General features: G+C 33.3%; 1 protein-coding gene and 1 long non-coding RNA gene across 2 annotated transcripts; one reads left to right on the top strand and one right to left on the bottom strand.

The window, feature by feature from the left end:
• The first annotated feature begins 24,510 nt into the window (after positions 1–24,510).
• Positions 24,511–33,440, top strand: LOC120091505 (protein DETOXIFICATION 27-like). The gene is made up of 8 exons (XM_039049572.1): positions 24,511–24,847; positions 24,927–25,468; positions 25,553–25,639; positions 28,158–28,214; positions 31,329–31,567; positions 32,313–32,431; positions 32,524–32,613; positions 33,174–33,440. Exons 1-8 carry the CDS (start codon positions 24,584–24,586, stop codon positions 33,228–33,230), a joined length of 1,455 nt encoding a protein of 484 aa, XP_038905500.1. The 5' UTR covers positions 24,511–24,583; the 3' UTR covers positions 33,231–33,440.
• A 748-nt stretch (positions 33,441–34,188) lies between these two features.
• LOC120091715 lies at positions 34,189–36,537 on the bottom strand. Its single transcript, XR_005485818.1, has 4 exons — positions 35,941–36,537; positions 35,685–35,855; positions 34,906–34,986; positions 34,189–34,486 (listed from the first exon to the last, which is right to left on the bottom strand). It is a non-coding gene; the product is annotated as an uncharacterized LOC120091715 (long non-coding RNA).
• Positions 36,538–72,089: the final 35,552 nt, after the last annotated feature.

Genomic DNA, 72,089 nt, shown 5'->3' on the forward strand with positions numbered 1-72,089 from the left:
CCGCTCTTTGCTCTTACACCCCAAGGTTCTCTGTCGAGTTTCCCTGAGCGATCTCCGGTACCACCACTCTTCTCTTGCTCCATCTTAAAATGGAAAGGAAAACTATGGACAGAGGCATGAACTTATAGAACAAAAGATTGTAAAAACAGAGAACTGATCAACCCCTTCTCTGAAAAATGCCTTTGGTATTTATAGAGCATCCATGGTTTGTATAGATGGGATAACTTTAATTCTTGACTGATGCGCCGAATAATTGTCACCGAAAAGCTGAATGTACTTTGTGACCGTTATCGGCTGTCAACTTAATTTGGATTCGACAGTCATCAGCTTTTTGTCCCATCACGTTTAATTGGCCTCTCACCCAGATACGCCCACCATGTTGCGCTGACCAAGTTGCGACAATCCTTCTTGGGCGAATGTTTGGGAGCACGATCAACGCAAAGACTTGCGATGAAGTTGCGCTCAACCAGTGACTTCCTATTATCACAATTCTTGCATTGCGTTAACACATATTCTGCACAAAAATAAAAAAATCAACTGTTCTAATGCGTTGAACGTATGTGATCGCAATATTATGAAATTGATGCTTAATGGATGCAAGTTAACATATTTCATCAACGCAATCCAACATTGTTTAAGAACTTAGCACTATGATAACGTGCATTTATGCCCATTATCACAATGGGACGAAGAACCAAGTTGCGATAAAATATTTAATGACAAAGAAGGATGTGAAGCCGAGGTTGATTAGATGGGTTTTCCTCCTCCAGGAATTCGATATGGAAATAATTGATCGCAAGGGGATGGAGAACCAAGTTGCAGATCATTTATCCAGATTAAAAAATCCTGAAGTTGACCGCAATCAGTCAGAGGTGAGCGCAGTGTTCCTAGACAAGCAGCTATTTCAGATTGAAGAATTACCATGGTATGCAGACGTGGTAAATTATCTGGTTTGTGAGCAATTTCCCAAAGATTACACCGACCAACAAAAGAGGCGGCTCAGCATGAATGCAGATATTATTATTGGGATAAGCCAAATCTGTATAAGAGGGGGTTAGATCAGATTCTGTGACTGTGTGTACCAGCTGTCTCTTATACACATCTAGATGTGTATAAGAGACAGGTACTAGAGGCTGCTCAACAACGCATATTATCGCAATGTCATGATTCACCATATGGCGGGCACTGTGGAGGCCAGCATACCACAGCAAAAGTATTACAAAGTGGGTACTATTGGCCAACACTATTTAAGGATGCCAGAGACTACGTGATGAAGTATGACCGGTGCCAATGCACGGGTAATATTTCATAGAAACATGCAATGCCCATGAACATCATTTTAGAACTGGAGTTGTTCGACGTCTAGAGCATTGATTTCATGGGACCATTCCCACCTTTGAATGGTCACATTCTGTTAGCCATCGACTATATGTCCAAGTGGGTAGAAGCAGTAGCATGCGCCACAAGCGATGCGGCAGTAGTATCCAAATTCCTGAAGAAAATATTTTCACTCATTTTGGCATTCCACGTGAAATAATAAGTGACGAAGGATCCCACTCGTCAAAAATTTGCTGCTCAAATATAATATCCTCCACAAAGTGGCTACCGCATACCATCCACAGACGGATGGTCAAGATGAAGTGTCCAACCGGGAAATTAAGCTGATACTAGAGAAGGTAGTAAAGCCTTCGCGAAAAGATTTGGCAACAAAGTTGGACGATGCGCTGTGGGCATACAGGACTGCCTACAAAACACTGATAGGAATGTCTCCGTATGCGTTGGTGTTTGGTAAAGCATGTCATTTACCACTAGAGCTGGAGCACAAAGTGCTGTGGGTGGTGAAGAAGCTTAACTTCGACTTAAAAGCAGCAGGGGAAGCAAGAAAACTACAACTGGTCGAGCTTGATGAATGGAGAATGCAAGCTTATGAAAATGCCAAATTTACAAAGAACGAGCAAAAAGTTGGCATGACAACTGGCTATGCGGCAAAAATCTCCACGTCGAACAAAAGGTCTTACTTTTTAATTCATGATTACGGCTCTTTCCTGGCAAATTAAAGTCGCGCTGGTCCGAACCCTTTATAATTAAAGAAATATTCCCGCATGGTGCGGTTGAGCTGATTAATGAGGAAGGGACCCGTACATTCAAGGTTAACGAGCAAGGAGTTAAGGCATATTGCGGGGGTGATTTTCATCGAGAAAATACCTCGTAGACCTAAGAAATCCGGAATGAAGGAAAATGGAATGGCCTCTACGCTGGCATGCGACAAAAAATCATCTAGGGCGCAAGTCTTATGAAGTATCCTTTTTCTTACTTATGATTCATGAACTCTCACTACTATGATGTTGTTTTAAATATCGTTTATCTGTCTTCCTTTTAGATTTTTTTTTTTTAAAAAAAAAGAGAAAAGAGAAAAATTTTGTTAACTTGGTTTTTTTATTATTTGACCCTCTCGATGTTTTTCTTTGCAAACAATCGAGGTAAATGATTGCGGAGGTGCTACACGAAGACGCAACTACTTAATTTCGTCACCACAATCCAAAGAAAGTAGATCGCCGCAAAGCAAGATGCGTCAACAAATAATGTGGGCGACAGCGCAAGGGGTTGTATCATTTCTTGACTTTATTCCAAATTTTGTACTACCGCATCGTATTTTATGAAAATTTTATCACCACATCCTCTTTGGTTATCGCAATCATTTAACATTGATCAATTTAGTAAGTCACCGCAGGATTTCTCTTTGCCAATTATGATTTCAATGATGAAACACATGCTTCTATTTTTTCGTATACACTAGAGTCAACTTAGTTTTAGGACAGTCTCCTCATGAAATATTTCTAGAAGTTAGTGGTCTACTAGCTTTCTTTCAAACTGACCCTTTACGAAACTTCCTAAGAACATCGCATGACTTCTTTCAATGTTTTGGCAATGAGAACATTGCCGCATTTTAAATTTGGGGGTACGTATTCATTTTTGACCTTGCTACTTTTAGCTTTGTTTATACAAAATAAAATTAAAAAAAAAAAACCTTGCTTTTTTTAGCCTTGTTTATTAAAAAAAAATTATAACGTTGCGATCGGATCCTACTCGTAGTTGGATTTCTACATGATATACGTGGAGGCAAGCCAATGAAGGTAGGAATCGTGATCAACGCATAAATAAATGACCGCAACTTCGCTACCAAATGGCCATGAGTTTAGTCTGAGAAAGAGCGCCTTGCTCGTAGTTAGATGTCCGCATGACAGACGTGGGGGAAAGCCAAAATAAAGGCGAGACACTTTGATTAGCGCAAGGTCAAAGAGAAAAAAAAAAATAATGTCTAAAATATGCAAGGATAAAAAAAATCATTTAACACCCAGTGAAAAAAGTTTTTTGAAATAAATCATGCGATGTCCTGAAATCTAGTAAAGTCTTTTTGAAGGTTAAACTTGCGGTCCCTAAATTTTAGAAATATTTTGAGAAGAGACCTGAATAAGAATTAGAAATAGAAGAGTTCCTTTTTGTGTTCTTTAATTTTCGATTTTGTAACATGGAAAAACCAACAACTTTTTTCTACCTTTTATACACAACCCAAACAACCCTCTTTTGCCAGCACTTACTTCCACCCCTTTTGACATGGTTGCATCATCATAACTACTTTCCAGCTTCTTCTGAGGTGTCCTCAGTCCAAAACTTAGCCATCCACCCCCTAATTCTTATATGTGAGGTGTCTTTTATTGCTTTCACCTCTTACTTCCATCATATGTGAGGTGTTCTTAATCAAGTTACTTCATCTTGTACTTCCCTTCTTACCCCTTCCTTCTCTTTGAAGTATTTTTAAGAAAAATTTCTAGTAAATCCAATTGTTCATTTTCAAAATCCTCCACTTCTGGTACATCTCCTATTCACTTATTTTGGACTATGTGAACAACTTTCCAATTGCTATCTTATTTTATGTCGTTGAGATAAAAGACTTATTGTGCTTGGATAGCAAAAATGAAAGGCTCATCAACATCCCAAAAGCGAGATGTGTTGATTGATTTGTATCCTAAATCCACGTGTATCCTATTACTTTTGTTGTTATCTATATCAAACCATTTACACTTGAACATAACACATGTCTTTTATTCGCATATTGGAAATCTAATAATTCATCTACGACAACGTAGAAATTGTTATCAACACTTCCATTCCCATTGATCTCTCTGACCATCAAGACTCCACTATTTTGTGTAGCTCGACAATTATCATGCTCTACAATGTAAAATCGTACCCCATTAATAATGCATCCATTGTAAAAATGCACCTCAAACGAAGGTCCCATTGCAAGTAAAAAGAAATCATCAGAGAGATCTTTTCTCTCACATAGTTGTAGAACCTGATAATTCATTATATGTTACAAATGACTATAAAAGATGAATCACCTCTTAACTTCCAATACTATGTATACCTGAGATCTGAACCAATCAAAAAATTTGTGTTGATGTCTTATATATAAGTCAAAGGCGCTTTGAGCTTCACAATGAATTAACCTCAAGTGTTTCCTAGAATTGAACATTAGAAAGTTATATCAAAGAATTTATCTTAGAAGTTAGAAAACTATTAAGTTTGAAACATACTTGTGCTAATCTGTTATTTCTTTACAATTGTTGAGAATGTACCAATGTGGATATGTTTTTCCTCTGCCGATAGTGACCGTAAAGTTAACACCCTTAATGGTCGTACCTTCTGCCTAAATAACTCAAATTCACCAAATATCATTTTATCGTCATTCATCTCTATTGAATCTCATTTCAATCCCACTTAGATATCGCAAACAAAAGTTCCATGATTCATTCATTACATATGTTTCCACTATATACCCTTCAAGACGTGCTTTGTTCCGTACAAATTGTTTTAATGTTCGTAAAATTCTTTCAATAGGATACATCCAACTATAACTAACCAGACCCACCACTTTGGTTTCATATGGTAGATGAATAGCAAGGCATACCATTACATCGAAGAAGGCATGTGAGAATATTTTCTCCAACTTACAAAGTATGACTATGATGTCTGCTTATAGTCGGTTCAAATCACTTATATGTTTTGTTTTTTCACATAAATCATGAAAGAATGTACAAAAGAATGTACACAATTCAACAATAGCAGCGGACACGTTCTTCAGTAGGTATGTTCAAATACTAATAAGGAGCATGAAGCAAAACATGGCAGTTGTGTGTTTTTATCCCCAATGTTTTTCCATCTTTATCATTCACACATCGTGATATATTAGACACGAATCCATCAGAAAATTTCATTAATTTTAAAAGCTTACAAAACGCAATCCATCCACTATTAGTTAATGTGTACACTGCATGTGGCTTTATGAATCCATCAGAAAATTTCACTGATTTAAAAACCTTACAAAACACAATTCGTTCACTATTAGTTAATGTGTACATTGCACGTGACTTTACAAATTTGTTATCGACCTGTATCGAGTGTGTATTTTCTTAATCTTCAAATCTTGTAGGTTCCAAGCGTTTGTTTATCCTTCGTTTTCTTTTAATATTTAACAATGTGCTTACCAATTTATTGCATATATTTTTTTCAATGTGCATTACATCCAATCTATTTCGTAATGATAATCTGGACCAATATGGAAGTTGGAAAAAAAAATACTTTTCTTAGTTCAGCTTAGAATTCATTTTCTTTTCTTATCTTGCTTTGATGGATGTTTTCTTAGAACAGGAAAGTTCAACATATTTATTTATTGTAAGATCTCTTCCCATTCATTACAATTGGAGCGGTCTATGTTCAACTTTTCCATCATGTTACCTATCTCTATGCCAACTATGATTCTCTGAAAGATAACGTTGATATCCCATGAATACTATTTTTCCTCTTATCTCGAAAGACTATTTATCTTCTTTGCATATGAGACATGCTTGGTAACCTTTTGTACTCCACCCAGATAAGTCATCGTATGCAGGAAAGTCATTAATAGTCTACAAATAAGGTTGCATATAATTGAAAAATACCCACTGGTAACACAATCATAATTTCGTACACCAATAATCCATAATTCTTACAAATCTTCAATTAACGGCTGCAAGTAAACATCAATTTCCTTTCTAGGAGATTTTGGACCAGGTATGAGCAAAGACATGAAGAAGTTTGTCTCCTTCACGCATTTTTGAGGTGGCAAATTATAAGGGATTAGCATGATAGGCCACATACTATATGAAGTACTCATATCCCCAAATGGGTTAAACTCATCTAAAGCTAATCCTAACCGAACATTTCAGGGATCTAAAACCAAATAAGAAAATTTATGATCTAAAGGTTTCCACCCCTCTGCATCGACTACATGTCATAACACATCCTTTGTTTCAATTCACTTATCTTAATGTCATCTCATGCCAGAAGCACCTTCTTTTGATGCAAACAATTACTTTAATCTCGGTATCAATGGAAAATGACATAATACTTTATGTGGGATTTTTTTTACACTTGTCATCATTAAATTTGTACTGAGACTCACCACAAATTGGGCATTGTTTTAAATATGCAAATTCTTTCCAATACAAGACATAATCGTATTTGCACGCATGAATAGACTTATAACCTAGGCCTAAGTCACAATTTTTTTTAGCTTCATAAAAGGAAGTAGATATAGCGGTGTCGACTGGAAGCATTGCTTTTAACAATTCTAACAACATGTCAAACGATTTGTTACTCCAGCCATTTAGAACTTTGATATGCATCAACTTCACTAAAAAGTTCAATGATGGAAATTGCGAAGAACCAGGGTATAGTTCATTACGTGTTTCAGCCATTAAATCCTCAAATAAGTTTGTGGTATCTCTTTCTAGACCATTAGAGGAAATTTCGTTCTTGATCCATTCTTCCTTTTCATCTTTGTTTTCAATTAGAACTTGTAGATCATTTATAAGGTTCAACATTTCATTTTCTTCAACAACATTACACTCTATGTTAGTTTCTTCATCATTATGTATTGAATAAATTGTATGTCTTTCAAAACTTCTAGATACATTGACTGGCTCTCCGTGATGTGCCCATTCATAGTATGAGAGGGATATTTCATATATTAATAGATGTCGCTCCGTACTCTCTAATGACTTCCACATTGAAATCATACAATTCTTGCATGGACATCTTGTTCGTCCAGAATAATTAACATGAAAATTTGCCGCATCTAAAAATTAGGATATGCCTTCTCTATACTCAACTGATAACTTATTTCTAAGTTTGATCCATTCTTTATTCATCCTTAAAAATAAGTCTTTTTGGACCCAACTTGTAATCCAAAACAAATTATAACCTATGTTGTGTACATGATGAATGGTGGTTATCTTTTAGAGGCTTCTATATGTTCATAAAACGAAATTGAGGTTTCATTAAACAGAACAAAAGAATATACAATGACATAAAAAAAGCAACACTGAACTATAAATCCAATCTAACAAAATCAAACTATGATCATAATCACAAAAAGACCTAGTTACTAAAGTGATACTATGTGTTGTTCATCCACATATTAATGCTTCCACTAATATTTTCAGAAATGGAAGAATTTGATATCAATATCTGTTCATGTTCTTGTACGAATATCAATTTATTCATATGAATGTTTTAACATATATTTTCATAAAATCAAGACATTTTAATCCTATATTAGGTCTCAATAAAATGAAAAATAGAGCAATCAGAAGTCACTACCTTAATTAACATTCTTCTAAACAATAAAAGGAGTAAATAAATCAAGCATTTTAGGTCCAATTAAAAAAAAACATTGGATGGCTTACTGGACGACGAATGAACAACGACTTATCGATGGATGACGGATGAAAGGATGAATGGACAAACGAATGGAAGCACACTGTTGTTTCATCTCTGATTTGCTTGGGTTGCTAGGGTTAGAAGAAGAAGAAGGCAAATCCCAAATCTGCCTTGGATTTGGTGTTTTAAAACCCATCTCTCGATGACTATTGTGAGTTGTCGGGAGAGTCGTCAAGAGTTCCTACCAAACTCCTAACGAATTACTTAAATCATCGGAAGTTTGGTCAGTGTTGACTTACATCTCCTGAACTTTTGAACTCCCGATGCCTATTGTCTACCCGTCGGGAGTTTGTTAGGAACTCCCGACGACTTATATATGGCAACAGGAGTTATCGATAACTCACGATGCTACCGTTATATAGTCGTGAGAGATTCTCTCTCCCGACGATATATCTCTCGATGGTTGTTTTAGGTGTCGAGAGAGTCTCTTTTTCTTGTAGTGGCACATGGCACACATGCGCATTAGTTGAAATCCAATTGACAAATCTATTTCCATGTAAGGTAACTCATGTCCCAGGTACACAATTTACTCTTAAATCGTGGACATTGTACACAATTTACCCCTAAATCATGGACATGGTACACAATTTACCGAGCTCGTGTACCCCGTCCACGATTTAGCAAACCTATTTTTGGGAATAGTTTCCTTTTAACTATATTTTTATAATTAATTATTTAAATCACATTTAAAAAAATCTTTTGTTTTCATTAATCATTTAACAAAAATATAATTTCATTCCAATTATTTTTAAAGTATTTGTCCACATGAGTATCTAGTCAACAAATAAATAATCTTCATATCTATGTAAGGCATTGGTCAAACAATTTTTTTTCTAAGAAAACGACTAAATTGAATATTTATGCAAAATTAAAAAAATTAGAAGTCAATACAAAATTTAAACTCAAAAAGAAAAAAAAAACATTTTCAATATGAAAATAAATAAATTTCCATGCCAAAGATTGAATGAAACCCAAGGATCTTGTTTGTCCACGAGAAAAAGGGATTTTAAAAAAAAAAAAAATTTGAAAAGAACAAATAAATTAGCAAACACAAAAAACATGTCGGTAGAGATGTTAACAGGCGGGGCCAAAGATGACTTTTCTATTTTATCCTCACTCTCCATTTTTATTCTAATGAAATTTTTTGTTACATTTCATACGAATGAAGGTAATATAGAAAATTCGTACAAATGAACTTCTTCATGAAGTATTATCTCATTTCGTTTTTTTTCTAAATAAATTATATTGAAAAATGTTAATTACATATTCAAATTTTCACTAAAATTTTTTATTTAAATAGTTGGTTTCATGGAATATTTAAATTTAAAGAGACATTGCTTAAATTTTCTAGTACGAGGATATATTTATCTATCAGATTATACTCACATAATTACAATAATGATAATAATAATAAAGATAATACCTTAAAAAAGACAAACAGGGCAGAGATGGTATAATTACAATTTTCTTTTCCACTTCCTCTCCTATTTTCTATTTAAACAAGAATTCTGCATGGGCTATGAAGATGTATAAGTGGACAAGCTTACTCACCCAATTCAATTTAAAACCAAACACTTCCCTATCACATCCCCGCAACATTTTAGAAACCCTCACCTTCTAAATTGTCCAAATCCTTTTAGAATAAAAATTTTAATTACGAAAAATTATACGATGATACTGATAGTAGAAAGAAAAATACCTCAAATTTATATAACGTGGTAATAGAGCATACAGATTATTGAATCTTCATTCAACTATTATTAATGTTAGACAATCACATTATGGCGGCTTCATTATATATAATTTTTTAATTACACTGTTTGTTTTGAATTATATAGAATACATAAGTATTGAAAGATTCATAGACATCTTAGAATGTTCATGTAAGAGACATCCAATCAATTTTGGATTTCCGATTAAATCATGGGGTTTTTAAGATCTTGTGTCGAGAACATTCTATAATGACATTTTTGTCCAATATATATATTTTTTTTAATAATTTTTCTCTTTCGTCACTTTTCTTTATTTTAAATTTTATTTAAATAATGAATATATTTAGGCACTAATAAACGGCCATTTTTCATTAACTATATTTATATTTTATATTTAGATGGAAAATAAAAATGGAATAATATTTAAATTCATTTTCAAAGTTCACTTTAAAGTGCAACAATATCCGTCATATTTTTCTTTTCCAGCAGGTGTTGAAAAATATTTAGGAAAAGCACTATTGATATAAGGCTTAATCTTGATGGTTGAGGCATTTTCGTATTTTTTTCGAAACAAACATAATTATCTAAATATTCCTACATTTTTATAAATGATTTCTTCCAAACAAATATAGATATAATTTATAATTTAGAGCATTAAACTCTAAAAAGATAAATGGTCCCCAAAAGTTTTTGAAAAATGAGTTTCAAATCTATATATTTTCGCTTCTTCAAACTTGGTTGGATAGATTTTAGAACTAATAGTAAGCGAATATGTTGTGTTATTGTTAGCCTAATACATCTAGGTGAAGGAACTGGTGAAGGTCCAATGCGAAATTAGAGATCGGTTCCAAATCTCAATTTTTACAAAACATACAATTTTACATAATAATCAGAAAAAAAAAATTATATGCATTATTAACAATTTAAAATTACATCGTGCATTTATGAAATTTGAGAAAAGAGAAGATGGAAAGACTAACCCTTCAAAATATGATCTTCTTCTTGTGATTCCATTTACCCAAAATCGATCTCAAATAGTAATGTACTCAAAATTCTAATTGGTCATCACTAATGAGAACCTCCTGTATTCTCTGGGAAGAGAATCCAAGGAGTTGTGTGAGTTCTTGATATTCTGAGAGAGGGAAATTGAGAGGAGATTTCGAAGAGAAAAGGGTTCTGAGAGTTTTTTCTATAGAAATTGATATGTGTTCCTTCTTCAAATCTAATTTTTGTGTAGAAGAAAAAAAAACCATAACCATCCCCCACTAACGTATTGAGTTGAGAGAAATTGGGGGAGGGATGTTATTTCTCTCTTATTAATTCAAATTAAATTTAAAAAAAACTATTATGTATATATATATATATAACTATAGGTTATATAACATATGGTTTAATATTGTATCACATACAATATAACCTATAATTTTATTTCTCTCATCAATGCACGGTATTTAATATAAATCCATTTATACCAAAATTTAATTATATGAATTTAATTCACATAATTAATATTTGAATCATATTCAAATATTTATTTTCTCTCAAATAAACTTTATATTATAATATATCAAATACACAATAGTAATTATATCACATATAATTAATTTCCTCAATTAATTTGAATAATTCAAATTAATTCAAAATTGATTCTCATTTAATCCTTGTTGAGCTACATAGTGAAAGAGTATAACAACATGCAGCGGAAGTATCAAAGATCCATAAGCTTTCTAATTCACTAATTTTAGCAAAAACTAAAGCATGCTCTTCTCAAAAATGGATTTTCTGTACATACCTTTGATGAACTCTTCAAGATAACGCTTGTTCAGCTGCTGTCTACTCTTGTTATCAACGTGAACCACCTCAAAGTCTTTCCTACTATGCTCTTGGAGCTTTAGGCAGAGTTGTGGGACTCAAGAACAGCTTAAAGATGTAAAGAAACCAGAGAAACTCATAGCAGCACAACTGAAGAAGACAATTCATCTTCTAAAAAATTTCTCTCAAAATTCTGTTCATTATCTCCTTCTCCAATAACTCCATTCTACTTAATATATAATAGATGAACATGCAAAGTGATGGAGTGCATGGCTTGTAGCTCATGCTTGGAGAATCAAGATCAAGAAGATAATGCATTTTGTGTTAGCATAAAGATGATGGTAATGGAAAATACCCATTTTTCATTTTTGTGCAATCATGCAAACGATTTTTCAATTTCTTTTTAAAACAAAAAATGATATTAAATCATTTTAATTCAAAATTTTATTTTCTTAAATTAATTTCACAAATTAATTTAATATCAAATATTAAAATAATTTTTGCACAATAATCATCTATATATATTTAAATCATATTTAAATATTTATTCTCTAGTTCTGTTTAATTTGAACGTTTCAAATTAATCTCTCAAGCTACCCTAAAGCTTATCCATTTACGAGCTAGTAGGGGGACCTCACGGACCTATAGATCATGGGCTCCAACGATTTGAGATTAATCAGCTAAACTCATTAGTCCGATCTAACCCCCATTCGTTAACTAATGGGACACTCCATTATAGTCCATAGTTGAACTCCCTTCACTGTAGATATATTATGTCCATTAATAACCATAATCAGTAAGTCGATCCTTCACAGATTGTTCGTAATCACAGCTAGGTCAAAAATATTGTTTTACTTCTGTGACCACATCTTGTTCCTTAAGTTCCTATTGATCCTCTATTGAACAATTCTGATTCATAATCTCTATGAATCAAATCCTTTCTCTTATCATGAGAAGGTGAGGCCCCGATTGTTCAAGACCTGGATTCAGTAATTAAGAGAACAACCTATCTGCTAACCCTAAATAGGGTAGGAGTGAATTCCATTTTGCAAGGCTATGTCCCCAGCTATTCATCCGGCCTTATCCCCAAAATGGTAAGCTTATTGAGCAGTGTTGTTGGACTACTCTCACCGTTTATAGATCAAAGGATAATGTCGAACAAACAGAAGTTCATAGCTAGCTCAGGATTAAGATCGAGTTAACATAGGTTATATAATAAATGAAATAGTCAGTTTTAATATTAAACAGTCGTTAGAAAGAAAAGTGACTATTTTCGTGGTTCAATCTATATGCAAACTCATTTCATAGGATGCCCCCACTCTCATGTCTCAACATGAACGATTTATGGATCACATCGTTTATAGCACCTTACAACTTCTTGTAACAACTACAGAGTGAGTCGTATCTAATAGTGTTATCAAGGTAAGATATCCAATTTCATCCATATATTCATAGACAATTTAGGCTATATACTGTCAACTTGATCCTGTTTATGTCATTACATAAAGTTACAGCATTCAGACTATAGCCAAGGATGCGTTTATTGGATTTTAATAATAAGATGAAAAATCAACAAATTATTGTTATTGATAAAATAGAATGTTTAACACGAACTGCGAGTTCTAGGACATTCCCAACACATAGGGGACCCCATGGACCTGTAGCTAGAAGCTGTAATGGTACTTGAATAATTAATTAAACTTCTTTAATTAAATTATTCAACATTCATTAACTGTCAGACACTCTACTAAAGATCGACAGCTACACTTTTCGCACTACAGATATATTTATGTGTCCATTGGATATAATTAGTCAATGGTGCGATGACCCTTTACAAAGTACAGCTAGGTCAAAATTACCATTTTGCCCCTATAGTTACATCTAACTCCTTAAGTACCACTGATCCCTCTAATGAGTAATAAGTCATAATTCAACTATGACCAAACCCCTCTCAGGCTAGGAGAGAGTGTGGTGTCATTGCTTAAGTCTTGAAATCAGCCCTTAAGGAAGCAATTTATCTACTTATTCCAACGTCGGGGAATGAGTGAATTTCGTCATATGTAGCTGTGTTCCCAACCGTTTGGAGTTTAGAATTAATAAAAATATTGTCGCACACATTCATTGACTCAAGAAAAGAAATAAAATCACTGATCTTATACTTTACCCACAAACGCAGTAAAGAAATAAGAACGGGGTCGAATCCATAGGGAAACTAATGACTAGCCAAGTTAATTAGAGAATTCCATGTGACAAGGGTTTAATTGAATTTGAAGAAACAATTACTAAAAATTAACATGCAACATAAAGAAACAAAATTAAGCACACAAAAAAGGTTGGATTAAATCAATGAAAAATCCTTGGGATTAGTATGTATGTTTTATATTTCTATCATTAGACACTAATTAATTTTACTAAATTTGTGAACTACTCAACCTATTAGAGAATCTAATAGCCCAATAAGCCAAATTCGATATTAAACCAAATTAGTCCTAATTCAATTTATAACTCTTTTTTCTTAGCGAAATATAAGTAAAACCGAATTGCATTATGAAAGGGTTCAATGAGACATACTACAAGCCGAAAAAATCATATCTTATAGCATGATTAATTGAGAAAGATTAAATCATGGAATACATGAGTTTAGTCAGAAAAAGTCTAGACCTTATACATGTGATCCTAATTTGTGCAACTAAATCAATCAATATTACATAGGCTATGACGATTTTGCAAACAAGAATTTCAATGAACCAATTTGTCATATCAATTCCGAAAAAACCAATAAAAACCAATCAAATCATCTTAAAGAGTTCACAATGATTAAGTTAATTAACTAAAAGTCCTTCAAGAATTTAGACATATAACTAATCCCAAGAAAAAGTTACCTAGCCTTGTATAGGCATATCGAAAAATCAATCAAAGATGTTGAAAGAAGGCTGAATATGATAAAATTTGCACAACAATTCGACTCAATCAGCTCCTAAAAAACTGGAAAACTCCCTTGGCATTGGACATGAGCATGACCAAGGTAAAGTTATCCTTTAAGAGCCAAAAATATGATTTTCCTGTGAAGAAAAAGAAGTGTAATCAGCTATCCTTTCTATTGATTCAAAAAGAAATAGATAAAACAAAGAAAAAGAAACGAAAGCATATAAAATTTTAATGCTGGCTACCTCTAGGAAGCACAACATTTAACGTCTTTTACTCGACATTGGGTGGGGACAGGCTTAAGTGATTGAGGGTGGAGTCAACAAAAAATTCGAGCGAGCTTAGTTGACTTCCCCTTCATTGAAGATCTTGAGTCGGTGCCCATTCAACTTGAACTCCTTTCTAGTCTCTAGGCTCCTAATCTCAACTACACCATAGGGAAAAAATTAACAATCTAAAAAATACCAAGCCATTTGGACTTAAGCTTACTGGGCATGAGTGAAAGTTATGAATTGTAAAGCAATACTTTCTGAAACTCCTTCCTTACGAGACCCTTATCGTGAATTAGCTTTGTCTTTTCCTTGTAGAGTCTCGAGTTCTCATAGGCTGCAAGTCATGATTCCTCCAATTCTTATAATTTCATAAGCCTTTCTTCACCGGTCTAGACTAAATTCATATTGCATTGCTTAACCATCCAATAGGCTTTGTGCTTGACCTCTACCGACAAGTGGCACGCCATGCCATAGACAAGCTTGAAGGGCATTATCACAACGGGAGTTTTGAAATTCGTTCTGTAATCCTAAAGAGTGTCGTCGAGTCGCGTGCTTCAATCCTTCCTCGTGCAATTAACAATTTTCTCAAGGATACTCTTAACCTTTCGATTGGATATTTCTACTTGGCCATTCGTCTAAGGGTGGTACGAAGTAGAAACTCAATGATGAACTCCATACTTCCTCATAAGAGTCTCAATGGTCCGGTAACAAAAATGTGAACCCTGATCACTGATTATGGCTCGAGGGATACCAAACCGGAAAAGATGTTAGCCCTTAAAAATCCTAAAACAACAGCAGCATTTATAGTTCTAGTGGGGATAACCTCAATCCACTTCGATACATAATCAACGACTAACAATATATATAAGTACCCATAGGAAGAAGGAAACGGGCCCATGAAATCCATACCTAAACATCGAAAACCTCACACACAATAATAGAGTTAAGTGGCATAAACAAAGATCTCGACTTCTGACATTTCTCACAAGATTTACAAAACGCGAAGCAGTCAACAAATAGAAAGTTTCAAATCAAACCACTATCTAAAACCTTTTTAGCAGTATTTTTAGGGCTATAATTCCATCTCATGAAAAAATGAAAGTACAGACTCAAATTCCTCATTGGGGTTACACCTTCTAATGATCTGGTCAGAGAAAATCTTCCAAAGGTATGGCAGGTCCCAAACAAAAAATTTTGAGTCACTCTTTAGTTTAGTCTTCCTAGAACTAGGCATATCATAAGGAAACTTATCAGTCACGAGGAAATTTACCATGTTAACATACTATGGTGTCGATGCAGTGATCTGGAATAGGAACTCATTAGGAAAATCATCACGTACCGGCCTAGGATCCTCTTCTTGCACAATCCTGCTCAAGTGGCCTGCCACTGAATTTTCTACTCCTCTCCTATCCTTGATGGTCAAGTTGAACTCCTGAAGAAGAAGCATCCATCGAACAAGTCGAGCCTTAGACTTCTTCTTGGTCATGAGGTACCTAAGAGCAGAATGGTCAGTATAAAGGAAAGCCAAGAATGTAAGAACGAAATTTGTCTAAAGCGAAAACAATTGCTAACAAACTTTTTTTCAATCATGGCGTAGTTAATCTGGGTAGGATTCAGGGTCCTCGATGCGAAGCATATAACATGACTCTTCTTATCAACCCGCTGTCCCAAAACTGCTCCCACTGCTAGGTTACTAGCATCACAAATTATTTAATTTCATAGATGTCTTTTCTAATTGAATTGGCTCTAGAAGCCGAAATTTATCTTTTTGAGAAATTTATTTTTTAGTTCATTCAAAGTAGTTATCGACCCTGGAGCTAAGTAGTACAACCAATCCTTAGCATCATCCTGTAACGAGAAAGGAAAAGCCCTAAGGTTCAGTTGTTCTTTTGTAACTCCATGAGGTCGCATACTGACGCACATCATATGGAAGTCCTTGATATGTTTGTGAGGATTCTCTCCTGCTATCCCTCTGAAGGTTGGCAATAGGTTTATCAGCCCTAGTTTAAGCTTGAACGATATGGTGGTAGGAGGAAAGACTATACATAGAGGTTGCTGGTCCATGTCTGTTTCTGCCAGCTCCTTCAGAGTTTTCTCTCGAACTTCTTCTCCCATTGCTCCTATTGTGTTGTCAGTAACTTGTTGGTTCATTATTCCAGTGTCTCTCTTTTGCGCCTCCTTCGTATTTTCCTCTCCTTTCTATCAATATCTGCAACAAAAATAAGATTTGCACTCCCATAGGAGCGGGTCATAAACCAAAGGGAAGCAACAACAAACTCTTTTTTTATTATTAAGAATCCCAAAATTACCCTGAGCTAGTTGCTAAGTTTCCCCAGTAACGACACTAATTTGTTCAAAGTTCAGAATTAACAGAAATTTTGTCGCACAAGTTCACTGACTCAAACAAAGAAATAAAATCACCGATCATATACTTATACCTACAAACGCAGTAGAGCAATAGGAACAGGGTCGAATCCACAAGGAAAGTAATGACTAGCCAGGTTAATTAGAGAATTCCATGTGACGGGGTTTTGATTGAATTTGAGGACAATTGACACGCAACATAAAGAAACAAAATTGAGCACACAAAAAGGGTTGGATTAAATCAATGAAAAAGCCTTGGGATTAGTATGTATGTTTTATATTTCTATCATTAGGCACTAATTAATTTTACTAAATCTGTGAACTCCTCAACCTATTAGAAAATCTAATACCCAATTAGCCAAATTCGATATTAAACGAAATTAGCCCTAATTCAATTTAAACTCTTCTTTCTTAGTGAAATACAAGTTAAAACCGAATTGCATTACGAAAATGTTCAATTGTTAAGACAGAAAAAGTCTAGACTCTACACATGCGATCTTAATTTGCGCAACTAAATCATCAATATTGCATAGGCTATGACGATTTTGCAAACAAGAATTTCGACGAACCAATTTGTCAGATGAATTCAGAAAAATTCTATTAAAAGTCAATCAAATCATCCCAAAGAGTTCACAATGATTAAGTTAGTTAACTAGAAGACCTTCAAGAATTTAGATATACAATTAATCCTAAGAAAAATTTACCTAGCCTTGCATAGGCATATCGAAAAATCAATCAAAGATGTAGAAAGAAGGCTGAGATGATGAAATTTGCACAGCAATTTGACTTAATCGACTCCCAAAAAAGGTCCTCGAACTCTAAATTTATTCACACCACTCGACTGAACCCCAAAGCAACAATTTATAGGTTTAGCGCAGTGTCGCAATGCTAGAGAGAGCATTGCATTAGGGCTCTGACGCTCGATTGCGTGCACGTAAAGGGGGCTCGTCCGTTGAAGTTTGTAGCATTGCAACGCTAGGGGTTAGCGTTGCAACACGGACCATTCTACCTTTCAACATTGGGCAGGCGCGTTGAGGTGGCGTCACAACGGTGGCATTGTCTATCTTCGGAGCATTGCAATGCTCAAGGTAGTATTGCAACGTTGCCCTGCACACTAGCATACTGCCTTCAAGCATCAAGCAAGCATTGGACTTAGGCAATTTAGGAGTGTTGCAATGCCGAAACAGGGTACTTTGATCTTTTTGACATCTCCGCTCAGTTTGGTGCATCCAACTCCAAATTTTTCATTCCTTTGGCTCGAATTTTCATTTCTACAGCGTACTTGCTCCACTAAATCAATTCTTCTGCAAAATAAAACAAATAGAACACAAGAATCATCCAAACTAGAATAATTAAGAGACATAAAATTAGCTCTTTTTGAGAGCTAACACCAACTCTCCAATCAGACGAATCTCTAAAATGGTAGGCTTGTTGAGTCGGCGATCTGGCCACTCTCACCCATACAAATCAAATAACCGCCTTCATAGAAGAAGTTCACGATTCACTCAGTATTTAGGTCATGTCACTTATGGTCATCCTAATTAAATGTAAATCTCTATTATGCATGGTGTTATATAATGAGACTAGTAATTTCATGGTCCGGTCTTATACGAACTTCTTTGTATAGAATACCCCCATTCACATGTCTCCACATGAATAAACAGAATCAAATCATTTGTAGCACTTTACATCAATTGTAACATCTACAAAGCGAGTCGTGTTTGTAGTGTCATCGAGATAAGGTATCTAGCCTTATCCATCTACTACAAACTATTTAGGTTATCACTTAAACATGATCCACCCGTATATCCCTACATACATGTTTAAGCTATAGATGATAAACCCTGGATGTTAGTTTATTGCTTTGTGGGTTTAATGCTACTAAATGCCAAATAAAACATCTCATATTTTATTAAATAAATAAAAATTTTGTACAATATAATTATAAAATATAGGACCATAATTGAGTCTTGTTGATCTTAGCAATATTGATGAAACCATGTCTGATGAAAATAGGGCCATAATATTGTTGAATTTTGTGCCTGATTCTTATAATGAAATCAAAATGGCTATAAAATATGGTAGAGATAATATCACGATGGACATTATCTTAAATGCACTAAGATCAAGAGACTTAGAATTGAGGAAGGGTAAAGGGAAAAAACCTGAAACCTTAATGGTAAGAGGAAGGTTAAAGAAGAAATCCAACAAGAATACAAACCGTGGTAGATCAAGGTCTCAAGGAAAAGTAAAGAAGTGCTTCTATTGTCATAAAGAAGGTCACATTAGGAAGAATTGTTTTGAGCTGAAAAATAAAAGGAAGAATAAAAATAGAAAAGATGATGACACTCAAAATGCTAATGTGACAGAAAACTACCAAGATGCAAAAGTTCTTACTGTTTCAGATGGGAAGTTCAAATCAGAATGGGTTTTGGACTCCAGATATTCTTTTCATATGAGTCCAAAGCGGGATTGGTTTCATAACTACAAGGAGAATAATAGAGGTAATCTCCTAGGGAATCATCATGAATGTAGTGTTGAAAGAATATGAACAGTACTGGTAAAGATGTTTGATGGACAAGTTAGGGAACTTACCTCAGTAAGGTATGTTCTAAACTTAAAGAGAAATCTTCTTTCTCTTGGAATCTTTGACATTGCAGGGAACTCCTATAAACATGAGAATGGTACCATAAAAGTTATAAGAGGAGTAATGGTGAAGTTGAGAGGAAAGCTCCAATATGGACTATATGTCTTAGAGGGAAACATTGTTGCTGGCTTCTCATCTATTGCTTCACAGAAGCAAGAATATGGCATCAAAGGTTAGAGCATATCAATGAGAATGAATTAAAACATCTCTTTAAGCAAGGATTGTTGGGGACTATATCAGAAATCAACTTGTGTATTTGTGAACATTGCATCTACTGTAAGTCAACCAGGGTTTCTTTTAATAAAGGGATGTACACCTCCAAATCTGTCTTAGAATATGCGTATGCTGATCTATGGGGTCCTGAACAAACTCCTACAATGGATGGATCTTGGTTTTTCCTCTCCATTATTGATGATTACTCAAGGAGGATAGGACATATCTATTGAAAAACAAAGTTGAAAGCTAGAGAAAATTTGTTGAATGGAAGAATTTGATTGAGAATCAAACAAAAAAGAAGTTGAAGTCATTAAGAACAAATAATGGCTTGGAATTCTTGAGTAATGAATTCAACTCCTATGCGAGAGAGATGGAATTTAAAGGCACCTTATAGTGAAAGAAACACCTCAACAAAATGGTCTAGCTGAAAGGATGAACTGTGCATTGCTAAAAAAAAATTAAGATGTCTCATGTCAAATGCTAAATTACCAAGAAAAATTTGGGGAGAAGCATTGGAGACAACAACTTACCTTGTTAATAGAAGTCCATCTTCAGCTATAGAGTTTAAACCTCCCATGGAAAAATGGACAGGACATCCTCCTGATTTATCTAACTTGAGGATTTTTGGATGTGTAGCATATGCACATTCTAAAGAGGGAAAGTTAGACAACCGTGCAAAGAAGTGTTTATTCCTTGGTTATCCTCAAGGAGTAAAAGGCTACAAACTGTGGTGTATTGAAGAAGGACAAGAAAAATGCATCATAAGTAGAGATGTAACCTGTAATGAAACGAAAATGGCATTGACAAGTAGCAAATAAAACAATACCATAGTAGATCAAGACGTGACATCTAAAACATACATTGAATTTGAAGTGTCGAATCATACTTCAAATGAATCTAAAAATCAATCAAGTTTAGAGGATACTTCTCAGGTGGAGACTTTTGAAAGAGAAACTCCACAAGAAAAAGATCTTTAGTCATATACCTTGGCCAAAGATAGACAGAAAAGGCAAATCAAACCACCTACCAAGTATGTAGATGCTGATGTAGTTCATATGCATTCTGCACTGAGTTAGAAGATGCAGAAAATGAACCACTGACCTTTGAAAATGTTATAGATCCAAAAGAAAGTGTCAAATGGCAGCAAGCAATGCAAGAAGAAATGGATTCCTTGATGAAAAATAAAATTTGGGTTTTTGTTAATAAACCACAAAAGCAGAAGTTACTTGGATGTAAATGGATATACAAACTTAAACATGATATCCAAAATAAAGATGCACCAAGGTTCAAAGCAAGACTTGTTGTTAAAAGGTTCAATTAGAGAGAAGGGATGGATTACAATGAAATTTTCTCACTAGTGGTGCACCTCCATCAGAATGCTATTATAAGTGGTTATTGAGTTCAACATGGAGCTGGACCAACTAGATGTCAAAACAGCATTCTTGCATGGATACTTATATGAAACTATCTATATTCATCAACCATTTGGATTCACAAAAGAAGGAACTGAAAATAAGGTATGCCTTCTTAAGAAATCTTTATTCGGTCTAAAGAAAGCTCCTAGGCAATGGTACCTTAAGTTTGATTCCATTATGTTGTCATGTGGCTTTAAAAGAAGCATGTTGGATCATTATGTATACTTTAGACATGAAGTAGGAAGACATTCAGTTTTATTATTGTTATATGTTGATGATATGCTAGTTGCAAGTGTAGATAGACAATAAGTGAATAAGCTAAAAAGTGAGTTAAAAGGTGCATTGATATGAAAGATCTAGGACCTGCAAAGAAAATACTAGGAATAAATATTGATAGAAATAGAGATATTGGTACTATGAAACTCTCATAAAAAACATACAGGCATAAGATGTTGACAAGATTTAGGATGAATGAATCTAAATTAGTCACAACACCTCTTGCATCTCACTTTGGGTTGTTTTGGGCACTGAGATGATATAGGATGTCTGGAGTTTTGATGTCTGAAGAGTTTTGATGTCTAGGGAGTTCTGATGTCTGTATTTAGGGTATAGAATTGTGTTATCTGAGTTCATATGTCTATATTTAGGTGTGCAGAGTTGAAATGTTTAAGTTCATATGTCTGTGTTTGGGTGTACAGAGTTCATATGTTAGTGCTATCTGGTTCAGTTTTTTGTACTCTAAAATAATTTGCGTGTATGAACACTATTTTTTTTAATCTTATAATTCAATTATTGTATCAATTCAGTTTTTTGTATTCGATTATTGTCCTTTAAATAATTCTTTATTATTGTTGTTTAAAAAAACTCAATCAAAATATAAGATTAATAATAAATAGTCAATGAAATACCAACATTTAAAAATACGAAATTTAATTCTAAGCCAGAGATGGACGTACCAACTTGTTTTCTAAAACCTTTTTCCACTTTTTAATACTATATATATATATATATAACTTTCAATCATGACTTGAATATTAAAAAGTGTCTTCAAAAGTAAGACAAATAAAAATAAAAATAAAATAAAAAATAAAAATAAACGAGTTAAAGTAGTATTTATAAATTTAATTTTTAAAAACTATCGAAAACTAAAGGGTTATGAATGGTTAGTTAAATATTTTAGTGAGACATTTAAAAAAAAAAAGGTTTTGCTTTTGGTTGATTTTAGGGATTTCGTTGAGACTTTACTCATATATATTCATGGATGAATTTTCTATTGAGGTTTTATAATGGATTTTTTTTTTTTTTTTTTTTGAGAAATTGTGTGTAAAGATTTAATCCAAAATATTGTTGAGAAATTGTGTGTAAAGATTTAATCCAAAATATTGTGATTTTTTTAATGGGCATTATAGAGGTAAATAATTGATATACTAAGCAAATAAAACGAAAACTTGGAGGACATAATTTATAGATAATAAATAATTAATATACTCTATCGCAAAACATTGGAGGAAAAAAACGATGTATGTAAATTGAAGGTAAAAAATGGATGTATATAACTAGATTGAATTACCATGATTTCTTAATAAAATGGATATAGTGGAAAAAAATCACACCCGAAGTATAATGAAATAAACTCAAAAAAAGAATAAAGAAATAAAAACGTAAGTGGGTCATAGGAAGGGAGGAGGGAGTGACGAGAGTGACGATCGGATATGAGAAGTGAGGAGACATAGGAAGTAGGGGTGGAGAAGTTGAGAGAGTTAATAATGAGGGTTACTGTGCACATGTTGAAGGAAGTGAAAAGGGGAGATGGTATATCAGTGAACCAAATGGTGATATAGAAGCTATATTATCTCCCCACATAGGATATCAACTCTCAAACAGGTCCTTATAGTTTTGATATGTTTTAAGAGTAGATTATGATTTTTGAATTGTACGATTTTGTGGAATTTTATGTTTAAATTTAAAATTTTTGTTGCTGAGAAAATTGGTGTATGCCTAAGAAATGAATAATTAAGAGAAAAATGAGAGTATCAGTATGAAAAAAAATGAGAATATATGTATAATTAGTTTTAAAATTTATTCTTTTCAAACTAAAGAAAACTTCAAACAAGTTAATCACTATATTAATGATACATTTATTATTATTATTATTTTAATTTTAAAGTAATTTTTGCAACGAGATATTAATGATTTTTTCATTTACTATCGGTGAAGATATTTTAGATATTTTTGAAACTTTTGAAGGTTAAGTGATATTTTCGACACAAAACTTTGATCCAAAACTAACCGCAGTGACATTTTTTTAACTTTTTTTTATATTTTTGACGTAAAGTAGTAAAGTTAGGAGCGTTTTTAATTTATATAATTTAGCTTAAAAGTTGAAGAGAGACATGTAGAGGGAGAGAAAGTCAATGAAATTGAAAATATAAACATTAATTTGGGGAAGAGACAGCATACAAAACCAAAAGATAGAAAGGCAACAAACTTTTCAAATAAATAAAGAAGCATCCCACTTTTAGAGAGTTACGTTTTCAATTTGTTTACTTTCTCCATAGTCTATTTCATTCATCTGCCTCCTTCACCGGTGTCAGCTCATTTGTACCTTCTCCATTTTTACCCTTTTCCCTTTGTTTCCCTCGCTCATTTTTAATCACTTTCAATTTATTTTTTTTTTATAAATCTTGAAAATATATTCCTATGTTGTATTTTTAACATACAAATTATTATTATTATTTAATTCATATCGATAAAATTAAATTTGGAAGACTAATTTAAGATTTATTAAAAGTAAGAGAATTAAAAATTGAACATCGACTAGATTGAACAAATTTCAAAGTATAGAGATTAAAATGATACTTTAGACCCTGTTTAGTAATTGTTTTTTCTAGTTTTTGAAAATTTAAGTTCGTAGACATTTCTTCAACCTCTTAATTTATTGTATTGTTATCTATTTTTTATCAATTATCAATTCAAGTTTTAAAAGCTAAATAAATTAGATTTCGTTTCGTAACTATTTGATTTTTTTGTTTTTGTTTTTGAAAATTATGCCTAGAGATACTCTTCCCACATTGAAATTTTATCTTTTGTTACATACATTTTATCAATAATTTAAAAAATCAAGTCAAGTTTTAAAGAGTTAAAAGAATAGTTTTTAAAAATTTATTTTTATTTTTAAAATTTAACTAAAAATTTAATTATTGTACTTAATCGTAAAAAGGATTCCATAATTGGGTGATTATGGTAACGCCGAAAATACACGCAGCCCTCAGCCAGCGGCCGTCATCCTTGCTTGCACTTGTACGAATGTAACGTAACAAACACCGCCTTTTTCCTCTATTTATTCAACTTCCCATTTCTCTCTCTCTCTCTCTCTCTCTCTCTCTCTCTCCCAAAATGTCTGAATCCAACGTACCCCTTCTGGAATCAAAGCCTCAAACAATCGAGGAACATGATGCTAATGGAGCTTCTCTCTCCACAAGAATTTTGGTCGAGTCCAAGCAGCTTTGGCACATCGTCGGTCCAGCAGTCTTCAGCCGTGTCGCCACCTACTCCATGTTGGTCATTACCCAAGCCTTCGCTGGCCATTTAGGCGACCTAGAACTTGCCGCAATGTCCATCGCCAATAATGTAATCGTAGGCTTCGACTTCGGTCTCTTGGTAAATTCATCGAACACCTTCTCTTCATACGAAATAGTACTGGTTTTCTTTTCTCACTTACATATATATTTTTTCCCAGTTGGGTATGGCCAGCGCTTTAGAAACACTATGTGGACAAGCTTACGGAGCTAAGAAATTCCACATGTTGGGGATATACATGCAGCGATCTTGGATTGTTCTGCTCCTTTGTTGTATTTTGATTCTACCCATTTACATATTTTCAACCCCTGTTTTAAAGCTTTTAGGACAGCCGTCGGATTTGGCAGAGATGGCTGGGAAAGTATCGGTGCTGTTTGTTCCATTGCATTTCAGCTTTGCGATTCAGTTTCCTTTACAGAGATTCTTGCAGAGTCAGTTAAAGACGGCAGTGATTGCTTATGTTTCGTTAGTGGCGTTGGTGGTTCATATTTTGGTGAGCTGGTTGCTTGTTTATGGGCTTAAGCTTGGGCTGTTCGGAACCGCCATTACCATTAACATTTCATGGTGGGTTTTGGTGTTCGGGCTTTTGTTTTACACCGTGTGCGGTGGCTGCCCTCGGACTTGGACTGGGTTCTCCGTTGAGGCTTTTTCTGGGCTTTGGGAGTTCGTCAAATTGTCTACTGCTTCTGGAATCATGCTCTGGTTCATTTAATTTTTCATCTTCCTTTTTGGTTTGGTTGATTAGATTTTGATTTGATTTGAGTTTATTGAAATGCATTTTTGCAGTTTGGAGAATTGGTATTACAGAATATTGATAGTGATGACTGGGAATCTGCAGAACGCTAAACTTGCGGTGGATGCTTTGTCTGTATGGTAACAAATCTTACCCTTTTGTTTATTATCCATTTAAGGGGAAGCCAGGCCATTACTTCAAATTCATCCATTATTCAGCATTCATACTCATAGTCTCACGCCCTCCTCTAATAATTTTTAATTTAAGACACGTTTGGATTGATTCCGACAAAATATATATATATATATATATATATATATATATATATTTATAAAAAATTTATTAAAATATATTTGATTTTGAGTGGACGTCAAACACTTCAAAACGTACCCTTAGTAGACATTTTTTTAATTTGTTTTATCTTTTTTTATTAATATTCTTAAAATTAAGCTAAATTTCTAAACTTAAAAAAAAATAAATTTTAAATTTATTTATTTATTTATTTCTAGAATTTCTTTAGGAATTTAATTTTTTTTACATAAAAAAAATATAAACAAAATTAAAAGAAAATAGATTTAATTGTACGATTTTAATCTTCACTTGTGGAGATTCTTGCAATGAAAACTTGTTGCTATACAAAAAAAAAAAAAAAAAAAACAAAACTCCGTTCATTTGAATTAAAACCAAGGTTATGATTTTAAATAGTAAATACTACTAAAAATATTTTTAAATATAATCAAATATTATTGTCTATTAATGATAAATAGTAAAATATTACTATAATTTATTATTGTCTATCACTGTTAGACATTTATTAGACAATGTTCTTAAACTTTAAATTTTATGTCAAATATGTCTTAAACTTAAAATTTTGATTTTGTACCATTAAGGTGCTAAACTTTAAAGAAGTGTCTAATAAATTTTTTTATTTTAAATTCTAGTTGAATGGATCTCTAAACATTTTTATTTTGTACTTAATAGGTACTTGACCCATGTGATATATATATTTTTTATTTCACATATCTATTAAATATAAAAATAAAAATTTAAAGTTTCGTTAAATAAAATTGAATTTTATATCTAATAAATCAATTCTCAATTACTTTTTTTAACGAGGAGAATTTTCATATATAGAAAAAATGTTAAACTATTTACAGAAATAACAAAAATAATACTGATAAATACTGATCGACTTTTATCAGTCTCCATCAATAAAGATTAAAATTTTGTTATTTTGTGTAAATAATTTTTTTTTATTTTATTTTTTTTTTAAATTCTTCAATTGACCTACTAGATAAACAAACACGAAATTAAAAATTTATGGGGTTGTGCTCATTTTGATATTATTTTTTTAACATAAAATATACAAGCTATTTGTAATATTTTCGTTGTTTTTTAAATATATAGAAAAATATATAATTCTAGTACAACCAGTGATATAAATGTATGACAAGGACATGCAAGGAGTGATAATAAATGTTGAACCATTTCACGACCCGTTTTAAATATGCTGTGGTCATTATTTTTTTGCCTTGTTTGATTGGAGTTGTTCTCTTCATCTCTCAATCTACTTAAAAAATTTGACCTTTGTTTCTAGTTCCTCATATTTTTTAAAAAATTTTATTCTTAAATCTTTTAAAAATCTTTATTTAATCCCCTCGAGTAAAAATAACTAACGAAATGAGTTATTTTCAAACCCAATTTACTTGCAAATATAGTAAAACATCACTATCTATTAGTGATATTGCGATAGACCGCGATAAACTTCTATCCTTAGATAATAGTGATAGAAATTTATTGGTGATAGAGAGTAGCATTTTGCTATACTTGAAAATATTTTCAACAGTTTTATCATTTAAAATAAAATATCTTTATTATTCACAATTATTTAAAATTAATAAATCAGATTCTTAACTTTTTAACTTTGATTTGTATCTAGGCTTGTAAATTGTAAAGAATATATCAATTAGGTCGAGAACTTATTAGAGAAAAAAGAAATCGGAATTTAATGAACACAAAATTGAAAATTTATTGACCTATTGGATACAAAATTTAAAAGCGGTAAGATTTATCATACACGTATTAATATTATAGAATTTATTCACCACAAAAATCAAAGTTTAGAAATGTAGTTAATATCATATAAAATCGACTAAATAGTTATTGACGTAAAATGTGATCATGATTTCTTCTCATGTTCTAGGGCAATATAGAAAAACTAAGGCGATGTTTCGATCAATAACTATTATAAGATTATAATAATCATCTCTTATTATAGTAAATATTATTTCGTAGTCTTCAATTAATACTATTTCAAATTCTCATTTGCTAAAATATTTAATATTTGCTATAATTTTTATTATTTTAGATTCATCATTTTTTTTTGCTACAATGTTTATTATTTTTTTTTTCAAATTAAAATAGTTTACACTCTAAACATATATTATTATAATTCAAATTAAAATAATCTTCATTCTAAATACAAATCATTATAATACAACTATAATAACTTAGGACTATAATAATCAACTAAATTTTCTTTTAGGAAGAAAAAGCTGTTCGAGAGTTTAGAGGGTTATGTTTTGGAATTTGTGTAGTGTGTATTTGCTGATGATGAAAGCGATATTTATTATTGTACAATTTGTCCTCTTTCAACAGCATGACGATCAACGGCTGGGAAATGATGATCCCATTGGCCTTTTTCGTCGGATCCGGGTAATTTTACTTATTTGCCCCCCCCCCCTCTCTATTTTTAGTCCTTTCCCTTTGTCTCGTCTCCTGTTTTATTTTATTACTGTTTATGTGCAAATCATCGGTCACTTGTTTATTTTGATCATGACGTCGCATGCGCCAAACCGCGATCTACCAAACCATCCTCGTCTATATCTAGTTTTTATATAATTATGTTAACCGGCAGAAAATTTAGCATTTACTTCTTCTTCCTTTTTTTCTTGGGGGAACAAACTCATTGCATACGTCATATTATATTATTGGTGATGAACCAGTGGGCTTAAATCTCAAGTTAAATGTAAGTGTATTCCTTTAAGATAAGGTCGAAAATCTAGTTCTTAGACAGATATTCAGGCATCTCGAGATATCTGGGTTTATTTGGAACGTTGGAATGTTGGTGCTGGATGAAATAGAAAGCGTGAAAACGATGAAAAAGATGATTGAGTTGAAAACGTTGGGATGGAAATTTAACCGGGATTATCAACCGACCCAAAACCCTCGATCCAAATATGCGCTTAGAATTACAACACATTACAAATAGAGATGTCTAATTTCCTGATTAGATAGGGAATGGGGGAAAAAATTTCTGGGGGCGGGAGCGGGAGCGGGGATGGGAAATGTCCCCAGCCCTGCCCTGATTAGCTTTTACATATTTATTTAGTATAGTTATCTAATGATATGTTGTTATTATTATTATATAAATATTACAATTTAAATTTTAAATTTAATTATTTATTGGAAGTATAATGAATATGTTTAAATTTAGATTATATATGTGAATAATTTGATTTATATTTATTTCTTCTACTAAAAAAGATTAATTAGTTATTTTAAACCAAAATTTGAGTAATTTATCTTTAAATTCAAATTGTCATTCAAAACTAACCATAATAAACAATTTAGTGATAAAGTTAATTATTTAATTAAAATTTGTACACATTAGTGATTTAAATTAATTGACTTTTTTTTAGAAAAAATAGTATAAGGGAAAAAATTCTCGCAGGGAATCCCCACCCCGATCCTCGGGGAATGAAATGGGAAATGGGAACGGGAATGGGGAATGGGGAATAGCGTCCTCGATCCCATCCCATCCTATGGCCATCTCTAATTACAAACCCATGAGTCCAGTTTCTTTAAACCAAATTCTTACTAATATTCGTACAAAACAAACAGATGTGGAAGGAACCGTAATAGATTATGAATTAGAGGGTGATTTTACGGTGAAAGAGGTGGACAATTTAGAAGATAAGGGTTTGTAGGGTTTTGTGGTGAGATGAGAAAGAGAAGTGTTTGGTTTGAAATTTAGTTGTCCAATTTGTATATATATATATACCACATGCCTTCACGTTTCCTAATCTCTTCTTTATTTCATTTATTTCTTAATTCTTTTTCTTGTGGATAAACCAATCTTAAATCCTCATTGTCATCCTATCTTTGCCATGCAAATTTCTTTGTTTCCATTTTGAAAAGGGATTTTTAAATATATATATATATATATATTCCATAAATATTCATTTTAGTCAATTTTTTTTTTTATAAATTGTCTGACCAATGCCTTAATAATTAATGAAGGATAATATTTGAACCTATCTTAGGTTGAACTTATCTTCTTGTTGCACACTCCAACAACATAACAAAATAATAAGTAATATTTAAGAAAAAGAAGAAAGATGAGTTTGTCCTATCTTCGGTTTAAGTTTTTGGGAATTTTGAACACTAAATTTTGTTTTAATTTTAATTTGATTCTTAGGTTGGACTATTAACATTTATTAATTAATTTAAAGGAATTAAATTAGAATATTAGGTCTAATACAAAATTGAAAACTTTCAAGTTTGTGTTTAATAGGTTTTTGATTTTTTTTTTTAAAAATATATCAAATAGGGACATCTTAAACATAAACTGATTAGATATAACAACGAACTTTAAAGATTTTAACATAAAATTAAAAGTTGAATGACTTGTTCTCACAAACTTAAATGTTTGGATTAAACTTGTAATTCAAACAGAATTTATAAAATTTGGATGATACATGTAACTTAAAAGTAGCATTTATTTCATGATATTAAATTGAAAGTGACTATTCGCTATCATCTAATTAGGTTTTAAAAAAAATAATTGGGTTTTCAGAAAGGTAAAAAATGATGGGATTTTCTGATCTATGAAGCAATGATGAAAATCGTGTTTGGGTTTGAAGAGAGAGGTTCTAATTTATTGTAAAAAGATATTTAATATATATATATATATGAGAATTATTGGACTGTTGACTAATTAGTGTTTAATTAGATTTAATTAATCAATTATGTTATTTTTTTAGACTAAATAGTCAATTTAAAGTTTGTAATATGGAATTCTTGATTATTCATTTCCATATAGAACTTATTGATGCAACGGGTTAAAATATTTAGGTTAAATCCATGGTTAAGCAAGAAAAGTCCATCTTTTAAGGTTAGAAAAGCTCTAAAAGAACACAAATTCCACATTAAAATTGAAATTATATCAAAATCTCCATATTACCCTAAATTGACGGTTTGTATCCTACAAAATAATAATAATAATAATAATAACAACAAGATTAACTAATTAAATCTAATTAAACACTAACTAGTCTAAATTAACGTCTAATCTAAATATAACTAAAACATACTAATTCTCCTCTTCAATACAGTTAATGACGATTGGAATACAATGATTGAACTTGAAATTGCTTTTCAGTCTATGGTTAACTTAGAGTATGTTTGGTTTAACTTTTTAAATGTTTAATTTTAACATTTTTTTTTTTCCTCTAATCAATCCAAACACTTATTCCTAGAAATTAGAGTGTTAAAAAGGACAATAAAACTATTCACGTATCTACACAATTGTAGGTCTTATAAAATATGCTGGTGAAGTAGTTAATATCGAATTTTGGTCACAACTCTCAATAGAGAGGAGGAAGAGATTGGAAGTTGTTACTCCTTTGAGAGAGGTACAGTTTAAGTAGCGTTGTGTATTAATTGAGTTAAAGCTGGAAAAGAAGTAAATTAACAAAACATTGAGTTGTGTATATTAGAATGTGTAAACTGATTGATATTTGGTTAAAATGTTGTGATGATGGATAGAGTAAGAGTAGCAAATGAGCTGGGATCTGGAAATGGAAAAGGAGCAAAATTTGCAACAATGGTGGCGGTTGGGACATCAGTCATAATTGGGATATTTTTCTGGATAATCATTATGACATTCGACACTCAAATTTCTTTCATATTCACTTCTAGTGAAGTAGTTCTAAAGGAAGTAAAGAAGTTGACTATCCTTCTCGCATTCACCGTCTTACTCAACAGTGTTCAACCTGTTCTCTCTGGTATCATTTCCTTTCTATTTCATTCTTTACCATCATAATTTTTTTTTTTTTTTTTTTTTTTTTAGTACTAAACTTTTTAACTCAAATGTGAGGGAGATGACTAGAGTCTAGATGTTTTGAGTTAGATGAAGGTGAAGTAAAATGTCTAACGATCAACATGTCAAAATACCGAATGACCAAAACTTTGAACTAAAAATATCTTTTAAATTCCCCCACTTTCCTACCTTATTCAAAATTGAAACTCTCTAACACTTATTTGGTAGTTTAGTCTTCAAAAAATACAAGTCATCTCGTCATTTTATTAAAAAGTTAACAAACTCTTAGTATACTAAGGACCAAAATAAAACATTATTCAAAGTTTAGGGATATATTTTAAAAATTTTGCAGTCAAAGTAGAACATTATTCAAAGTTCAAGGACAAAAATAAAATTTAAACATTATTTTTTATTTTTTTAAAAAAATAGAATATAATATAGAATTATAATAAAAATTGGGGTAATTGTAATTGATAGTATTTTTAAGAATAATAACCAAGCGTATAACATCATCTAAAAAAAATTGCAAATATAGACAAATCTATCAGCGAAAGACTCCTACCAGTAATATGATCTATCACTTATAAACTATTTAAATTTGGTCATATTTGTAATTTTTTTTACATTATGTTATATCTGCTAATACTTTGATTCAATGTCTATATTTGCAATTGTTCCTAAAAATTGTGAGTAAAAATAAAATTGGACAGGGGTGGCAGTTGGTTCGGGATGGCAATCATATGTTGCATATGTGAATTTAGGATGTTATTACCTAATTGGATTGCCTCTTGGCTTTCTCATGGGTTGGGGCTTCAACCTTGGAGTTAAGGTAATTTTCTTTTTTCTCCTCTTAAAACTTTGCAAAATTTCAAACTATATTGTATTAAATTTCATGTTACTAATAATGATATATTTGATTAGGGCATATGGGCTGGAATGATATTTGGTGGCACGGCCATTCAAACATTGATATTGTGCATTATGACTATTCGATGCGATTGGAACAAGGAGGTAAACTATAAGAGATTATTTTTTAAAAAATAATAACAACATAGAACATTAACGATAGGGTAATTTTTTTTAAATGACAAAATTGTTTAAATTATTTTCAAATATAGCAAAATGTCAATATATATCAATGATAGATACGAATAGACATTTATCAATTACTGATGGAAAGTTTTTGATATTGAAAGACTGAGTAGCACCCTTGTTAAAGGACTAAAACATACCATCTTAAGTGTAAGTTTAATTCTTGAATTTTTAAGTTAATGTCTAAAAGGTCTCAATTCTAAAATTGTCTAATAAACTTTTTGAACTTTCAATTTTATGACGGATAAGATACTGGTATGTTCAATTTTTTTTAAAAAAATTAATTAATAATTTTGATATAAAATTAAATTTTATGTCTAACGGATTTCTGAGTTTTCAATTCGGTTGCTAGTAGATTTGTATATTTAGAAAAATGTTGAATAGGTCATACAATATAAATTAAATTTGAATTGACTATTAAACACAAAGTTTTGAGATTTACCAGATATACTGTTCTGATTGTATTGATTAATTTACAGGCAGAGAGAGCAAGCTTGCACATTAAGAAATGGGAAGAACAAACTCCAGAGCTTTGACTTATTTATTTTGCTTCTAATCCTCGTTTTGTTGCTCTAAATGCGAATCAAGCATGCATTTATCTTTGTAATGCTTCCCATATTAATGAACAAATAATCTCCCTCCAATTTTTCTACATTAATTTTTCAATATTTTCGAATGTTCGGGACAAGGAGTAAAGTTGTGAAGTTTTTAGGTCCATAATGTATTCTCATTGTCTATTTATTCCTCCATTCACCATTGTAAAGATCGTCCTAATTAATGCGAATTATATTCTGATTATTCAATCATATACACAAAACAACAATAAGGAGTTAGTAAACCATAAAATTAATGGCTTTTTAATTGTGAGATTTATGAAACTCCTAGAACCAAACAAGGGATAGATTAAACTCCAACTCTTTGGGCTAGATACTCCCTTAATCTTTTAAAGTTTTCCACACGTAGTCTATAAATAGGCACTACAAGAAAACAACTTTTAGTAGCAAATAAAACATGTGGCTAAAAGTAAAAAAGCACCATTAAAAGTATGAGCAACGTTGAGACGTGTCGTTAAGAATGTCATTATAGTTACATAGCTAAAAGATTTTGTGACATATTCAACATGCGTCGCTAAAAGACAAACTTTTACTAATGCGTACACATTACTGAAAACTCACTTTTAGCAATACATTATTTGTTCATATTTGTCTTATATAGTGACGTTACAAGTTTTATCACTGAAAGTTAAGTTTTAGCAACATAAAACTATTGCTAAAGATGGGTCAATGGTCATTGCAAATACCTTTTACAACATATGTAAGCATCAATAAAAGTATTTCATTAATTAAAAAATAATATTCAATTTAATATATAAACCTGTTATCACTAATACAAAACTAGGTTATAATGTCAGTCGAAAACCGACATTATAGTGATATTGCCTGACATCAAAGAAGGCTAACTAACAATATTTATATGGGTATAATAAAAGTAATCTGATATTTGTATACACAACTTAACTTTCTTCAAACATAACAATTAACTAATTCACTTCGACAAAAGAAATATAATTATTCATCTCTCCACAAGCTATATTTAACTTACAAAGATAAACGAAATTAGTAACTACAATAATTACATGACTCTAAAACCTTAAAATTACTTGTCTACCCTAAATAATTATCTTTTTTAGCTTCATGAAATCCCATCGCCAATTTCACATCTACCGTTTTTTCTAATGAAGTGGTTGGCTTCACCACATCCAACTTGAACTCAATGCCTTCCTACTTCCGCCCTAAATGTTTGTTCAATATAATTTCTATCAGAATTTTATCTTCTTTAAGAACAAACACTCAACATCAACATAGAAACTAATGATTAATTCTAGAAAGATGAACACAAACCTACGAACACAAACTAATTTAGTCATTCACAAAAACACCTAAGATCAAACACTTGAGCACAATACAAAATTCATGAACTAAACCTGTAAATTAACTAAATCAATATTAATTGACAATGAAATGACATTAAGGCATTTGAACACTTGAGCATAAGATATCCTAATTTAATACAACATTATATCCATCATCAACTCAAAAACTTAAACTTAACTAATAAATAAGGTAGATTTAATCATATAAAAAAATTTAGCATCAAATATATATAAACTCATCAAACTTTCGCTAATCAAAACAATCATAAAGTACTCACATTCAACCACTAGAAGAGCTTTGCATTTTGATCCATCATGGGCTTCTACTTGAATAGAGCCATAAAGTAGCTTGCTCATCACTATCACCATTGATTAAACACAAACAACTCAACTTATAATTAAAAAAGGTAAAATCAATTAGATATTGAAACTCGTGAACTAAAATGAATTCAATAGACACTATAAATGGCTCAATGAAAACTTACTTACAAACAAGTCTATCAAACTAATAAAAAATTTAGAATCTGTTCAAAGATGGAGATGAACTAATTAAAACCAAAAGTTAGGAGCCTTTAGAGGGAAATTATTTTGGTAAGAGTTTCTATGGCGGGACTTTGGAAGAGATATCCATCTTAAAAGGTTCAATATAGTTACTTACTATTGTTTGCACCTAACAATAGTAAGTAACTCACTCACCCCACCAAGTTTCCAGCATTGCACTTATATCTGATATCATTTAAAGCATTTAAGCATAAGTTCAGTCTTCCTCAGTTCAAGACCAACAGAGATATTCAAGTTCATCATTTCAAATTCAGCACACAAAGCATTTGAGTTCTTTAATTGGAACAAGAAATGGGGTCAAATTAAAACAATGAAATCAAACCCATAAAACTACATTCCTTCAACATGGGAAGACAATTCATGCAATAACCCAAAACATACAGATTAAGTTAAACCTGACACAAGTAATTTCATGTAAGTTAGATTAATATGAATCCGTAACACGACCATTTACAGATAGAGGAAAAATCCTAAAAATGAAATCATAAAAACTTACAATTAAACGTGACTTGATTGTTAGGAGTAGAGGGGAAAGACCAGAGAGTGCACTTGAACTCGATGGAAGTGAAGAGCTTCTTAAATTCATCCTCAAATTAGTGAAGCGAAATTTCTTCCGCTTCTTTTCTCTTCCTTTCTCCACACTCAAATTCATCCACTACGTCCATATCTATACATATATATATTTCAATTATATCATTTATGATTCCCTAAATGTAAAGATCAACCCAAAACACACACCATTTATTCTGTACCTTGAAATGAAGATAAAAGTGTACATAGTTTTCCCCATTGGAATGGGTAAATTGGGTACCTGAAAATCGGATCCTATTATTAATGCACACACAAAATCAGAACATGGGTTTAAATTAATGAAGCACAGGGTATCTTCGAGCCAATCCATTGATCGAAAAAAACACCCCCACCATTTAGAACCAAAATATAGAAGTCGACTAGGGTTTGAGTAGAGATAGAAACGAGAGCAATGGGAGCCGCCGCCACCACACCTCCGCAACCACTGTCACGTCCACCACCGTAACCATCTCTGTCCACCTCCACCACCATCGTAGCCATCGCCTCGACTAGTGTCACCACCTCCTCATTTTCTCCACCCTCCTTGAGATGCCCTTTTGGCCATTCTTTATGATTTTCAAATTTGCTATTGTTTGGAAATCAACTGAAATTCAGAGGAAATTCTAAGAAAGTAGAGCAATCGATGTTGTGGGCAAAATGAAATCAAGAAGAAGATGAAATGTTTCATTTTTGTGTGAGAGAGAACAAAACATTTGGGAGCAACGGAATTTTGTTTGGGAGCGAAAAACGAAGGGAAAAGGCCAAAGGAAGGGAGGGAAATGAAAATGAGGGTTTAATTTTTTTTTTTTTTTTTTTGTTAAATTATAAAAAATGTCGTCTAAACTTTAAGCTTTGGATAAAAAATGTTTGTTTCAAAAGTTTCAAAATTACCAAAACTTTAAAAAAAAAATTAAAAAATTACTCATACGGTTAGTTTTAGAAGAAAACCGTCAGGGAGCATTTGAGGCAATGATTATCATAAGACTATAATAACTACCTCCTATAGTAAATACTATTTTAAAATTTTCAATTAGCTACGACTAACACTATTTAAAAACCCCATTAGTTACCAATTTTATTATTTTACATTCATAATTTTTTTTTTATTATTTGCTAAAATATTTACTATTTCCTTCCCGAACTAAAATAGTTTATACCTCAAACACATGCTATTAACCCAACAGTAACAACCAACTCCTTGCCTAAAATGCCCCCTGAGTTTTGTTTCAAAAATACATATGAACTTTCAAAACATTTAAAAAATACATTAACTTAATAAAAGTTCACAAAAACCTCCACCGTTAGTATTTGAACAAAAACCATTAAATCCTAGTGACAAAAATGACTTTAAAAATTTTAAAATATTAAAAATGCTCCGATCAATTTGTTTGATGTTTTTTTAAGTTTGAAAATAACCGATTTTAAAATAAATTATACAGATATCCTCATTTTTTTCATATAGCTACTCTCATATTTCTCTTAAATTCTCAATTCTTAGCTTCCACCAATTTTCTAATAACCAAAATAAAAACCAAAATTTTAAGTGAAAACATAAAATACCACAAAAATTTACAAAATTCCAAAATCAAAATCTTCTCTTGTAACATACCAAAAAGATAAATAGTCAAATAAAAAAAAGTATCAACCTAAATCATGTTGGTTTTTAGGAATTCAATATTTATTTTAGTTCTTAGATAGGTTATCAAGCAAAAGAAGCCATTGGGATGTTTTGGATGCAATTCGGACTTTAAATGAAACAATTAGCAAGCAACGGTAGGCAAAACGGTGAAATCAAACAAGGGAAGGCATGACATTATGCAAGTGCTACGACACTTGTGCCCTACGCCATTCATAGAGACAGTCTGCTAAGTGTCACAATCGCACTTTCGAAAGCTTCTTTTAGCGATTGTGCAACACTTGTTCCCGCTCACGATCAGTCAGTCAATTCGAATATGGAACACCAATGGCACATTGAGTGCCTCTCGCAACCTCCACCCCCGTTTTAGGGAAAACGATTTTAGAAAATGGGTTTGGAGAAAAAGGTTTTTGTAAGCATTTTTTAGTAAATGAGTAGAGAGAGAAAGATTGTAGTATACTAGAAAGTAATGACTAACAACAACGACTTTATAGCGTACTACTCCTTGTATGGGGAAGTGATGATTAGTCTTATCCCCATATAGTGCATTATGAACAAAAGGCCAACTAACACCCTTGCATATGCAAAAAGGCAAGCGGTCACTTAAAACAAAAATATAAGGAAAGCAAACTAACTTTAACTAATACAATATATGACATGAAAACGTGATAAAAGGGGGTTGGATTGGGCATACGGCCATGGGTAACAAGCCCTGGACAAGCATGACCGTGACATTCTCCCTCACTTAATTGGTTGACGTCCCTGTCAACTGACCCTACTCGAACTCGGCAATCACTGAAGCTGCATTCTTCAAGTCTTTCACGCGCTCCCAACTGATTTCTTCGTCAGGGAGGTCCTTCCACTTTACCAAGAACTCTGTCAGTTCTCGTTTTGGTCTTCCGATATGGCGAGTACGTCTATCCAAAATTTGTGCGACTTTCTTTTCAACTGAATTCTTCATCGTGACAGGTGGGCACATCAACATATTTCGTTGCTCGTCATCAGGATCAGGGTGATAAGGCTTCAGAATACTCACATGGATGACAGGATGGATCTTCATCCATGAGGGTAGTTGAACCCTATACGAGGTTTTCCCGACCTTCTTAATCACTTCCACTGGCCCTTTGTATTTTCATACTAGACGTTGGTTTCTCTGGCCTCGAAAACGGAACTGTTCTAGTCACAGCTTGATCAACACTATGTCCCCAGCTTGAAACTCGAGGGGCTTACGCTTCTTATTAGCGCACTTCTTCATCCTCTTTGACGCTTTTTCTAGATAGGCGCAAGCTATCTAAAAGGCTTGACTCCACTCCTTGGTGAAGTTATGCGCCTGATGGCTTTTGCTCGCATAGGGATGGTCCACTAGATGTGGCATGAGTGGATGTCTGCCGCATACTATCTTGAAGGGCGTCTTTCCAGTTGCGGAGCTTTGCTGACTGTTAAAGCTAAACTGAGCAACATCTAACAACTAGACCCAGTTCTTTTGTCTAACGTCGATAAAGTGACGCAAATATTCCTCGGGCTTGCTATTAAAGCATTTCGTTTGGCCGTTTGTTTGGGGATGGTAGCTAGAGGAAATGTTCAACGTAGATCCCAATATCTTGAACAATTCTGTCCAAAAGATCCCAGTGAATCTCTCGTCCCGATCACTAACGATGCTCACGAGGACACCCATAATTTCACGATGTGTTTGAAGAATAGTTAGGCAATCATCACAGCTATACACATCTTCGACGTTAGGATAAATGTGGCGTATTTTGAGAACCAGGTCGATAATAACAAGGATTGGTTCAAACTCTCCAACTTTGGGCAAATGGGTGATAAAGTCGAGGGACACACTTGTTGGCTTTTTGGCTCTTAATCTCAAATTAATTAATTTTAATTAATTAATTAATCAATGTTTTGATGATAACAAACTCAATTTTTAATTACTGAAAATCTTAGTGTTTTAATATATCCATAGCGTAGAGCTCGGAACAACGATTCCAACACCTCTTGAATCACTCAAATCGGAGCTAAAACAAAGACAATATGACCGAATTAAATCTATAGAGAAAATACCGTAGTGGATGACGTGGCATAACTAGACCATTTGCATGTAGACATGTGGTAGCATATTGGTTGAATGGTGGATCATTAAGAGATTAACATATGATGGACTTTTGATTTTTAGATTGATTTAAAATAAAAAAAAATTGAAATTTAAAAGAAATTTAAAAGGAAAATAAATTTAATATTATTTTATGTTTGTGTCTAACGGCTAGTTTTTTACACATGGTATGTTTTTTATTTTTATGGTATGTTATTTATTTTTGGATTGACTTTAAAGAGAATTAATTTTAAAAAGAAAATGAATTTCAAAAGAAAAGGAATTTAATATGATATTTTGTTTATATCTAATGGCTAGTTTAGTTTAAAATCTCCACCATTGATTTTTCTTTCCCAAAATCCAATGGTCCAAATTAATTGTGGTTTTTAAAAATTTTTCCATCTCTATATAAACCATCTTTCTCTCCAAATTTTAAACAAACAAATTTTACATTTCATAATCTTCCAAAACTCAAAAGTTCCATTGTTGCTCTCTCTAAGTTCCCAATTTTTTTCTTTTCATCTTATTCTTGAGAAAGTGTTATTGTATTGTGAGGATAAACTTGTTGAGTGCTTAAACTTGTAAATCCACTCTAGTGAGAGTTGTATTGTGTTCTTAAAAAATTCTAACATTTGTAACGGTTTGATCCTAAACCATGGAAAGCATCGGGTTTGCTCTTGAATCCGTAAAAGGAGTGGTGATGTAACAGTTGAGCTCTAATCCGTGAAAAGAGTTGGAAAGATTTTATTCAAATTCCCAAGAGGCGCTTGAGGAGTGGAGTAGGTCGAGTTTAACCGAACCACTATAAAAATTACGGTGTCTTCTTCTCTAACTCTTTCCTTTTTATTTTTGCAATTAATTTAAGCAATTTATTGTATGTTTTAGTTTGTTCTTATTTATTTGCTAAAATTTGATAGAATTAAATTATCACATTTTTTGTAAACTTATTTGTTGCATAATTTGAATTTTTCTTATTATTTATAAAAAGTGTATTAATTAGTTTAATTGGGTTAATTTAGAAAAAAAAGTTTAATTAAACCCTATTCACCCCCCTCCCCTCTAGGGTTGCTATATCGAACCAACAACACTCTCCCATGGTTTAAAGGGCACTGGTAGGGTTCCAACAGACCCGCTAATTTAACCCTTTCGAATTTATCTTATTGGCAGACAAGGCAAGTCTTGGTAAATTGCATGGCGACGTCTCGAAGTCTCGGCCAATAGTAACCTTATTTTAAGAGGTCATAAGTTCTCTGCCAATCGTTATGTCCTGCCCATGGTGTGTTGTGACATTCTTTCATCAACGATCTTCGTAGCTCCCCAGATTGGGGAATATAGAGGCAATTGCCCTTGGTGTACAATAGGTCGTCTTCCACCCAAATTGGTGTGTCTTCCTCTCTTTGGCCAACTGCATAATGGCCTGCGCCGATGTATCATTTGCCAAGTGTGTCTTGACAGTTTCGTGCACTATTTCATTCAACGTACTTGATTTCAGGTGTGTGAACATGCACAGGACCGCATGCTCGCTCTTCTGGCTAAGGGCATTAACTGCTTGATTGCATTTCCTCGGTCTATGCTCAAATCGAAAATCAAACTCTGCTAAACACTCCTGCCACCATGCCTATTTCGATGATAACTTTGGCTGGTTGAAAAAGTGACAAATGGAGCTGTTGTCTGTCTTGACTACGAATTTGGCCCCTAAGAGGTACTGTCTCCAGGCCCCCAAGCAATGAGCTACTGCCAACATCTCCTTCTTAGAGGCGGCATACCTCCGTTTTGCATCATTCAGTTTCCTGCTCTCATATGCGATGGAATGTCCGTCTTGAAGAAGAACACCACCCAACACAAAGTTAGAAGCATCAGTCTCGACTTCAAAAGGTTTGGTCACGTCAGCAATTTCGAGGACCGGTGCTTCGATCATCACTTTATTCAAGGCCTCGAAGGTGGCTTGACATTCAGGAGTCCAACTCCAATGATTATCTTTCTTCAACAGCTCAGTCAATGGTCCTGCTCTTCTGGAGAATCCTTCTACAAACCGTCTATAGTAGTTGGCTAGTTCAAGGAAGGATCGTAATTATGTCGCGGATGTCGGCACCTTCCAATCTTTGATAACATACACTTTACCCTCTTCCATGCCAATCCGACCACATTCAATCACGTGGCCAACAAAATTTATGTGCTCTTGAGCAAAGGAGCATTTTTCTCTCTTTACATATAGTTGGGTTTTTCTCAGTTTTTTGAAGACTAGTTGGAAATGGTATCGGTGGTCTTCCATTGAAGCACTATAGACCATGATAGCATCCAGATATACTACAAAAAATTTGTCGAGGTATTTGTGAAACATCTGATTCATCAGAGTACAGGAGGTTGTCAGAGCATTGGTGAGGCCAAAGGGCATCACAAGAAATTCGAAGGCTCCATACCTCGTAACGCAGGTTGTCTTGGGTTCGTCTCCTTTGGCAATTCGAACCTGATAGTACCCCAACCGTAGGTCCAGTTTCGAGAAGTATCTAGCACCGTGGAGCATTGGTGAGGCCAAAGGGCATCACAAGAAATTCGAAGGCTCCATACCTCGTAACGCAGGTCATCTTGGGTTCGTCTCCTTTGGCAATTCGAACCTGATAGTACCCCAACCGTAGGTCCAGTTTCGAGAAGTATCTAGCACCGTGGAGCCAATCAAATAAGTCCGTGATGATAGGGAGGGGGTACTTATTACGAACTATAAGCTTGTTCAAAGCCCGATAGTCGATGCATAACTGAAAGCTTCTGTTCTTCTTCTTTTGAAACAACACGGGGGCTCTATAGGGGGCCATTGCTGGTCTAATAAACTTTGCATCCAACAACTTGTCTAACTGCTTTCGGAGTTTGTCCAACTCTGGCAGGGCCATACGATATGCATTCTTGGCGGGCAGCTTCGCCTTTGGTAGTAGCTCGATTTCATGATCGATCCTCCTTCGTGGAGGCAAGGACTTGGGCAAACTTCGAGCATGACATCACGATACTCTTCCAAGATATATAGAATGTCTCGGGGGACTTTCTCTTCTGTGGTCTCAACTGATTCAATCGGAATGACCATGAACGTGGGTTCATCATGGGCAAGGTCTCTTTTCAGTTGAAGGGTTGAGATCATTCTTACCCCGTTCGGCTGTTTGATACTGGCTTGAACCACAGTGGGTGTAGATCCTGCAATCACTAAGAATTTGGTGAGGGAAATCGGTATAACTTTGTGTTTGAGTAGGAATCCTATCCCCAACACTATGTCAAAGTCATCCATCTTGACAATTATAAAGTCAGCAATGCATTTCTAGTCCCCTAACTTCACTAGCATTCTCTTTGTTATCCCCGTAATAGACAGGGTCACAGAGTTCACGTCTTTCATCTTCCCTGCGTCTCTTTCCCAGGTTAAGTTTAGGCGACAGGCTTCTGTTTCAGTCATGAAGTCATGGGTTGCTCCAGAGTCGACCATGGTTCTCTTGGCTGATCTCTGGTTGACCCAAGCGTCCACATACATGAGTCCTCTTTCCAACGGCTCCTTCGTCTTTCCTATCTTCTTTTGGAGTGAAAATAAGAATTTTAATGCCTCCATCTTGGGGTTTTCACTCTCTGCAGCCGGTTCAATTTCCGATTCGCCTTTTTCAGACTTGTCTTCTGAGCTTGAGGCCAACGTGGCCTGGAAGGCATGAAAAGCAGTTTGATTCGGACACTCGCCCGCTCTGTGTGGTCCTCTACATATGAAACAAGATAGTGTACGATTGTAGTTGTTATACTGTTGTGGTGGCCCTCGCCAATTGTTCCCTGATCTTGGTTGGGAGGACTTATGGTCCCCCCCGGTGTTCTTGTCTCCTCCTCCAAGTCTGAGAGGGTTGGAACGACTATTTCTGTTCCTTCCATTTGAGGAAGTTGGCTATTTCCTCACGTCTTGAGAGTCTGTGCTAAGATCATATAACTGCTCCGTTGCCGCATAGGCAGAGGGGAGATCTTGTACTCTCTATTCATACAACTTTGACTTTGTCCACAGTTTCAGCCCTTCGACAAAACAGAAGACTTTGTCTTTCTCGGACATATCACATACGTCCAACATAAGTCCCACAAATTGCTTCACATAATCCCTGATGTTGCCCTAGGAAAGAACTACGAACGAAGTTCTTGTTTCAACTTATCCTAGATATCTATCGTACACCGCCCTTCTTATATATCCGTAAATCATGATCTCCACCACAACTTTGCATCTTCAGCTAGATGCATGGTCGCTAGTGTGACTTTCGAATCCTTTTTCATGGTGTTCGTCAACTTGAAGTATTGCTCAAGGTAGAAGATAAAGTTCTTTAAAGCCTTCACTTCCTGCACCCCATAGAAGGGTTTTTGTTCTGGGATTTTTTATCCTACTCACTTGCAGCTCCCCTAGGTGGAGCCTGGTTTCCTACAGCTCGGATGGTGAGATTCACCCTTCCACTCATATCCGCAATCTCGGCTCTGGCGACGTCAAGGGCCGATCATAAGTCTTCAAACATATCAGTTACCATCTGAATTATTGTTTTCTGGGAACCGTCCAACTCTTCGACGCGCTCCTCTATGTGGGCAATAAAGCCCAATGAGCTATCCCCATGTTCAAAACTGCCGGATCGTGTAGCCTTTGTCTTTAGGGTCTCCACCCTCATCATCAGTTCTCTGACGGGTAACCCATCTTGCTGGCCAATTACTGCATCAATTCCGTCGGCTTTTTGGGCAACTTCTTGCAACTGAGTTTCCTAGAAACGAATACTATCAAGGATTTCTCTCAAGTAGCTCTTCCATCTCTACCAATCTATCCACATGGGACTTCTTCAAGTTCTTTGTCACCGACATGTTTACTGATTTTTTCCTTTGTGAGCCGACTTGGTTCTGATACCAACTGTCACAATCGCACTTTTGGAAGCTTCTCTTAGCAATTGTGCGACACTTGTTCCCGCTCACGAATAAGTCAGCCAATCCGAATACGGAATGCCGATGGCACACCAAGTGCCTCTCGCAACCTCCACCCCCGTTTTAGGAAAAATGGTTTTAGAAAACAGGTTTGGAGAAAAAGGTTTTCACAAGCATTTTTTAGTATATGAGTAGAGAGAGAGATTGTAGTAGACTAGAAAGCAGTGAGCAACAACAACGGCTTTATAATGTACTATTTCTGGTATGGAGAAGTGATGATTAGTCTTATCCCCATATAGTGCATTCTGAACAAAAGGCCAACTAACACCCTTGTATATGCAAAAGGGCGAGCGGTCACTTACAACAAAAATACAAGAAAAGCAAACTAACTTAACTAATATAATACATTACATGAAAACATGATAAAAGGGGTTGGATTAGGCATACGACCATGGGCAACAGGCCCTGGACAAGCATGATCGTGACACTAGGCAAGTATTGTAGTTCTGCCCTGTGGCGCTGCATCACTCTCCATTTGATACGCATGCATGAAGAGGCACTTTTTCCAACTTGCTCTCCAAGGCACTTCATGAGGGGGCCTTCGGCGTCACAACATTTTAGTATGTTTTGGTTGTTGAGAAAATTGGTGTAAGCTAAGAATTGGAAAATTAAGAGAAATATGAGAGTACCTATATGTATGATAAATAGTTCAATACTTTTTTTATTTGACTATTTATCGTTTTTGTATGTTTCAAGAGGAGATTTTGATTTTAGAATTTTGTGAATTTTTTTGGTATTTTATGTTTTAACTTAAATTTTTTGTTTATCATTTGGTTGTTGAGAACATTGATGTAAGCTAAGAATTGGAAAATTAAGAGAAATATGAGAGTACTTATATAAAAAAAAAGTGAGGATATCTACAAAATTTATTTTAAAATTGATTTTTTCGAACTTAAGAAAACTTGAAAGAGCACTTTTTTTAATTTTTAAAGTCATTTTTGTCACGAAGAATTAACGATTTTTGTTCAATACTAGCGGCAAAAGTATTTTTTTAAGATTTTTATTAACTTAAAGGTATTTTTGAAAAGTTTTTTAAAGTTTAGGGGTATTTTTGAAACAAAACTTTAATGGTTTCTATCTAAAACTAGCGGCAAAGGTATTGTTTGAACTCTTTTTGAAAGTTTAAGGGTATTTTTGAAACTTTTAAAATTCAAAGTATTTTGACACAAAGTGTAAAGATCAAGGACATTTTTTTTTTATAATTTAACCTTTTTTTCAATTTCATTCTTTTTCTTTTTTAAAAAAGATTTTTTTTTTTTTTTTTAATGATGCAACAATATGTTGCTAAAAATTATTAACTTTTTGTGACATAGGTTAATATGTTGCAGAAACTTTTAGTGACATTGTTTAATGTGGTTGTTAATAATTGTTTTTGCGACATGTTTTTTAATGTGTCACTACAATTAGCATTTAGCAACATTATTTTTGTTGTCACTAAAAATTTTTTATCTTTCTTGTAGTGAGGTATAATTACACAACTATTTAAACTTCTTTTTTTTTTTTTTTTTACTTTTTACATTAATAGCCTAATGAGTTATTATTGTACACAAATGCTTGGCCTAGTTTACCATTTCAACTCTCGTTACCATTCAAATTTCCTTTTAAAAATATATATAATAATATTAATACCAAAAGAAGCATGTAAGGGAAGTTTTTCATAGTTATGAACTTTTGACAAACAGTTTTATTTTCAAAACCTACGAAAGTAAGGGAAGTTTCTCTAAAAATTTGAAAATTGTTGTCTCATAAATGATAGCAATAATCAATAATAAGCCTAGAAGGAGATGTAGAAACCAAATATCAATTGTTCTGTCGTGGACGAATCCACTGTTTTCAAAGCAAAATCGGCGGGATCTTGGTACTAAATTGCCAAAGACGGTTACTCCCCAAAGTTAATACAACTCTTGGCCACTGACATGCACTCATCGGAGAAGGGACTTGGAATCAAAGAAAATTACCTAGAAACCAGTTAAGAACAAAGATGAAGAAAATAAATTTCTCTCTATTTTTACCAAAACCGTGAGTTGTTTTTAAGGGGGAAAAAAAAAAAACAAGGACCATTTTAGAATTGATTGAAAAATCTGTTTTCGAATTAATTGAAGAATTAATCTTAAAATTGTAATAAAGATTAATTTTGTGAATTAATTAAATAAAACGGTTTACATTTGCTATGGGCTTGAGGCCCAAAGTCATTCCCAATGGAAGAAAACAAGGGTATATTTAATAAGTGCATGAAAAATACAACTTGTATAATATGCCATCATATATATTGAACAACATATGCAATGTATATGTTTTTTTTTTCTTTTTTTTGAAGATATTATTATTTTTTTTGAAAGATATTGTAATTAAAGTGTGGGGTGAGGAAATCGAAACTCAGATTTCGAGATTGATAGTACAAGCACTATGCCAGTTGAGCTACGCTTTTATTAGTTATGTTAACGCCATGTTGGCGTGGCAAAACAAACCTCTACCAATGTTCTTCAAAACCCACCTCTTCTCATCCTTCCTTATTTCTCTCCCTTTCACTTAAAAGAAAATGCAACAAATTCAATGCTATACAAGAGAACTTAGACTTTTCTCGCACAAATATTCCCGAGTGAAGTCTAATTTGCATTGGGGAAAACCTTATCCCAATGCAAAGGCCCGTCCAATATATACTTAGTGGTAGCTATGTCCGGAACCTTATGCAAATCCATCAAACTGGACCGAATCGACCGATTTGATTCGATTTTTTTTTAAAGAATATAGATTCAAAATGGAATCCATAAAGTCCACCTATACGTTCAACTTTTGCCCTATGCATCCAACACTTCCTCATTTCATTTTTCTTTGGTTTTCATTTTCTTCTCAAAGGGTAGTTTTCTCCTTTGAGTTCAAGGTATAATCATGTGTCCACTTGCCTCTCTTCACCTAAAGTATGCATCCACATGGCTATCTATGCACCCATCCACCATCTATGCTCCCCATCACTTAAATCTTTAGGGTTCCCTCCACTTGTAGTGTCCTATGTTGTGCAACACTCACTACAAGAATTTTGGTTTTTCCCCACGAAACTTTTTCCGACGAAAAAAAAGCTTTGGGGGAGTTCATTTTTCCCGACATTATTTTGTGGCATCAAGAGAAAAAAAATCTCGACAAAAAATTGACTAACGTTGGAATAAATCGGCTATCTCGACACCTTTTTCTTTGACCGTTAGCACAAACTGCGTAAGGAAAAAGATTTGTTAGCCACTATCGGTGCTAAAATTGAGGTGTTGGGAGATAGTGTCTATCCCGACGATATAGACGAGGCGTCAAGTTTTAAAGAAAGGTTGGAAAATTTTAATTAGAGTTATCCCAACGGTATTTAAATCGACCGTCGGGAGAATGTACGTATCCCGACGGTTTTACGAGCATCGGGAGAGGGTTAAATTAAAAAAGTATTAGAAAATGTTATAGCGTTATCCCGACAGTGGGTGAAAAAATCGTCGAAAAAAGATATTTAGCCCGACAGTTATAGAAGTGTCGGGAGTTGGTAAATTTAAATAAAAAAAAGTTACAGAAATTTATTAACTTCTCCTGATGGTATGTAAAACAACCGTCGGGCTAATGTACTTCGCCCGACGGTGGTCGGGAGAGGGTCAATTTAAAAAACTTGGAGAATTTTTGGTAGAGTTATCCCGATGGTATTCGAAATGACCATCGGGAGAGGGTTAATTTTAAAAAAAGGTTTGGGAAATTTTATTAGAGGTATCCTTATGGTGGCCTAAACAACCATTGGGAGAAGGTACTTACCTCAACGGTTGTCCAACCGACCATCGAGAGAGGGTTAATTAAAACCCTACAGCAGCCGTCACCCACAGTTTCCTTCTTCTTTCTTCCATTTTGCTCAATTTCTTCTTCCAGTGTGCCCTCCGTCGTCGTCCGGTGTGCTTGATTTTTGCCGACCGTCATCATCTACAACTAGGTACGAACCACGTTATTTTTTTCTTTTCTTTTTTCGTTTTCCTAGTTTTTCCGTTTTTCGATTGTCTCCATAAGCTTGAAACTGGAAATTTTAGTGTACATGATTTAACATTTTAGTGTCTACATAAGCTAAGAAGAAGAAGAAGATTTGTGATGAATTGCATGTTTTTTATAGATTTTTTTATTGCATTTAAATTTGTTGAATTGGATATTTTTTCGTGAATCCTATAATATTTGCATTATATAGTTTTCTTTAAATGTTTGGAGATGTGTTCCACATTTATAGTATATTACTTTGATGTGATAGATATTTTATTGCATTTAAATTTGTTGAACTAGATTTGTACTAATTAAATAAATTTGTACAAATTTGTACTAGTTAAATGAACTAATTATTTTTAACATGTACTATATAACTAAATAAATTTCATGACTTTGGAGTTCCATTTCTAAAATTTTAAAGGTGATTGACTTATTGCTATTTAAGTTGTAGTAGTCTTCTCTTTATGGTTTTTTTTGCTAAACTCCATGTACACGAAATGCTCAAGTAAAATTAATTTCATGTTTTTCCATAAAATAGAAGAGGATTTAAATTTGAGAATTAGTAGTAGTGTTGTATTTATGAGTTTTCCTAATTAATAAATACATGAAAATTCCCATGCAAATAAAAATACATGTACTTTTAAGAAGTAGTATTCTTTTCATGAATATTTCTAATTCTTAACTCCATAAATACATGAAAGTTTTCATAGTTCTTCAGTAAAAAAAAAATACATTAAAGTTTCCACTTTTTAAATGAATTATTTTTATATTTAGCTTGATGTTGTTCTAGTTGAGTCCGTCATTGTATTTCGTTGAGACAATTATTGTAGCCTACTTTTGGCAACTTGTACAAAGAATATAGTCATATTTAGGTATGTGTTTTTGAAGCATGCTTTGACTACTAATCATCACATTTTTCTTTATTTTTAAGTTTTGTTTGTTTGATGTTATTACTATTGTCGATTTGATAATCTAAAATTAACGCGTCAAGAGATAGTGGATTTCGATAGAGTATTTTATGTTATTATTCGGTTGTTGGGTAGGCGTCGTTAATTCTACCTAGCCTGAAACAAACAATATTTATAAAACTTATACATCTATTAAAACTAGTTCGTAGTTAAAGGGGAAGTAAGAGGTCGATCCTCAGGGAAGGTTTTAATTCTAATGATTTCTTAACTAACCTTGACTACTAAAGCAATAAAACGGGGGTTTGATGAATTTAGAAAAATACTAAAAATCAAAAGATAAAATATGAATGTAAACAAGTGAGGAATAATCTTGCTTCTAGTTCAAGTTAGACGTTCAATGCAATTCCTATCATCAAATTCTAAAAGTTAATTGACAATCAGATTATGCTCGCAACTACTCACTCAACTCAATCAAGCTAGCCTTTACAAAGGCCGAAAACTAGGTATAACCTAGTCAAGAGAGCGTCCTAAACATTGATTAAGGTTGGATAGGCCAAACTCTAATCAACCTACATGCTCCTACTTCTATTGGATTCGATAACGGCCATATATAATAGAAAACATGCGCATTAGGTTCTAGGATTCAATTACGTTGATTAATTGTTAAGATAGCTTACTCAATTAACCAAGTTTTCTCCAAATCTAGTAATTAATGCATCCTAGTAATAGCCATCAAACATACTGTTCAAGATATTACTATTGCCTCTTGTAGATCTTGGCTAGACATTCCATCGAACATATTGAAAGCAACGCATTCAACAATGATGACAAAACCAAGCATCTAGGCTATACATGTTCGTGATATAGATCATTCAACATGCTTCAAGAATTAAGCATACATTAAAAAAAGCACAAATTCAGATTGCAATTCATAAGGAAAAAGAGAAAACTAAAAAAATTGCAAGAACGATTGAAGACTAGAATCAAGATTCAATCAAAACTTTATAAATTCGTAGACAAATTTTATGAAGAATTATAAAAGTATTGTTTACAATTCAACAAAAAAACAAAATCTGACCTAAAATGGAACAAGAATTACCAAAGAGATAAAAGAACTCTGAGAGAGATCCCAGCCAATATGGAATTTTCTTCCTCTTCTTGCAAAAATGAAAGAAAATGTATTTATAGTTCGCATTGTAGCGTCGCGACGTTGGGGTAGCGTTGCAACGTTAAATTGATGAAAAGCCAAGAAGCATTGGGTTGGCGTTGCAACACTGCCCTCGACGCTTCGTTGTGCGAGGTGCGCATGCATGTTTTTTATTTTCTGTCATTCTTCGGAGTGTCGCGATGCTCCTTGTTTTGCAGCTACTGCCTTCCAGCTTTAATTGATAGATAGCAAAAATCTGCTTTTAATGACATATAAAAGATGTCAGCTGGTAAAAAATCTACAAATCTTCATATTTTCTTCCTTCTTTTCTCCACTTCCTTTGATCTTTTTTGGTTAATTTGACTCCATTATGCTTTAAACTCCTCAAAATAGCTTCAAGAGTGTAGAGTTTGTCTTTTACCTATAAAATAGACATTTTAAGCAAACAAATATGATAGAATTGAGGGTTTTAATATAGAAAAGATAGTCTATTACAAGACCTATCAGTTATCTTCGTGTCTAAATTCATTGATAGTTGCGAACTTTTTTTATTGCTTAAACACTTGGAAGTTTCTTACTTTGGCTACTTCTTCTTGTATCATTATTTTCTATTTCATTTTGACCTTTTTTTTGTTTGATTGGATTACAAGGGATTGTCAATCCCTTGTAATAAAAGAAAGAGACCTTTAAAGGAAAACTTTATTTTGAAGGATGATTGGGAAGAATCACACAAAAAAGAAATAAAAACAAGAAAGAAATGAAATGAAATTAAAAGTCTTAATATATATTTTAACTTGAATTTGTTATTTGTGGTCGAATATTGTTTTTAAAGAAAACAACTCTTCTAACAAAAAATCAATACTTAGAAATTGAAACTATGTGTTCTAATATAACTACTTGTCTAAATCATATAGATTCAACTTATCACATATATTATCAAAAATGGATAAAAAGTGGACTAAGATTAGGAACAAGTTATCAACTGATTATGCTGAAGGAGTATACCGATTCCTTGAAGTTGCAAAACTTCATGTTAATAACTCAGAAAAAAAAACAAGTTGTCTATGTAAAAAATGTATGAATGCAATGTGGGAGCCAATAGATGGAGATGAATGACATTTATTCATTAATGGAATTTCTCCATCATATCATCAACGTGTATATCATGGAGACCCAATCCACTTGTCTAGAGGATATGAGAGTAACACATCTCAATTGACACATGATAATGGATTAAGTACGATAGAGATGAATGTTACATATGAAGAAAATGAAATTTTGAATCTTATAAATGATCTACAGTGTCCAATTGTTGATGTAAATGAAGAAAATAACGAGAATGAGATGCATACCAATGCCCAAGAAAGAGATAACAATTCAAGCTTATTTGAAGACTTAATAAATGAAGCACGCACCAGTTGTACCCTAGTTGTACAAAATTCTCTTCATTATTGTTCTTAGTGAAGTTGATACATATTAAGGTTCTTAGCGGTTGGACTAACAAGTCGTTTGATTTGTTACTTGAATTTTTAAAAGAAGCATTTCCCATTGAAGCATCTATACCTAGTTCAATTTTATGAAGCTAAAAGAAAATTATGTGACTTAAGACTAGGTTATGAGTCTATTCATGCTTGCAAATACGATTGCATCCTATATTATAAAGAATTTGTCAATTGGCAACAGTGTCCAATATGTGTTGAGTCTCGATACAAAGTTGAAGATGGAAAAAGTAAAAAGATTCCACATAAAATTTTACGACATTTTTCTTTAACACCAAGATTGAAGCGATTATTTGCATCTAAACATATTGCACCTGAAATGAGGTGACATAAAGATATAATAGAGTGTTACAACATCCAGCTGATGCTGAAGGGTGGAGACATTTTGATCGTGAGTTTCCTCAGTCTTCTTCAGACCTACGAAATGTTCATTTAGGACTAGATTCAGATGGCTTCAATTTATTCGAGAATATGAGTATTTCATATAGTAGGTGGCCAGTGGTGCTCATTCCTTACAATTTGCCACCTTGGAAATGCATGAAAGAGACAAATTTCATTGTCTCCCAGAGCCGAAATCTCCTGGAAAAGAAACCGATATTTACTTACAGTCATTGAATGAAGAGTTAAAGAAGTTATGGAATGATGGTGCGCACACTTATGATTTTTTTAGCAGCAAATACTTTCAACTACGTGCGAGCGTATTGTGAACTATTTATGACTTTCCTGCATATGGTGACCTATCCGAATGGAGTACCAAAGGTTACCAAGCATGCCATATTTTTAAAAAGGATACATCATCATTAAGGCTAAGAAGAAAGCAATGTTTTATGGAGCATCAACGTTATCTTCCAGATAATCACAATTGGCGCAAAAAAGCAAACAATATGATAGAAAAGTGGAACGTAGACCTCCACCAGTTTTCATGGATGGAGAAAATATCTTACAAGAGATGAACTTGTTAGCTTTTCCATGCTTAGCAAACATCCAGAGAAACAAATTAGAAATGAAGTTTAAATTGGAATAAAAAAAAAGTATATCTTTCCAACTTCCATATTGGTTGAAACTTTTGTTGAGACATAAATTGGATGTTATGCATATCAAAAAGAATATTTGTGATAATTTGGTAGGCACATTGTTAAATATTGAGGGATAAAATAAGGATACAATGAATGCTCGTTTGGATTTAGAAGATCTAAATACACGAAAATAACTACAACTGCAAAATGTAGGAGATAAAGTTATAGAGCCACACGCTGCATACACATTGACTACTGTGACAAGGTTGCATTTTGTAAGTGGATGAAATCAATCAAATTTCCTAATGGGTTTGTATCAAATATATCAAGATGCGTGAGTGAGAAAGATGAAAAGCTATGGGAGATAAAACTCACAACTCTTATGTTTTGCTTTAGAGGCTTTTTCCATTGGTGTTCGAGCATATTTAAAAAAAGATGTGCTCACTGTTGTCGTTGAGTTATGCAAAATTTTTAATTTATGTGCAAAAACAATATCTATAGGGGATTTGGGTTGATTACAAGGAGACATTATAATCATACTTTATAAGTTAGAAAAAATATTCCCACCGACATTTTTTGATGTAATGGTGCACCTAGCAGTCCATTAGCTTTATGAAAAAAAAGTTGTAGGTCCAGTTAGTTATAGTTGGATGTACTCTATTGAAAGAAGTTTACAAACATTGAAACAATACATAAGAAACAAAGCATGTCCTGAGGGTTCTATAGCAGAAGCGTATATAATGAATGAATTGTTGGTATTTTGTTCTTTGTATATAACTGGAATTGAGACGAGGTTCAATAGGGATGAAAGAAATCATGATAGACTTCCAAAAAATGAGATATGTGGTGAATTTTCAATGTGTAGACACAATGTGCGACCATTAGAAGCACCAAAAGAAAGGACATTATCAAGAAAAGAGAAATGCAGTGCACATTGGTACATCTTGTACAATTGCATGGAAATAAAATCTTATCGAAAGTATGTGTTGAATATTCTATTGTAATTGATGATTTTGATACAAAGTGTGAAATAGAAAATTGAGACGCGTCTCTTTCTTATAGGCAATATTTGAGACTAATTCGACTTGAAGCTCAAAGTTAGGATGATTTATACGGAAGGCACCAATGAGGCTTTCCTGATTAGTTCAAAACTCATGTAAGTATGATATTAAAAGACACGTAATAATTCCATTGAATTAATGTAAGTGACAGTAGTTTTAAGATCTAGTGTGTTATATTGAATTAATAGGTTCTTTCATTATGTGAAACTGGAGATATGTCTGATGATAAATATTCACTAGCGATGGAGCCGACTTCAGAAGTGCACTTATACAGTGGATGTATTGTTAATGGAGTATGCTATCATAGTATTGAGGGTGATAATTGTCGGAGTACACAAAATAGCGAGATCATGATGCCTTCAAAAAATGAAGGTGGAGGAGATCTCCATAATTTCTATGGTGTTATCAATGAAGTATTGGACTTCCAGTATGCCAAGAGAAGACGTGTAATTATGTTAAAGTGTACCTGATTCGACACAGACCCTAAAAAGACCAATAGAGTACACATGGATTTAGGGTATATATCAATTAATATAGCTCATCATTGGTTTGTTAACGAGCCTTTGTATTTACCAGTCAAGCTAAATAAGTGTTTTACCTCAATGATCTCAAATATGGTAATAATTGGAAAGTGGTACAAGTAGTCCAAAACAAGCGTGTGTGGGACATGCCAGAAGTAGAAGAACGTGAGAATGACTAACTTAAGTTATTAGAAGTTGTGAATAGTATTCCATGTACAATCGATGAATCAATGAACGATTATCAGTTTATGTAGAATTGATGTTGATCCTATAGTCGTAGAAGAACAAATAATTCAGCGAGTTGATAATGACTTCATAAATGACGGGGAAAAGGATATACGATCTTCTGATAGGAGTTTGAGTCTTAATGAACATCTTAATGATATGGAATAATCATGTAAATATATATCTTCTTTTTCATTTTACAACTTATGTATTGTTGTATAACATATATATTTTTGTTTGCACAGGAACAATGGTAGGTCACAATAATGAGGAGGCACTAATGGAATATTTTGAGTCTGAGCATATCAGCGCATCATCCTCTGTGGGAGATAATTCAAGTTATTTTAGATACACATTTTATTTGTATAAAAAATTTTATAATTTGTATTTAAACTAATGTTTAATTAAACTAACGACATATAATTTCTTCAGAGGCTAGTTGTACGACTAATAAGATGGGACACAGATATTCTCGAAATCTTGATTTGGATAAATATGTCCAAGCATTTGAGAGAATTCCTATCGAGATTAAATCTGTATGGGAGAAACCAATTTATAATAATGCAGCAAAGTTTAGCAATACCATTGGTACCAACATTCGGAAATCATTTTCTATTCGTTATGGAACATGGAGAGAGGTACCAATAGAAACTAGAGAGCTAGTTAAATGTCAATCAACAGTAAGATGATTATTTGATGTTTTACAAATTATATATATGCGTTTGCATGGATACTAATTAGTTTTTTTTCTTTTTAATTCAGAACCATTTTGTGTTTGACTTGTCCAACCAATTGGTAAATGATTTCATCGATGAACACATGAAAAATTCATTTGAAGAGTATAGGAGAAACTACACAAACACTATAAAAAATATGCAAGTCTTGAAGAGACACGAGTACACATACCTGATTGACTTAAAGATGCCATTGAAGATTGACACTTCTTATACTCCAAGTTTGAATCCACCAAATGGAAAGTAAGAAGTTTTATGTTTATTTTGGTTTACTTACATTTCAATTACTCATTTCCTCTTAATTTCTCATTTTCTTAGAAAGTAGTAGAGACTAATCAAAAGAATCAATCAGCTCTAAAGTTCACTCACACAACTGGTTCTAAGACTTTCATATGCATACGAGAATTCATGGTAGAAAATTATTTCTATATTTTATTTCTAAGAAATTATTATTAATATCTTCTAGGTGAATTGTTTTACAGAAAGGACCTGACGGTCAAACAATGGACCTAGTAGACTTATTTAAGTGTACACACTCTAAGAGTGACAACTCGTTTGTTAATCAGACCACTAATGATGCATATGTATGTTTTTATTCCCCAATGTAACTTTATGTATATATAATTATCATACAATTATTATTCCCAATTATTGATGTAGAGTCAAATGGTCGAGTTGAAAGAAGCCTCCACCCAAGAAGGATATGAACCAATATCAGAAGAAAAAATATGTGAGCAGGTATTGGGCATAAGAGTGGGCCTTGGTAGGACACCAAAGTGTAAAAAATAAAAATAATTAAATCATTGTCCAGTGCATCCTCCGTAAAAGTTATAGAGGAACAATAACAAGAGATAAAATCCTTAAATGCTAGATTGGCTAGACTGGACAAACTAGAAGAAAGAAGACAAACTGAGATGGATGATATGAAAGCTATGATCTTACAGCTCATGATAGATAAATCTAACAAGGTATGAGTTCTTCAACTTTCATAGTAAACTAATTAGAAGACTGTGTATGTTGTTATCCTACAGTTACGGTAACAATATAAATGTATAGTTAATGTTTTGAAGTTGAGTTTGTGGTTAAAATAAATGGGTTTTTAAGTTAAAATAAATGGGGTTTTCAGTTGAGTTTTAAGTTCTATATTGAGATTGAGAATAATTTTGAGATTGGTGTAATATTCTTATGTTAGGTTTAAAATTGATAAAGGGATAAATGTACAAATATGTTTAAGTTTAAGTTGGGTTTTGAGTTCTACATTGAGTTTGAGATTGAAATATGTAGATATGAGTTAGTTTATTTCAATTCTTAATGTTCTCAGTTGAGTTTTAAATTCTATATTGAGATTAAGAATAATTTTGAGATGGGTATATGCTATATTGAGTTTGTGGTTGTTTTTATTTATTTAATAAAATAGAAGATGTTTTATTTGACATTTAGTAGTATTAAACCCATAAACCAATAAACTAATATCCAAGATTATTATCTATAACTTAAACATATATGTAGAGACATACAAATGGATCATGTTTAAGTGATAACCTATATGGTTTGTAATAGATGGATAAGGTTGGATACCTTATCTTGTTGACACTATGAATACGACCCGCTTTATAGATGTTGCAATTGTTGTAAAGTGTTACAAATGATCTGATCTTGATCATTCATGTGAAGACATGTGAGTGGGGTATACTACATAAAGGAGTTTGTATAAGACCGGACCACGAAATGACTAGTCTCATTATGTAATGTCGTTCATAATAGAGACTTACATTTCACTAGGATGACCAAAGGTGACATGACCTGAATCCTGAGTGAGTTATGAACTCCTGCCTATGAAGGTTATCCTTTGATTTGTATGGGTGAGAGTGGCCAGATCACCGACTTAATAAGCCTACTATTTTGGGGATTCATCTGATTGGGGAGTTGGGAACATAACTACAAAAGACGAAATTTACTCATTCCCCAATGTCAGGGTAAGTAGATAAATTGCTCCCTTAAGAGCTAATCCGGGNAAGAACAATTGTGTGACGGGTAGAGACAGAAGCAAAAGTAAGAGTGGTGGTTGCAAAAGTAAGAGTGGTGGTTTACCAATTTAAAGTATTATCACTGAGGTTTGAAATGACATATAAAGAAGCATTGTTGAAAATTGAAAATGGAAAATAAAAGTGATAAAAGGTAAGGAAAAGTAAAATGACAATGACAATGATGTAAACATAGTTGCTCCAGCCAGTAAAGATTTTTCATTTTGTTAGATTATGACGCAATAGATCTTGCTACACAATTGAGCAATTGTACTTATGAGCAATTTGTGAAAGGTCATCACATTGTTGAATTGTTATATCCAATGGACACAAAAATATATCTGTAGTGCAAAGAGTGCAACTGTCGATCTTTAGTAGAGTGCCTGACAGTTAATGGTTGTTGAATAATTTAATTAAAGAAGCTTAATTAATTATTCAAGTATCATTAGAGCTTCAATCTATAGGTCCATGATGTCCCCTCTGTAGCTCAACAGAGATTTAGTGATAATCAATTTTGGATTAATTTGAATTGTTCAAATTAAATGAGAGAATTAATTATATGTGATATAATTAATTTAATTTAATTATATAATTACTATAATGTATTTGATACATTATAAAGTGATTTGAAAGGAAATAAAGATTTGAATGTGATTCAAATATTAATTATGTGAATTGGATTCATAGAATTAATTTTAATATAAATAAGATTTATATTAAATATCATGCATTGATGAGAGAATTAAAAACTAGATATTATATTGTATTTGATATAATATAAACTACAACTTATATGTTACATTGGATATAACATATAGTAAGTATATTTTATATGTTTACTTACTTAATATAAAATTATATATTTTAAATAAATTGAAGTTAGTTTTAGTTATTTAATTTTATTTTTATTTTAAATTTTTAAAATTTAAAATGAAGGGAGTTATTAACTCCCTCCCCCTAATATCTCTCATCTCTCTACGTGTGGGAGTGGTTAAGGATTGGGCTATTTTTTCTTCTTCTTCAGAAGAGAATAACTATCACGTCCCCTCCCAGACTACTCTCTTAGCCTAAAAGAAGACATGGCTGTAGCAGTTATCAACCCTTTTATGACACTTACTGCCTATTAACTCTTACTAAGTAATCTGATGACAACATGCAATCTCAACAGCGGCTGCCACTATGGCCAAATAAACATTAACCACAAAACATTTACAGTGATTATGACACAAGTCTCATAAGTCCCTACATGAAACAACTACAACATGGGTACAAATATTTACAGTAACCACCTAGCTGACGGGTTACTAGAACTTCTGACTTTAAGTGGTAGAGCAAATGCAGAGCTATCTTCGGAGGATTTGACCGCTACATGGGGAAAGAAAACATTTGAAAAAAGGAGTGAGCTACTAGCCCAGTGAGTGACTTAAGAAAGAAAAATGATTCTCATGCATAAGTCTCAATAAAGAGATCATACTGAAACATGAATCTTTATAGTCGCTTTGTACTAAAATATAAACTTTACAGTAACCTTGTACAGAAATATAAACATTTTCCAAGCATTAAACATGTAAAACTGTTTTCATCATAAAACGTTAAATTGATCCTTAGTTGAGAGTAATCCCGCTATGGTTAAGTCCCAACGTCAATTCCTTAGTCAAGAGAGAATTCTTTTGCTCAATCCCTCAACGTCGAACTACCTACGTGCACGTGGTTATAACTAAGTACCATCATATCTTAGGTACTATTGCTCAGATACCTTCTCAATGTCTTTCAGTATCGAGCTTCTTGGATACCTTCTCAATGTCCTTCAGTATCGAGCTTGAAGTAATATTATTCATACTAAGAATACTCTTTAAAGCATGTAAAGCTAAGCACATGGAAACATGTTTTTAAAGGTACTAACACATGCTTTGTGTATCTGAACACACATAAATTGTTTTACAACATACTTTCATACATGGCATGCATTTGAAAACAATAACTCATAGTTTGCTTGGAAAACTACTTTATAAAATAGCTAGAATGAGAATAATCTTTCTTAAAATCATGATTTCTTTAAAAACATTATAAATACTTAGTCACTCACAACTTTAGGACTACTCCTCAAAAGTTGATATGCTTCTAGTAATGGTGTCAATCCTGTGGACACAAAAACATATATCTAGACTAGCACTGGTCTCCCTTTTGAGATTAACTCTTAATTAAGTCTTGTGTTTAGCCTTCCCCTAGAATACATTCACTTAAACGCATACATAGCTATAGGTCAAGTACTTAAAAATTTCCTTGAGATTTTGGCTCTTGCTATGCGTCCAAACATACCTCACAAACACATTCCCATTATGCAACCAACATTTGCTCTAAGTGTTCCTTCAGCCGCACATGGTCATTCACAAAGGCATCTATGCATCCTAGCCTTCAAACAAGCCTCCTCAGCCAACACAGCAAGTCAAACGCATCGGAGTGCTCAGCCCTTAGTCTGTTCGAGTGCCTACTGTGAGCTGCCAACTTACTCAACCCAAGCAACTGCCTGCTTGTTCATAGAATTCAAGATTCGAATTACATCATTAATAACTCAAATTATAGAGCTCATCTCAAGAAATTTTCTTCTACAAACTTGTTTATAATTTTCCTAGAAAGCTTACCTTAAAATTTCAGCTTCAAACTCTTTGTGGTTCGTCCTGAAACCTTAATTCTTTATCAACAGCCTGGATTCACCTGTGAACTGAATCTCTTGTTACTTTTTCCCTTCTCTGGCCTTATTCCGATGAGATCTTCTTTCAGCAACACCACCTTTGAAACTATACTCTTAGATTTTTCCAACGCCACCAAGAACTCTCAATTTGCATGGAGGAAGTTCTCAAACTGAGCTTTTGAAATTCGTCCTCCCTTTTATACTACTTCCCACCATTCATCATAAATGCTTAACATGACACCTCCAGCTCAAGTGGAGTTAATTCCGAAGCTTAGGACAATTGTTGCCCCTTAATCGGTGGTTAAGATTGATTACTTCACCTACTATCAACGCATGCTTCCAACTAGGTTCAACGCACACCATAGTGCTCACGCAAACCTATTCCAATGCATGTGTTTTGTGCCTTGGCCTCCTCTCGGCCTCAATCATCGCACATTCAGCCATTTCAGCTTTGTAAAGCCTGTCTCATGCAAGCTCTACTCATCGCATGTCAAGCTTGACCAACGCACAGTCAACCTTACTCCAGCGCAAAGCTCTAATGCACACTGAGTAGCTAGCGCCTTGCGTTCAACACTTAGACTGGTCCGCTTGCATGCAACACCTCAATAGTTTAGCTTTGCACCCATCTCATAACTCTCGCTGTCGCTCATTGTGTAGCGCTTACGCCCCTCGTCTAGCGTATCACACCTATCGTGTAGTGCTTACGCTTATCGTGTAGCGCCATCGCCTAGCTCTCACAAGCAGCTATGCGATCATTTGTGCGCAACACTCCAACGCCCAGTGTCCACACTCGCACACACCTAATGCTGCCACATGCATACTAACCTCTTAAGATTTGGATGCCTCACGCTTGGTCCATGCGGGTAGCTTGTTCTCAACACGCTCCTCTTGTCGTGCACAACCAATGCATGACTTCTCTTCACTCGGTCACACTTGGCTTCCTTAAGAGCCCAACTAACCTCAACAAATAAGTAAGGCCAACGCCCATGGCTCAACTCCAACGCCTAGCACTAAGCCAATGTATGGGCAACACTTAGCCAATTTCTAGCTTCACTTGAGAGTCAATCTTTCAGACTTAAACATTTCTTCTAACTCTCCACCCTTTTCCCTACAATTAAACATCAATTCTCACATTAACCTACTCACCATACTGGTCTCAGTAGTGAACATACACAAGTAGGAAAATTAAGGTTCAAAGTTTACATTTACCTTCCCCTTAAGAAAATTTTGTCCTTGAAATTCTGCTACAAGTCCGTCAATTAAACAATTGCGGATACTTATTTTTTATTTGCTCCACAGCTTCCCATGTAGCTTCTTTAGTACTATGGTTTCTCCATAATACCTTTACCAAAGGTATTGTCTTGTTCCTCAAGACTTGCTCATTTCTGTCAAGAATCTCTATCGGTTCCTCTTCGTATGACAAATTTTCCTTCAACTGCACTGGTTGTTCAGGTAACACATGGGTAGGATCTAACACATACTTTCTTAGCATTGCCACATGAAACACATCATGGATACGAGACAACATATTAGGATCAGATCATTTGTAGTACTTTACAACAATTGTAATACCTACAAAGCAGGTCGTACTAGTAGCGTCACCAGGATAAGGTACCCAGCCTTATCCATCTACTACAAACCATTTAGATTATCACTTAAACATGATCCACCTGTATGTCTCTACATACATGTTTAAGTTACAAAGATAACCTTGGATGTTAGTTTATTGGCTTGTGATTAATGTAATTAAAATATCATATATTTTATAAACAATGAATAAAATATCAAATATTTTATTAAATACATAATGAGTTTGTTCAACAATGTTTACAAACTATAGGACCCTACGAGATTTACGACATCAACCCCAACAACATAAACATCAACAAAATCAATAAACCTACACTCCGTCCTACTCTTACTAGAGCCATTAAGTACGTGACTATCATTCCCATGCATAGACACTGTATTTGAATCCACATCATTATCAACCTCACCCTAGTCCACAAACTATGCAAATATCATTAGACATATTGCTAGCAATAATAGAAAGAAACCAAAAAACATCTTTGTCTTCTAAAATCCTAATCATATTCAATTGACTTGATCCAGAGTTATACATAGTTAAACCCGTAATAACTTAATTACCTCGAATATGTAACTTCCTAGCAATAACCGTAATAACTTAATTATCGACTTCATGAACTGTCGATAATTAGAATCAACCAAAACATGCAAACAAACAATATTAAAGTTATTATATCGTTTGTTGTCATCCCACATGCTCCCATATAAAATTATGATCTTTTGATGCGACGTTCGACTGAAATATAAACAAAAAAAAAAGTATCTAGGATTCAAGATAAGAGTATGCAAATAAATACTTTATGTTTAGAAAATACACTAGTAGAAGGGAAGAAACTCAGAAAATAAATCAGTAGAAGGGAAGCAGCACCAAATTCAAAAGACTCTATGGCAAAAGGGAAAAAAATCAAACGGCAGAAGGGAGGAAATACCTTTTCCGCTACTGTGTTGTCCCAGTGAATGCATGTAACTTGATGGCAGACCAAACGGTAGGAGGGAGGAAATACTGTGTTTTCCCGACGATTGCAGGTAAGTAGAAGGGAGAATCGATGGCAGGTAAACTAACCTTTTATTCTTTATTAAATTATAAGTTGTAACTAAACAATAGAAACTATATCCACAAAAATAAACAATTTTTGAGGGGAGATATTACTAGAATTGTGGAAGAAATCGTGAGATCTCTAGGGACATGTTTGGAAAATCAAGTAAGAAATGGATCCCACGTAGCGATTTTTTTGTCAGAAATCATGAAAATGAAAAGAAAAAAAAAGGCTAATTTTCCAAGTGCATATTCTATTTTGGCCATACAGCACAATTACTCTTATTATTAAGTAAATACCTAAGCCCAATTAAGATATCCAAGAACAAGAAGAAGAAATAATGTGAAAGGCATATATTAGCAGTTTGTACATTTTGCCACATATACCCATTCCAGAGACTTTTTTTATTCTATAGACAATAGTTAGCATGTCTTGTCACTCAACGACAGTCTATCATTCTCCTCAATCAACAGCTACTTCATGGTCGTTAATTTACTATTCAATGACTATAAACAAGAGGTCTTTTCTCTTTGTTTCTCTCTACACCTACAAGACCAACCAAAGACCATCAACATCCTTAGATCCGGAATAACTTTACTAACAAAGAAGATTTTACAGTAACCCGAATGTATTGGTAAATAGAAAAACTCTGATTCAACCATTTTAAAAAGAAAAAAAAAAAAAAACCATAAGAAAAAGAACCTCATCGAGTTAATATTACTTGTTGTTCTTGAACCATCCTCTTTAACTTTTTTTTTAAAAAAAAAAAGAAAGCAACAATAATAGACCAAGAAAAGTCTAGAAATAAAGTTATAACTATCCATTAATGATGAACTCATAAATTATCACCTTGTCAAAACCAAAAGCTTATTTTATCGTATAAAAATCAATGCGTCTTAAATCTTTCATAATGATTACTAAAGAAACCATATTGGAGTCAAATTTGAGAGATTGATAGCATAGTAAGAAAACTACATTAGAGCACGTTAATCAAGTTCAACAAGTCTGCCAAACTGAGTATAGTCTAATTGACATCCGAGTATTGGTAACCATGAGGTTCATAGTTCGAATTCCCTTACTCTAATTGTACTAAAAAAGTTCAACCGGGTCTAATCAAGACTTTATCAACTAATCCTTATCGCAAACAAACAGAAAAATTCAGGCCGAACCGAATCCATCTCTCTAAACTCCTTTAGGTCCACTCTCTTTTAGAACAATAATTGTGTGCCTTATTGAACTTGGTGACGCTCTTCAGATCCACCTTAGTACCATCTCGGAAAGTAATCACAACATCACCTCTTGGAACATGACAAATGATGTTTTACAATACACTTCGTAATTTTGTTAATTAAAAGTGCACTAATAAGCAAATTAAAATTAAAAAGAATATCCAAATTCCTCTTACCTCATTGAAAAACCATAAAATTGACTCTGCAACTCCTCCTTCTCTAAGAAACTGTAATCTCGCTTTCTATTTCTGTTTATGAGAAGACTTTGATGATGGTGAGTTCGAATAACATCGTTAATTCGATCTCCATGTGAGAATAATCTATCATTCATTCATTTGTTTCTAAGCACCTTCCTAAAATCAGAACCTACGCTGCAACCCACCAAAATTGACCTCTGAAAATCGGAACCAATGCATAATCATCTCTGGAAATCAAAGTTGCAACCATCCTCCCCTGAAAATCTAAGCCCACGTCGTAGCCTTCCACGACTCCGTAACCTTGTAAAATCGAAAATGAAACCTTACCTTGTGGCTATCATTATAGTGGAGAAGCTGAGAAGTAACGAGAAGAAATGAGAATCTGGGGAAGTTGATAATGAAGGAAAAGAGAAAATAAGAGAATGGGGAACGGAAGTCGATTACACCTTTTTTTTCTCCTAGAATTTAAGCGTGCGCCCTTAGATTTTTTCTAAACAAATTCCCCCTTTTTGTCTCCCTTTTTTATTATAGCATATTTCAAGAGCTATATTAAAATGCTATAAAAAGTTCTATTTGTTGTAGTGATTATATATGTCGTCATTTAGGACAATGAAGATACAAAATAATGTCAATACTACATGGTTTCCTATAACGTAAATGAAATTGAATCATAATCAATAGTTATCAGAGAGATAACCTACACCTTTCATTTAATTATATGTACAAAAAAAAAATTGAATATTTTTATTTATTTCTTTGTTTTAATATTCTCGCCAAAAAGATTGATTGGAATATGGGTATTATGTAATGAGGTCCATGAGAGAGGTTTTGCTTCATCCATATACTCCTATCAAATCCCTTGTATATCACTATTCTAACTTAATATTATTATTTGCATATTGTGTATTCAGTAATAATAAATTTATTGAAATATTTGTTATTTATTTGCTTTCATGTAGTTTAATATTAAGAACCCTTTTACCAAAGAACTCGATGAGGTACAAGTTGAGTGGGAGAAGCATATGTCAAACTAAACTTGATCGGATTGCATGATGATACAACATATATTGTTGGCTTCACATTGAACTTTTGGTAGTCGTTAAATACTTTGTGTAGGATTGAAACATAATGTGTCATTTTGTATGGTTGTCGAGCTATTGGAGAGGTTTATTAGAAATTTTGCAGATCTTGAGCATTTTGTGTAGGTTTGAACATATAGTGTAGCTTTGTTTAGTTGTCAAGCTATTGGAGAGGTTTTTTGAAATTGTTGTAGATCTTAGGCATTTTGTGTCGATTTGAAACATATTGTGTAGCTTTGTTTAGTTGTCAAGTTGTTGGAGAGGTTTTCTGAATTTTTTGTAGATCTTAGGTATTTTGTGTCGGTTTGAAACATATTGTGTAGCTTTATATTTAAATTCAATTGTGATTGATACATATTGAATGAAATCACAGACCGTGTGTTGTTTGTCTCTAATTTGTTGAATATTTGTGTAGAGAAACTAATTGAAACCGAGGTTGAGAATTATTATTACTGTAAAAATTGTTTTATGCAGAAATAGGTTCCACACTTTGCTAATATATTGTTGTAGTTTATAGTAGATATGATGTCAATTCTAAACTGACATCGTGGTATACAACAATAACAATTATTAAATGACATGTATCATCTAAAGAAAACAACTTGGAATAGAATCAATGTTTGTAAATGTATCATCATATATGTATGATGACATGGGTATGATGTCAGTTAAAAACTGATATTTTAGACAATCGTTATTGTATATCTATGATGATATGGGATATGATGTCAGTTAAAAACCGTCATCATAAACATGGATTTTCAAGTTCTCATAAAATGTAATCCAGGGTACATATACTAAAACAAATCATATTTATTCAAGCATATTTCTGAGTATAAAAACAATAATTTTGAATGGTATTTCAATTAAAAAAAGTACATGAATAACCCATTGATTGCTCATATGGTATGATTTTTGTTGGCCAAATCGGGGGGAAAAAAAAAGAAAAGAAAAGAAAGAAATTGGTCCCTGTTTCTTGGAATCTTACAAAAATAAAGGAAATAAAATGTATGGATAATATCAAACACCCACCTAACAGAGTGGTTGGGCGCTTGTCTTAGCACTCTATGGTGTAGAGTTCGACCCTACAATGATGTAGTTTATTACATATTTACTATCCAAATTTGACCAAAATGAACACAGTTTAATTGACATAGTGCTTCCTCGGTCCCATATTTAATCTAATATCTCATATTTCCTCACTACTAGATCTTTTATTTATTTACTTTAGTACCAAATTCTTCATAAAATATATGAAGAAATTTCAATCCTTTTAACCCGTCATTGAAATTTATAGAGATTATCATCTAATTGAAGATGAAAGATATTTATCATATAATAATAGGTGGGAAAGAGTTAGGGATAAGGTCATGGAAAAAGTCATGACGAACAGATGAAGTATTTATATTTTCTTTTGATTAGATGATGAAATATATCAAGAAGGCATGAAAATCATAATCCAAATCATCTTTGCAAGTAAGTTGCCAAATTCCATGTATTTGCCAAAATCTTCCCTTACACATTCCTCATTTTGATAAAGATTTTAGCTTTTTTTTAGTACATATTTAAATAAGATTAGCCTTACCAATTTTTGTTTGAGGTACATATTCATGTGGCTTAGAATGACAAATATTTTAGTTATATTTTTAGTACAAAGTATTTATATGACTACAATATTTAGTTGCTAGTTGTTATAAGATATTTGATAGGTATAGTTTTTTAATATAAGTTATCGCTAGGTTTGACAAAGAATTAATTAACTGGTTTTAATACACAATATATTTGTACAAAACTCTCATAAAAATTTAACTATTTTTTAGCGTAAAGTATTTGTGAGGCTTAATCTGATGAAGATTTTAGCTCATTTTTGTACAAAGAATTTACTTCAATGTTTTAAAAGTTCTCAAAACATAGGGAACTGCGGTGTTTTTCTTGAGTGGTGGGATACAAAGTGTAATCAACAAGTTTTTTAAGCATGGCTGATTAGTTTATCTAATCTCCACGTATTTGCATTTGAATCCCGGATCTTTTAACAAATTTGGATATTTTTTTCTTCAATAATGAAAACACTCTTCCCTGTACTTTTAGTTTTTGGTCATTTTGGTTCCTATACTTTCAAAATATTTATTTTGGTTCCTATACTTTCAACTTTAGTTCATTTTAGTTTGTACATTTTAAAATGCTTATTTTGGTCCTTATATTTTCAATTTTGGTTCATTTTGATCTTTATACTTTTAAAAAGTGACCATTTTTTGTCCCGTCATTTTCATTTTCAAAGAATTAGAATGGTCACTTTTAAAAGTCCAGGGACCAAAATTAACCAAAATTAAAAGTACAAGAACCAAAATGAATATTTAAAAGTAAAGGAGCCAAAATAAACCAAAGTTGAAAGTATAGAGATCAAAATGAACATTTTAAAAATAGAGAACTCAAAATGAACCAAAACCATAAATATAAGGATAAAAGTAATCTTTAAACTTTTTTTTTATTATTATTATTTTCTGTGATCAACTTAGATTTTTGGAAGATTTATAATTTGTTTTTTAAATTAAATGGTTAGTAATTCAGTAAATTTTGTTTTTAAATACAGTAAAAATGTAGGGATTTAATTAGGTGTGTATTTGTCCTTTGATTTATTACTTTGATTAATTGTTGGAGTCTTTTAGCCAATTTTTTATAAGTGAAAACTTTGTTGGTTATTTTTTAAAAAGGCTATTACGTTTTTCTTTATATATACATATGTGCCCTTTGAGAGAGGTTGCTAGATGGGTTTGAAACCCCTGCGACGCATGTCACTTGTCATTATGGAATATAATAGACTAACTTAAAATTAACCAATTCTATTAGGTGTTTTTTCCTTTTTCCTTTTTCTTTTTTTCTTTTTTTTTTTTATTTTTTTGTAAAAATAGCTAAACCTGCTTTATAATACAATTTTATATTTACTTCTATACAAAAATATTTTTGCCCTACCTATATTTTCTAATTTCTAACCAACTAAAGCAGAATCTTAAAGAAAAGAAAGACCAAAATTTACAACAAAATGGAACAAACTTGAATTAAATCTAAACCTCCAAATCATTTAAACTCAAAATAATATGGAAGTACCCATCGAACATTAAAGAATGTTACAAACTATGTCAAGACAATTTCAAAAACATTCAACAAACAAAAATACCAAACAGAAATAACACCAAATATTTGTAACCCAGTTCGGTGACTAACACTTACGTCTGAGAGGCATTGTGCCCTTGAAAAGATAACTTCACTAATATAATCGATAAGCAATTACAACATAGTATTTATCTACATTGACAACTCAAATACAATGACCTCTGTAGAGCTTAACAACTCAACCATTCACCTAGACTCCCCTTAGATGTGAGACTCCCTCTCTATGATACTTAGGCTCCCCCTAAGCAAAAATATCAATGAAGAATATCTTAGACTTCCCCTAAGACTGTGACACCCTCTCGACCACATTTAAGCTCTCCTTGAGTCGTGAGACTCCTTATCACTAGAACTCTGCCTTTCCCTTTCGAACAAAGACTCCTTCACTCATTTAGCTTAGGCTCCTCCTAAGCTTGAGAATTTCTTCTCAAGTAGTATACTGATGAAGCATGCAAACAGCTTGGAGTAAGTCCCCAATCTCATGGCAACATAATCTTCTTCATCGTTGAAGATTGACAACGAAAACACTTGTGACTAGAATGTGTTACAAGACAAATGACAATTCAAATCTCTTAGTTGAAATGGTCAGCCCCCAACCAAAGACTAAGAGTCTTTAAATACTCACAGTGGATATAAAGAAGCCCAACCCTAATTTCCAAAAGTACTCGAGCACGAATAAGGAAAAGATCTGCAACAGCACTGCAACAGGATTTTTTACATAAAAAAATTATTTTGCAGGATCAATATTTCCAAAAAGCAACCTTTTAACCAGATAAGTTGAATGCAGAGACAACTCAAATAACATTTAACTGCCTTAAACAAATATTGTCAGTACTAAAAGTGCAATAAACTCCCCCTTTGGAAAAAAAATTATTTAAGCAATGGCAAGTAAAACAGGATCCATAGATTAGAAGAGAAAACCATTCAATATAACAAGAACATTGTCAAGTATAACTAGGAAGAAAAAGCCTACCAGCACAACAATAAATAAATAAATAGCAACAACCTCCAAAACAACATTCACCAAAACAGACCACACTATAATCATACTCCCCCTTTTGACCTTCTTAAACAAACCACCAAACAACAACAAAAACATCATTGATCACCAACAGCATCATCTTGTGCACTAGAACTAGTCCCTTGATCAGGATCAATAGAAGACCCACAAAAAAAAAAATCAACAGATCATCAACTTCAGACTTTCTAGTAGTAACTCTTTGAAGCAAAACCTCAAGCTCCCTAGACTCATTTGCCAACACATAATTATCTTATTGCCACAAGAAGTCTGAAGAAACTCCCTAATAGGACCACTCTCAGCAACAGGAATCTCAGTGTGAATCAGGCCAGACACATATTTGCCTTAATATAATCGGTAGCTGAAGGAGATGGCAGAAGGCATGGGACTAAGAACATCCAAATTAGTTAAGATATCCGGGTTTTGGGCAAAAAGAATCCCACAAATAAGATGTGGAAAGCATAAGGGGACCTTGGTGGCATGAGAACCAATATGTCTCTTGATTTGGTTAATCACATAAGTACCATAATTGAATTTACCACCCATTCCAATCTGATAAAGCAAATTGGAAAAGCTGGTAGAAAGACCAGATTTGTGAGTGGAGAGCCATCAATTTTCAATGCCCATCTTGTGATGCAACATAACTTCATACTCAAATCAGCACACAGTAATTGACCTTTTGAAGGCCAAGATCTTTCTTCCCGTCAACTCAAACACTAGATTAGACATAGAAGGTCTTAGTTTAGTAAATTCTCAGGTCACGACGATCAAGATACTTGTTTATCAAAGCAACAGTAAGGATGAAGCAATGACCTCTCACATGAACTCTGTAGAACTCTAGACTGACAACCTTCCCAAACTGATTGGGTAAATTTACATAAAACTCACAAACCAAGTATGGATAGTAACCACCAAGATTTAATATAGTTCTCATCAAGTCAACCTTTATCGATAGATCCATAATCTCAAGGCAATCTTGAGTTTGTTCAGACAAATCTCTTTCCATGGCTATTCTCTTGTTCACAATGAATTTCCACATCTTAACATTGTTCTCAGTGTGAAATGAGATTCCATCTAGGGGAACAATAAAGATAGAACTTGAATTTGATTTTTTCTTGGTCTACTTAGCTTGTTGCTTTTCTTGAGCTTTGAAGGACTATCAGGAAGACTTTTAGACTCAGGATGTTCATTTTGCTCATTAACTCACTCAAAGTTAGAACTCTTCTCACCATCCCTTAGTTTAGAGAAGCTTGGACTAGCATCACTCATTTTCTTCTTTCCTTTCTGACGTAATTGGTTAATTGGGATGTTGTCATCTGAAATGTCCTCAGAAGAATCTGGCACATCTTCACTTTCATGTTCTTCATCTGAATCATCAAGGGTTTTCTCCTCAATCTTATCAATGGTCATATCAGCATACTCAACAAGATTAGTATTCTCCGTCTCATTCTCAGTTTCAATATGCTTCGTCTCTTTAGGGCTAAACTCATTTTGAGCAATATCATCCTCATTTAAAACCCTAAGATGCAATGACATTTATGATAAAACATCAAGTGAATGATCATTCCTTTCAGAATTCACAACATTAAGGTTGTCTTGATCTTGGTCATTAGGGTTAGAAAGATCGCTTTCAGGGTTCAGAATACTATTAACAAAATCAGAGCTTTGACCAGCAGAACTTGTAGACTTAGGCAAAATAAAAATCCTAATTTCTTTCTCCGCACAAATTTTCTTAGGATTAATAGAGACAGTAACAATTTCATCATGCAAAGATTCAACATTTTCTGAAAGAATAGGCTATGAAGCAGATGGATTCAAAGACTCACCTTTTTGCAAATGAGATGAATGACAAATCCTGGACCAACATCTTCCATTGTAAGAGTAAAGGGAGGTTTCACCACGTTTCTTCTTCCCTTTCTTCTTTGAAATCTGAATAGTCCTCTTCCTTTTGACAATAAGGGAGAGAACAAAATTTTCATGCAAGGTTTTAGCAGCAAAATTTTCATAACCAGTCTTGACACTCTTGTGATAGATCATTTCATTAACCATGATAGGAACTTCTTCCTCGTGAATCTCCACAAATTTTTGTCGATTTGCTTTTTGTTTGTATATCACCATCTTTGGTTCATCAGTATCAGTATCTCAACGTGTGTTAAACATTTTGTAAAGTAGATATGCAGCCAAAACATGATCATCAGTAACATAAATTTCCATTGAATCTTGAAAGAAAATGATACAAGAATGAAGACATTACATAATTCTCTCTCAAAATCGTGAATATTGATCTCAAAAATGTAAAAAAAATGGTCTCTCCTCAATTTCTGGAAAAATTGGTTTTTAATAGATGCAGGTTCAGCGTTGCGGAAGAGTCAAGGCTCTGAAAATTTTGGTTAGGAAGGATTGTTTGAGTTTGAAGGAAGAAGAAGATTGAAGCACACAGAACGATTCTACAAAATCTCTGTCATATAGCCAATGCCTTCAATCATGTATCGGAAGAAGAGAAAATCATTTTCCT

This window comes from Benincasa hispida, chromosome 11 (genome assembly GCF_009727055.1).
Source record: "Benincasa hispida cultivar B227 chromosome 11, ASM972705v1, whole genome shotgun sequence".
NCBI lineage: Eukaryota > Viridiplantae > Streptophyta > Magnoliopsida > Cucurbitales > Cucurbitaceae > Benincasa > Benincasa hispida.

What these genes read in the sequence shown, in the direction of transcription:
- LOC120091505 (XM_039049572.1), top strand. Translation starts at nt 24,584, where the DNA reads ATGTCTGAATCCAACGTACCCCTTCTGGAATCAAAGCCTCAAACAATC. An exon ending in TGTTCAACCTGTTCTCTCTG is followed by an intron (nt 31,568 to 32,312) that starts GTATCATTTCCT and finishes AAAATTGGACAG; the next exon opens with GGGTGGCAGTTGGTTCGGGA. An exon ending in GCTTCAACCTTGGAGTTAAG is followed by an intron (nt 32,432 to 32,523) that starts GTAATTTTCTTT and finishes ATATTTGATTAG; the next exon opens with GGCATATGGGCTGGAATGAT.